Here is a 72,089-nt window from a genome sequence, read left to right as displayed (position 1 = left end):
AAATATATTTTTATAAGTACTTTTATACTGGTAGGGGACCCTGATTGCTCCATTTTTCCCAGCAGTGTAGATTCTCCAGTCAGTGTCTGGGAATAATCACAGTGAGGTGGGTGGCATTAAGGGCTCCCTATGCAGTGGGTCAGCAGATGGCTGGCATGAAAAGGAGAGGTCAGTTGAGGATTCAGTGGACAGTCCAATAAATACTGCAGATCTGAAAGATGTATAGTTTATAGATGTGTATGTTGGGGTGTCTTCTCAATTTGGGTGTTAAACAGGAGGTATCCATGATGCTTCACAGTTTGAGATGTGAATCTTGGCTGACTAAAGTCACCTTGAATTTGAAGGGTTTTTCACATTTAGTCTTCTGTTCAGAAACCTGTGTTTCAAGTTCCAAGGCTTTTCACAGCAGTCATCTTTAAATATAAATAAATATATTTTCTAGAAAAAGCAGAAGACCAGCATTCTACAATTATTCAAATATAACTTCATCCTACAGAAGTCAAAGGGATGCTGTCCAATGACACTGAAGATCACATGATAGCCATTAGTCAATATTTGCTATACAGTAATTTTCAGGTCCTTGTGCTATTAGTGCTGGTGTGAAATGGCTGAAACAGTTCGTTTAGCCTTTATTTTAAAAGTGTTTCTTGTTATTTTTCCAGATCTCATGAATATATTCAGACTAGTTTACAAATTTACGTAAATTCTATTGTTTAAAGAGAAAAAGAATGTCAAAATAGCTTCAAATATCTTCCATTATGTTCTTTGTTGCTCTGCTGTGTTTCTGTCTCTATCTATATTTTATTATTAAGAAGGTCTGATTTTACTTTTATGATGTGAAGTCTGTCAAAACAATGCATTAAATAATTCTGAATCATTATTATCCAATAGTACATCTGTTGCTTTCTTTCTTAGTTTTTTCTCCTTCCCTTAGATGGTCCAGGATTGAAATCTGCTATTTCCTTAGTATTTCAGCTGTGGCTGAAATATTCTTTTGCCCTCCTACTTAGAATCCTTCAAACTATTGTGTTCATCATTCAAAGACCTTGAAGAGTCCTGCCTGTGACTGTTCCAGGTGTCTGAATGACACAGAAATGGTCCTTACACTGGTTCTTTCAGTCACTATTGAGAAGCTGGTCTGCAGCAGTTCTCGAGAGGTATGGAAAGAAAGGCGGAGAAGGCCTAGAGTTACAGAATGATTTTAGAAAGTGTGCTATCCAAGACCTTAGTATTTCATTGCCTGCACAATTTTTTTGGGAGGGTGGAAGTAGTTGAGATGAGGTGCAGCCTGCAGTGGTTGCTTTAAGCCCTAGGAAGCCTGAGGATAGCCTTGCTCTGCAGGCTGTGTCATGCTTTGTGGGATATCTACCAGCCAGGCACCAAGGAGTAGAAAGCACAAACAAAACATGCAAGGCTTCCTAATTCTTCATCTCAGTCCCAAGCAGTTGTAGAGAATCATGAAAAAACATCTAATTTTAAAATGTCTGTTCAATTCACAAAAAGGCTGCAAAATGTTTCCCCAAATGTTTGCAAGCTTATGGACTGGCCTAAAATACAAAAAAATGCCAACCAAGTTGTGCTTCAGGAAGAGGTAGAGGGCAAAGCCCCAGGTTCCTTCAGTAACAGCCTTGATGAAATATTAAGAGATCTTAGCAAGTGGATTTTCCTCATCTTCCAGATGAGGGCAAAAATTTTCATCCAATGCTCTCATCATGCCAAGGGAAAAATGACCATCTCTCCCTGAATTAGTTGTGAGTATATGGACAGGGCACACAAATCCAAGACATCAGTGCCACCAGATAAGATAACCAAGACAGGACTGTGCCAGTGCACCCACTGCAACAACTTGGGAGCAATGGGGTTTCAGAATGAAACTACTACTCTCTCCAAAGTTGCCTGCATCATTAATTGGAGAAACTATGTTGGCTGTGCCTGTTCCTTCTTCAGACTCTTTTCTAGTTTGTCTAAATGTGGTTTTCCTTAGGGTTTTTTTAGGTTTTGTCTTCTTTCTGCTTTCTATATGTGGTCACTTGCTTTCTGTTGAAAAGATTGTGCGTGCAAGATTGCACTTAATGTAGAAAAACAATAGCAAATGTGGATAGTAAGTCAGTAAATCTGTGTTGGAAGACAGCATTATAACTCAGTGTTACTTAATCATGGCTTCACTTTGCTAGTCTTTTCTCCTGGGCAGCCCAGGAGTGGAGCTTAATGAGACCTCAATTTAGAGACAGGCTGAACTTTGGCCTTTGAAATTCCAGTGTAGCTTGTAAACTGGTAGTCACTGCAGAGATGTGTGAAAATGTATGCATGTGTGTATATGTGATCTTATATATTTCAAATTCAATTATTAAAATGTTCTCCTCCATGTTGATTTATAAATGGTGTTCCAAACAAGATCACATTATTCTGGAATGAAATGGAGCAGCAGAGACAGACTGTTTGTTTAATCACCTCTGGTAAGAGCTGTGAGCTGGCTGTGTATCAGCACAAGTTCCAGGGTGAGGCCCTAGCCAGTGAACTCCTCACTGCATTGCAAAGAGTATTGCTGGTGCCTTCTGTTCATTTTGTGCTGCTGTGGGCTTAAAGGAGCAAACACCATGGGACCTGAAGGGGAATAGCCAGCTTGCCTTTAATTAGCACACTTAGGTGGGCAGAAGGAGATACTGAGCCTATTCTGTGAAATGCACAGGCATTTTATGGTAGAGCAGCAGCAGTTTGGGATTTTTTTAAAGTAACTGTAGGGAGTTTTTAAAATAACTGCAGGAGCTCTAGGAGCTTTCTTTCTGCCCACCACAGGTGAGAGTCCAGCTCCATTTGATCTGTTCACCTTCTGACTCGTAGCTCTTACATTCCTGGATCCAGCTTCCATAGGAGTTGGATACAGGTGACTAGTTTGGATGCCTTTCTGAGAGAGCAAAAACAGCATCAAACCTTTGCAGCCTGAGGAAAGGCACCAGGCAGCACTCCTCTTGTCTGAGCTGTGCAGAAGTGTTCTCAGTGGCTCTGGGGGAGCCATCAGTCTGCCTTACAATGCTGCTGCACAGGTCGCCTTGCCTGGAGGAGGGCTGGATTCCAAGCAGATATCCAGTGCTTCTCCCTAGCTCCCTGTGCTGGAGGAGTGAGGCAGACATCTGACATTGATATCTGACAGCCTTGCCTCTGGAGGTCTCATTGGAATTCACTCCACAGAAAAAGAAAATTAGCTACTTATTTCCAACAGGCTGAAATATTTTCTCCTTCTTTTCCCTCAGACTAGGTGGTTACATTTTGATGCACTTGCAGACAAAACGAAATGAGATGGACTGGAGCCAGTATAATACTGCTTGCAGTGCTGTAGTCAGAATCACAAAGGAAAAACTTCTGTGTCATGTTCTACTGAAAGCACATCACTGGCATCAGTTACTGCTGTTTCTAATCAATATAAATGTGCAAAACATTGTGTAAACTCTTTAGATTTTGCAGATAGTTCCAGAATGCCATTAATTCTTTCTGACTACCTGGGCAAGCACCTATTTACCTGGCAACATGATAAAGCATTAACCTTCCCTGTAGAGTGGAAGGATAGGAAAGGGGAAGGAAAAAAATGGAGGGGGAATACAGATCTTTTTCCTTCTGAAAGCTGTTTTTCATGAAAGACATTTGATATTTTTCATTCTAGGCAGAAAACAGGATTTCCATCTTCAGAAAATTTTTTCACTCTATTTCTGAAACTTTGGATATTTTTAGATCAAAAAACATAGAAGAACTCACATTACTAGAAAGCTGCCTTGGCCTATTGAGTACTGAAGGTGAAACATTACTGCTAGAGGTATTTATTCATAAAGTTGGCATCTCTGTTGCCAACCTGGTTTGCATTTGCAAATTGCACCAGATCTTCAGACCTTTATGTTTGCTTCCAGAAAGCTATTTCTTTTCTAAAGGGATATGTAGTTTTGAGTGTTTCCAGTAATGTTGTTGTAGAGTTGTTGTTTCTTTTTGTAAACTTTCCTGTGTAGTTTGAGGAATTTTGCCTTACCTCACAGAAAATTATCCTCTGAAAGGCAGAGTTTGGGAAAAGGACCTGTTGTGAAACTCAAGCCTGTTAATAACCTTGGGCCTAACACATGAAGATTGAAGTGTGTCTTTCTAAAAGCAACTTTAATTACCTCTTTGAATTCAAGGGAGGCTGGAAATTCACTTTTAAACTGCCTGCAATGCTTCTTAGTACTCTCTGTTATACAGCCATAGAAATTGGGCAGGTACCCAGACAGGGAATGGAAATTTCATTCTAATATCTGAAAGTATTGTGTAATTCATTCTTTCTTGACAGTCTTTTGGCCTTTAATTTCCTGAATTGTCCATAAACCACAGAATTGTGCAGAAGTCTTAGAATTAGTTCTGCAAAATATTAACCTATAAAGCTACCTTGAAATTCCTGGTCTTCTAAACATATTCATCTTCCTGGTAAAATAGAGGCGGGTGGCTGTTAGTATTTGATAAATGCTGTGTTTGCAGAGAGCATGGCCTCACACACGTAAAAATTACCATTGGCTTTATGACATTCCTTAGAAGTCATAGCAATGTTCATATGTCTTTTCTTACCAATTGAAAACTGATACCAGGCTAATGATAAATTTAATATTGATGATCTCTGGGGGTGAGAATGTCATGCCCAGACACCTCAAATGGAGAGTTCCATGTGATCCCAATAAGGTAGGGATGGGAAATATGCAGACTACAGACAAACCCAAGAGTGTTCCTACTTTTCTAACAGCTAAGTATCTGTGGCTATTAAAAATTATCTTTCCTGGATACAAATTATAACACCCCAGGAATAACTTATATTTTTCTGAAACTTGGAAGAAGTGTATGAAAAATATGAACAAGATTCTATAGGTATTCCAGGCTAAAAAGCCGTATAGATCCCTCTGAATTAAGCATGCTGTGCATATGATTGCAGAAGCAACAACTCAGTAATACACCTGGTTCCTGCCCTATCTTTGTCCCTGTCAAGTGAGCTGATGCAATGTCAATTTTGGAATTGTTTTCTTCTGATACAGTGAGATTTCACATGATAATATAATCATATATTAGCAACAAGAGAATCATGTTATGTTATGTTAGTCATGGCTAAGCATCTTCACTTGAGATTGACACCTGGCTTCCACATCCTTCAAAATGTCAGTATTGGGTATGTATGCAATAATAAAAGCATTGGCTTGTGCCAGAGTGAAACTAGTGTACTGGAATAAAGCTGGCCAGACTCTACAGAAATCAGGCAGATATATAGTTTTTCAAATTCCTTTCCTTGGGAGGTTTGTCTTAATGAGTACAACTGGCTTTTCAGCTGTACAGAAATGATTTGAGTTGGAAAACTGCTATTCCTGCACTTTCCAACAGCCTGTGTCACAGGCAAAGCCTTATGCCTTTTCTGCAGCATTGTCTGTGGTAGCTGTGTGCCAGAAAGCAGACCCTGACATTTCTGTTTGTGAAAAATGGATTGAATTGTGCTTACTTCATCTCTGGCAAGAGAAAAGTGGACCTGAAGTGTGCTGTATTTTAAAAAGGAAGAAAAGCCCAATGAGTTTATTTAAAAGCAAGTGCATGTGCACACATATTTAGGCATATCTCTTTCCATCCAGTGCAGGTTCGACCTTCCTGCCACACAGTAATACCAGAAAATATCATAAGGGTACAGTATATTGAAGTCACTTGGGTTTTAGGCATTACACCTTAGAACTAGAATTTTGCACCACAAGTAAAAGAAAAATACTTCCTTGGCTTTACTATTGCTCAGAGATAGCTGCTAGTAAATGCTGGTGACCTTTCAGACAAAGGACAACTTTTTACAAGTGAAGGGAGGATGAAAAATAATGCTTTAATATATTAAGCATCCCATTGCTAAGGCAAAGAAGAAGCAAAAGGTGGGGATGTATGTTCAGGTCAGAGTACTGACCTAGAATGAGATGAAGGCATACTTCCCAAAGTGTGGAAGTTTTACTTTTTTCCCCCACCTTTTAAAATGTTGCTCTATTTCCAAGTGTTATACAAGCTTAGCAGAGGCTTTAACCTGAAATAGCTAAGAACAAATTTCACCCTGTGAAAAAATAGTTTTCCTTTGCTGGAGCAGGTGTGTTGAGAACCTGTCAGATGCTCATACATCAGGAACTGTGAGGGGACTGAGACAAAGTGTTTCCAAGACTGCAAGGAGACGGTTAAAAAGAATGAGCCTTGTAAAAATATCTCAGAGGGAACTTTAATAAAAAAGGGAAGGAGAAATGGACTTTTTCCAAAATCTACAAGTCATTGTCATTGATTTTTCTGGACCCAGTGTATGATCATACATTTGCATCTATCTTGCATATAAGGATATTTGCAAAAGCTGTATAGAGAGAACTTATTAACAGGCTTTATACATGTTATGAGCTGCATTCAGGAATACTGTAGCAGATCTGTGGCATTCCCTGCTTGTGCACTACAGGAAACTTCTGTCCTGTAGTACGGAATATATGGGATATATATGGATATATTGGATATATGGGAGAAGGAGTTACAGAGAAGGGAAAAGGTATTAAGAGCATGCTCATTGAAGAAATTATTTTGAGGATGCATGAGTAATGGTAGTAATATTTCAAAGGAAAGCAATAAAACAATAATAAAAGAAAAGAGTTGGGGAGGGATGTGAGCTCTCTAGCTGAAGCGAAATGATCTCAAATGCAGGAATGGCTTTATTCCCTGGACATACCCCCTTTCTGTACAATGTCTTACAAAATTAATGTGAATTTTCTTAGGCAAAGTTTGTTTTTACGATTTGAAAGAAAAAGAGAAATGGAAAGAGAATGAAAAACAGCAAGCCATTGTGAGGGTTAACAAATGTGAGTTGTGACACTGAATCTCCAATTTGAGGTACATGCCATGGAAGAATTTTATTTTTGTCTAGCTCAAATTGATCTCACAGCACAGCCTCTGTGTTGGCAGAGGAAGGAATGTGGTGTTTGTGGCACATCCCTTTAGGGAGCACCAGAAACATCTGAAGACTCCCATAGGACTTTCCAATATCACATGCAGTACTCTGGGGATAAAAGCCTTTCCAGAACATTGTCTTTTACATGGACACGTGACAAGTACCTTCATTAGGACTTGAGGCAAAATCACAACTGATGTGTTAGAAGGCTGGTAGGGAGCAAAATGAAAAACCAGAAGGTCAAGCTGCTGCCTGACATGTAGGGAAACCTCTACATCTCTTGCACAGACTGCTGGCCTTTCTGACTACTGCTGTTACTGAAGCTTGAACCATCAAGCTGCCTCTGAGGACACAAAAAGCTTGCCCAGGCTATACAGTTGATGTGACTGTCAGATGTGTTGGGTGATTGATGACTGTTCAAGGTCTTTTTGTAAATTGGCCTTGTATCCTGGATGGTAGAAGGAATAAGTTTGACAGTTACTGTGATTTTTTAAACAGCATTCCTTGTCAGAAGTCAGACCTCTGCAGATTGCTTTCTGATCCTACTGAACAGCATGTCAAATATATTGCAGTTTTATAAGCATCTTTCCACCTTCCCAATTCCAAAAGTTTCTGGGGAGAGTAAGGCTCATGAGCAGAGTGTTAATATAGCCCATAAATCGTGTTGATGGCAGTACCATGCCTGAACATTCCCAGGGGAGAAGGTTTTACAGCCCTTACCAAAATCATTTGCTCTACATCAGGCATGATATCTGCCATAACGACCATAGCTTCATTCCATGTGGTACTTTATAGTTAGCTGCCATTCACTTTTATTTAATTTGTAGCAAGACTCAGAGGCTAACAGGGCAGGCTTAGGAAAGCAGCATGCATCTCAGCAGGTTGACACTCACCAGCTCATGTAGTCTAGACAAGCTCCCACAGCCACACCTGCAACTCAGGGTGTGCTGGTCCCAAGCTGCACCAAGTATGAGTTTCATCCTTCTGTAGATTCTTTCTACCATCTGAAAAAAACTATCCAAGATGAAAGGGTTGAGCACACTAGTGCTTAGTACTCTGTGCCAAAACAATTGTCTTTTACATGCCCAGCTCAGAGAACAGTCCAAAATCCTCTGAATGCTGAGTAAGAGCATGATGAAACCAAAGTTCCACACGTCTTGTTCTCATTAAGCATGGCAGTCCAGCAAACCTCAGAGAATGAGTTTGAGGGATCATTGAACTGACCTGGAATATCTCTCCTAATGTAATATATGCAATTAGTATAAGTTTCAAATTTTGTCTACCTGCCAAGGCATAGTTAAGTGCCCAAGGATGAGATCCAAAAGAAGCAACATGCATAACCATTTTAAAAAAATCACAGTAACTGTCAAACTTATTCCTTGATATGTTTAATGAGTGCTGATGCCTTAAATTTTTAGCTTGTATATTTTTCAGATCATGTACTGCATTACTTTATAACTCTGAACTCCATATAGAATGTTAGTGAGCTTTCTTCACAGTTTGGTCAGACTAAACAATCCTTCTAGGACATCATCAGCCTCAGGCCCTGAAAAGTACAAACGAAAGTGAATCAGTGGGGGAATATGACTTCATTACCTGAAGCCGTAATTGGACAACTAACCCCTGATATGCAAATAGATCAAAGTTATACCCATCTGAAAAGCTTGTGACCATTGTCCATTTTGGGTGCAGCCTCTAAGAGGCTCCTGCACTGCCCAAGGTGTATCTAATGAAGGCCTTTAATAAATATCTAATTTATTCTCTAACTCTGTCTAGCCTCTGTTCTAGGTAGCCATTCCAAGGCATCAGTGCTATGCATAAATGTAAAGCAGAACTCATGGAAGAGGCCATAACCCAGAGCTACCCCACAGCTGGGTGTATAGTGTCAAACTCACTTTGACTCTTCGTTTAATTTGTTTACCAATGTTTTCTTCCAGTAGAAATGAAAGATATAAAGAGGTCATAAGTGATTCTTTTTTTGAAGTCAAAAGAAACATTCCCAGTCTGTAATGTCTTAAATACTTGAGAAAAAAGTAACTTCATTGGCTCACACAGAAAGGAAATGACATAAGATGCTTGAAGACTGAATTAATGGGAATCTTGAAAAAAAATCCCTTTAGGCAGAGATGGTAGCATTCATCACACCAGGGCTGGTGTGCTGGGTACCATGTAAAGGAGTAGGGAATGACACTTTGTCCCCCAAGCCCCAGTTATTGTCCTCTCTAGTAATGTTAAGTGCAAGCCCAGTAGCCTGTTTGCATACTCTTTGATTGGTATCAATGTTTGTATTAGTATTCAAAAAACAACAAAGGGTGTGTTAAAAATAGCAGAGATGACAGAAAGAGGGCAATTACTTGGTTGTGTGAATAGGAAGGATAATATTAAGTTACTGTGTAATTAAGGTTAGGCCAAGGTGAAATAAAGATAGCAAACAAGGAAAGTAAGGAAAGGTTACTTGTTGCATCTCATTGCAACAGAGTCATGTCCAGGGAGGGTTCAGCCACTGGTGACCCAGGTGGGAATTCAACAAGACCCGACTCTGGTTAAACTCGGGAATCCATTTATTGGGGCATTACCAACACAGGAATGAACCCAGCATAAACCGGAGCTGGGGAATGCTGAACAAAGGCAGGGTGATGGGTTTTATGGGTAGAACCAGGGTGGAGTTTAGGGTCTGAGTCCAACAGGGACACACCAAGGGAGAATCCCAGGGGCACAAACCAATAGGGGTACAATAGGAGGGGTTGATGCAGCAGAACACAACAAATAGCAGCACAAAAAGGGCAGAACACCTCAAGCTGACACCCCAAGAGAGATTTGGGGGTGAAGCAACTCTTGCCGGGCTTAAAGCCACACCTCTCACTGTTGTGAAGGCCAAAAAACCAGCCAACCTCAAAATGCTACCTCTCCCCTGGAGAGCTTCTCCCTAGGCAAGATACTTTTATCTCGTGAAGAGAAAAAAATGTCACTCCCAGAGGCCTTTGAGTTGAACATGTTAATTTGTTACACCCCATTGGTTTCGCTCTCTATCAATCCACCCCGATACATGTATCCAAGTTTCCCCCACCCCTCTCCTTCCCTATAAATATCCCGTTTCTTTTCCCCTGTTCCAGGAGCTGCTGTCACTGGCTCCCTTCACGGAGGGCCCTGCTATAATAAAGGCTATTTCTCAGTGGAATGCCATACAGCTCTCTAGTCTCTCTCTCCACATCGCCTGCACGCTGCCGCTGAGCTGAGATCACTCACCAGGCAGAGGACGTGCCTGTGCCCCTGGGCAGTCCTTTTCAGGATGGCTTCTTCAGGGTAGTCGCGGCACCCCTGCCATCGACACCGCCGCGGCAACTTTAACACTGCCTATCCAAAATCAAATCCCCGCCTCTTTGGGCGGGGGCACTCCACAGTGACTCATTCTGGACCCAAACCTATCCCTGCTGAATTTAATGGATTTTTGACAGATAGGACATAATGAATTTAATGAATTTAATGACAGATTTACACTGACCTCTCTGAAAGTGAGAAGGAGACTTGAGGTTAATTTAGAGACATATTCATAAGGCAGTTTAGTGAAATTTGATAATGTATAATAGAAGAAAAAAAGCAGACAAATGCAAGGGTATTCATTGAACTGAGCTCTCATCTTGGAAGCACTTTGATTGCTGTTCTCACATGTCATGCTGTGTGCTTATTATGAGAGATGAAATGCATGGTTTTGTTTCATATTAGATTGTTTATGGGATTTCTTCAGGACAAACTGTTTTCAAAAAGCCTGAATCTGGATGTGTTCTGCCTCTGGTCACTCTCAGGCTGCATGGCTGCTTACCAGCAGGGTACCAGTGCTGCTTTCATGCTTGACTGGGAAACATTTGTGGCCTCAATCCCATCTTGTTTGCAGCTATCAGAAAATGCTGTGCTCTTTTACTGAACAGGCATGGAAGTTATTGATTTCTCCTCTGTGTGAAATGGGGACATTTCTTGTGCATTGTTGGGACTGCCTGAAACAGTTCAAGAAAATTGTGTGTGAGACTGAGAAGGAAACTAATTAAATCTTCAGAGAGGAAAAGGACTTAAATGATGAAAGATGGTGGTAAATTACTTAGCTAACAAATAGGTGCCTTGGAAATTGAACTACAAATTAGGTTATCTAATTTTTCACCACAAACCTAAGCAGTTCCATTAATATGATTTCCTTCTTGCGATAATATTTCATGGCTCATCAGGAGCTTCCTGAGACATCTTAATGTCAGCTAGAAACAGTGGTAATAACAAAGCTTTTGATTCCAGGTAAGGTGGTGACACTTTTCCAAAGAAAAAGATAATAAAAATTATGATGTTTTTGTATGTTGTTATGTTCATATTACTGAAGAAGATAGTGCTGCTTGTGTCCATCTGAATAGTGCATTAAATCATAATTTGGACAAACAAATTTGATCCCTTTACCATAATGTATGTTGTCAACATTGCCTGGTGGGGCTGCACTCAGGGTATGTGATATACAGTGGCCATGCTCCAGGCAGGCTTCCTCTGAGGCAGGATCCAGAGCTTTTGTTTCTTGGTTGGTGCCTTCTGGCCTTTACCAACATCTTTGTAAGTGTTGGATAAGATTTTCCAGATTTCCCAGCAATTGTCTTTGCCTTTTGTATAAAATCACTCACTTGGAGCATATGCTACAATTATTAGCAATTTGATTTTCTCATACATATATTGTACTATATTTCAGCATTAATTCTGCAGTGAGAAAAATGCATATTGCACAGTATGTTATCTCATTGCACCTGCCTGCACACTGATGTTGAGCAACCTCATTTTCTAATATGCAGTTTATTTTTCCCTTCTTTAAAGCATGATTTTAAATCAAGTTGTAAGTGGGAGAGCTGTTGTGAATTTATGGGAGACTTCTGTTTCTGTCCATTCCCAGAGCACCTTGCTACATCTCGTTTTGTGGTTAGTGCAATGTGTCTAAGTGGCAGAGACATGAGCAAACAAACATGGGTCTGTCTAGCAATAGCAATATAGAGTGCATGTTTGACAAAGGAGGAGGGAAATATAAATTTTCCTTTTGAGAGGTAACTTCAATCTTTGCATGATTTCAATATGATTTTGGATTTCATCCCTCTTCCCCTCCCTGCTTTCTTTCCAAGTGATTAATCACAGAAGTCATCCAGTTGTTATTTTGCACTATCAGATGAGGCAGTGTTTAGCTATGGCAAATGACAGCATGTCTAATGTGTGGCATTTTAAAGAATTACTGCATTTTATATCAAGTTGAGCAGGTTGTATGGCCTCCACTGTAGGTACAGTTAAGGGCAGCAAATCAGATCCAAATCCTGTGACAACTTCTTTACCAATTTCAGACAATGAATGTGCATTTGTTTGTTTCCAAGTTGCTGTCTTGTCAGATGACATTTTGAAGCTCAGGAGTATCAGATCAGCTTCAAGGCCTGAAGAAAAATAGGTCAGCAGAACTGCAGAAGCAGCTCTTCCTTTCTTTTCCTATCAGCCCACCAGTGCTTCCTACCAAGGCGCTCATTTGGGCAGGACCCTGCAGAGGCTTGGCAGGGGAGCTGCAAAGGCAGACAGACTCTTTACCAGTGATGTTCCTTCAAGCTGTGGAAATGGACCTTTTCCCCTTTTGATTCTAACTCTATATGAACTATGTATCATCCATAAGGTGACGTACAGTGTCTAGCTACAGGATCGAGTTTATTCATTGTTAGGACGTGGTTTTCCCTGTGGCTAAAGAAAAGTGAAAATGTTTGGTTTTTTAAAATTCTATAGATATAAAATAACTGAAACCCACACAACCGATTTAGGAGCTTGTATCTCATTTGGTCTATAGGATACAATGTCGGGATACCCAGAGATAATAAGCCTTGAATCCTAGTGACTTGGACAGGAGGACCTGCTGTTAAACTACTTAGAGGTGGATTTTAAGTTGGAATTTAGATGCCTATATATGCATATGATTTCTCATTTCTTTTTGCAGCAAGCACTATGAAAAGTTACCCTGCAGGATTTAATTCTCCTAGATGTGTGCATCTGAAAGTTTACTTTTAAAATCAGCTTTGAGGCCTTTTGAAAATATTACCCCATGACAGTGTCCATGAGCTGCATCTTGAGAATTTTAAATGCAATATGAATTTCAGGCTCCTTCTGTAAAAGATCTGGTTTTTGCCTTTGTCACAGATCTGTAGGGGATCTGATCCAGTCTGTTTTAGTCTTCCTGAGGTGTGCATACTTTTGGGGATGGAGATGGATAATTGGTAACACAGTGAAAGTGCATTTGTTCATACATGTGAATCATTATTCATGGAATATTTTTGCTTTGTTTGCCAGCTTTGTCAAGTATCCACCCACCTCCAATAAATGGACTCAGAATGTCACAACAATAAGGGCTCTAATGGTTAACACACTGAAGGCTGGATTCAGATGAAGATCTGAGTAACAGGTCTTTAGTAACCTTGCCTTCAAAGTCGGCCAGAAAGAACATCACAGGATTGGACCTGATGTCTATATGGACACAGAAATAAAAAAAATCCCACTGTAATGAGTAGGAAACCCACTAGAAATGAGGAAAAATAAAATGTGATATGCAGCACATGTATGATTTAAAAGGTGATTATTTGGTACCTGAAGGCACATGCATTTGGGTAGATAAAACATTTGTAGGAGTGAGAGTCTTCCTTTTAAGAGCAGCTCTGGCCTTACAATTCAATGGCAAAAATCATTATTTGCTTCCTTCTTCCTTTTGAGAAAAGAAAATCTTCAACTCATCTCCTACTTCAAGATCCTCTTACTGTTGTGCCTTCTAACTGTTACTTTTCTTTAAAAAGAATTAGCCTTGTAGAAGGGCACTTTTTAAAAAGTGAAGTGTAATTCCTTAGTACATTGACACTTGTTGAACTCTTGCTGGTTATATCGGGTGGAAAATTATGATGGTCTGTACTTCATCTCAATGACAGTATGATGATCAATTTATTTTTTGTCAAATACATTCTTTACTATCTTGCATTTTGTGTGGTTGACTATTCCAGTAAAATCAATTTAATTAACTATCAAGGTGTGACAGAAGATATTCAGGCAGTGTCATTCATTTAAAAAAAATAATAATTTCATTTAAAGACAAGTTGCCAACCATTCTAATAAGGTATCTCAACATCAGCAGGTTTTCATGCTAATGATCAAAATGAGGTATTTCAGGGCTTCTATAAAACCATGATTATAAGCCAAGATATTACATTAATACCAGAATACGCTGTCACTATTTAGTCACCAAATCATCAGCATTTTAAACATATTCTTATTAGTTCCTGTGTGTGTAAGTTGGAAAAAGGAAACAAATTACTCTGTGCTCAGCTTGTTATTCAGGAAAGTTTCTGTGGGGAGGCAGGTGGTGTCCTTAGAGCACATGTCAGACTTTGTGGGGTACAGGTTTCCTATGGACAAATAAGCAGTGGTGTGTGCAGCTTACTAGAGTTTACATTGATGTACTGTGCTATCGCTCCATATTATTATAGTGTGAGGCTGAATATCAGCAGGGTCTATTACAACACTGGATGATTAAAGTACTTCTTGACTTTCCACAAGATTTTAAATTCAGGATGAAGGAAGGGGAGGCATATTTTGTGAGAGAAACACAGAAGGAAAGTGAGAGGATTATGCTTCAGCAGCCTTTGTGATAAAATAGTAGTAATTAGTTTCAGTAAAATCACATAGTGGTTTTTTTTTTTGTACTTCGCAGGAAACCAAGTGGCAGACAGATAAAACAAATTACTTACTCAGGGCAATTAGCATGCTATTTCAAGGTTCTGACTATGTTTCCCCACGACTGAAAAGATCATGCCCTATTTTTCCAAGAACTTTATGTTCCTGAAAATCTCATCCATTTTAAACCTATCATTGTGTGCATAGAGCTACCACATCTGTGAGCACAGCCCACATTGCAGGGACAGCCCAGGAGATAATGAGTTCTGGGACCACATTGAGGGGAGGGGGAATTTGTAACGCTTGCTGCTCATTCATCTGAAATAAAGCCCCACTGTCACTGTTGTGTGCCTGGCTCTCTGACACGTAGCACAAGGAAAACATTTGGGCTTTATAGTCCTGCACTCTTGTGCTGCACCAGTAGATCTAAGTGAACTGCAGTTTTAAGCGTTCACAATTTTGTGGCTGTTTCTTGATAGCAACCCCACCAGAAATGAAAAATTATGTCTTGGAAAGTTAGTGCAAAGATTTCAAACTAATCAGAAATGGCAGTGAAAAATGTGTTTTCAATTTTTTTTCTTTTGATTTAAAAGACTTTTCAAATTTTTGTTTCAAGAGGCACTTGTCTTGTTAAAGAGTGGCTTAATGTATGAGTAATTCAGGCATTTAAAAAAAGACAATAAAAAAGAAAATCTGAACCTATGTGCTACAGAAAAATTACACATTTGAAATTGCTATTAAGAACACATCTTAGTGCATGGTCATCATTACTTCACGCTAAATTTAAATAAAATTATGCAAAACCTGAAGATCATCACATTTACAAATGGGAAGTTTAATTTCCTTTTCGAAGAGGAAGCCTTTGTTACTGCATTGAGACCAAGGGAACTATACTGGTATAAAATGTAGGAATGGCATAGAAAGAAGTATCATGTTGTCTGGCCAGACTTTGTCCAAGGACACCAGCTTTCCTCATTTAATCTGCCTGGCTATGATAAAAGAGAAGAATGTGAGTTTCATGCCAATTTCTGCAAGAACCTGAACTCCATTCCTGAGCTGTAGAAGTACTGCATTTTAATTAGGCTTGGTGGTGTTCAACGTATCTTTTTACTGAATATTAGTTGTTAAAGTCAAAGCTTATTGTGGTTTTCATTTATAGGCTGCTTCAGACTCCTTCTGTCTCAGTTCTAGACTTTCAATCCAGCTATTTAATTTCAAGTTTGGCCATCCAGCTGTTTTAAATCACAAATTATAGCCTGTGCAGCTGGGATGAAACATAGAGCTGGCATCCCAAAAAGAAATTTCATTGATATGAACATAAAACTTTTCATAAGTCATTTTATTAGTATCATTACTTACATGTTGTATCATTTGGACAGATATTATTGGATATTGAATGAGACCTTGCACATCAATTAATTTATTCCCTTTTGTCGTGGTTTTAAAGCATTAACTAAAATTTACTAGAAAACTTACTAATTTCTTGCTATGAGATACGGATTAGAAGAAGAGCAAAACAGGCTTAAAACTTAAAAGGAACAAAGGAAGTTTATTAACAAAAACTACAAGAATAAGAAACCAGAATAAAACCTCCAGAAACCCTTTTTTCCCCACTACTCAACCATTCCCTTGTTCACATGACAACATAGAGACAAAAAAACTTGGTGGTTAAAACAGTCCCAACTCTTGCTATAGTCTTTTCATCAGTCTTTGTAGTGAAAAAGAACTCCTCTTCTGCCAGTCTATGGAGTTTTTTCAGAAGAAAACCATTTTCTTCATAGCTTTCTATTTCCCTGATGCCAGCCTCCCGGAAATTCTGCCATCAGTTCTCTCCTCCCATTTCACATCACTCTGAGGTGTGTTATGGGTCAATGAGTCAAGATGGGGTGTCATTTTTAAGGATGAGTTATTCAAAGGCAAAAGTTCTCGTCATCTGTGTTTGTGAGCCTCTCTGGAAACAGAAGTTTTCTCTTTGCCTCTTAAAGGCCACAAATCTTCAACTATTACTTCTCTTTTTCTATTCCAGCATCTCACAGGATCACAACTACTTCACCATTTCCTTAAATTTACACTTTGAAATACTCTATTCCCCCCAAAAATACTGTCATGAATTAAAGGAGTTTTTTTCAGAACACTATTGTCCATCTCCATAGCTTTAACAGAAAAATATTTCAGCTTATTAAATCATCACCTTATTTCTCTTCCCCCCTCTGAAACTTAATTCTTTTATTCACTGTCTTTAATAGTTTATGGTGTCTCTTTACATGTTGATCACTCTCTCTTCCCCTCTCTCTGGAGAAAAAGGATTAATCTGCAAGTCTTATCTGGGTAGTAAAAGAGTTAAAGTTTTGCTCAAGCTGCAGGTGTTCATGGTGTGAAGTTTCAGTTCAGTGGCAGAAACTGCAGCCGAGACAGGAACCGGCCTGGCCTGGCTGGCCCCGCTTCGCCCCCACACCCCGCGGCCTTGTCCGGCCTGGTGTGGGGGAGGAGGCCGAGACAGAGCCTGTTACCTCTTCAGAAGCTGGAAACCAAAGAGAGCAAGAAATTCCCAGATTTACATCTTAAGGTGGTGTTCACAGGTTGATCTCACTTTTCAATGCTCAAACCCACTGTCAATTCTCAGAAATGGCCAGTTATTGGCCAGGAGAAAAAACTCCCATCAGCCTCTAGCAGTTTTAACTTTACCTCTCAAAGCTAGTTTTAAAGGTGCAGAACTTAATATATAACATAAACCAGGCAATTGGAAATACCAGTATTATAAAGTCACCCCAGGACACCTCTGCTGGGTGGAGAGAAGGAAACTTACTGGTCTAAGGTAGAGACACCAATAACTGGATAGTTAAATATTCAGATTTATTAGCAGCAATCAGAAGAACAATTGAATTGTTTTAATCATAATCTCTTCCCATTACTAACATTCTCTTCCTAGCAGTGACTAATGGTGGTAAGAAAAGAAAAGAACCTAATGGGGACATCTTGAAACAGGGTAAGTTGGAGGAGGCTAATGGCATGTTTGTGATTCTGACAATACAGTAACCCTCAGCCTGCTTGAATAATGGGGGTGGAGGGAACCTATGGGCTGCAAGTGGTGACTCTAGTGAACAGACTTCAAGAAGAAAGAGATTTTATCTGAAAGTTTTGCTTGAAAACCTTGGAAATCTCACAGTAAAAAAATCAAATTTAGCTATAAAAAGTCCAGTTTTGCCATTATCCACTTGGTGAGTCATTGATTACCTAAGAAAATGTGCTTAAAGGAAATGTGAGTGCTACAATTGTCACTCTAATTTTTTTAACGTTGTCTTCCAGTGAATCAGAATTAATGATGAATTTTTTAGGGAAATTTTTTACAGTGATGCCAGGACTTAATTGTGCACCTATTAAAGAAAGAAGGGGGAAGAACTTCAACAGTAGATCACCCTTTTAATACATCTGTTTCTCATAAAGCTGTTACTTAGTTACCAGAATTATCATGCAACAATATATGCTGCTTCATAAGAATTATTACATGCTTAGCCTTCTGTCACCATTATGTAAAAAATTATTGTTGTTTTATCTGTTTTGTTAAAGAAGTTGGAAATAATTTGTGCTCCTTAAGAGTGTCATGACAGATTGTCATGGTTTTAAACCAGTAACTAAAAAATTACTTATTTCCTGCTGTGAGATATGGATTAGAGCAAGAGCAAAACAGGCTTAGAACTTAAAAAGGAATAAAGAAAGTTTATTAACAAACTACAAGAATAAGAACACCAGAATAAACTTCCAGAAAACCCTTTTTATCCCCTACTACCCACCATTCCCTTGTTCACATAACAACAGAGACAAAAACTTTGGAACTTTGGTGGTTAAAACAGTCCCAATTCCTGCTACAGTCTTTTCACCAGTCTTTGTAGAGAAACAGAGGTCTCTTTTTGTTAATCTATGGAGTGTCTCACAAGAAAACTATTTCTGTTATAGTTTTCTATTTTCCTGATGTCAGCTGCCCAGAAATCCTGTCATCAGAGCTCACTCCTCCCATCTCACATCACTCTGAGGTGTGTATGGGCCAATGAGTCTAGGGATGTCATTTTAAGGATGAGTTATTCAAAGGCAAAAGTCTTCTTCATCTATCTCTGCGAGCTCCACTGGAAAACAGTTTTCTCATTGTCCCCCAAGGCTTCAAATTTTCACTTCACTCTGTTCCAGCAGTTCACTGTATCACAATTACTCTACTTTTTACTCAAAATCTACACTTTGAACACTCTATTCCTCCCTATATACTCTGTCATGAATTAAAGGAGTTTTTTCAAGACCTTATTGTCCATCTCCATAGCTTTAACAGAAAAATATTTCAGCTTATAAAGCATCTTCTTATTCTCTACCTTTTCTGAAGCTTCTTTACTGTCTCTGATAGTTTATAAAGTCTCTTTACATGTTGATTACTCTCTTTTTCTCTCTGTGGATAAAAGGATTAATCTGCAAGTCTCATCTGGGTAATGAAAAGGTTAAAATCTTGTCCAGGCTTGTAGATGGTTCTGTGATCTCTGCCGGAGCAGCGGCTGGAGCTGTCTTCGATAGAAAATTCTTCATGGCTGCTCTGGAGAGTGTGGTTGCTGTCTCAGCCTGTGGCAGGTCCAGAGCTTTTTTTCCTTTCTTTACTGGGCAGTCCCTGGTGAATTCAGTCACAGCAAAAACTGCAGCCGAGCCAGGGACCGGCCTGGCCCGGCCAGAGCCCGGGACAAGCCCCGCAGGCCCCATCTCCCGGCCGGGAGCCGCTGGGCCCAGCCCAGCCCCCGCCCGGGCCGCATGGGCTGGGCAGGGAACGGGAGGCCAGCCAGAGCTCTGTTACCTTTCACAGCCAGGAAACAAAGAGCACAAAAGTGCCCTGACTTTACATCTTAAGGAGGTGTTTACAAGTTGACTTCACTTTTTAATGGTTAAAACTGCTGTCAATTCTTAGAAATGACTGATAATTGGTCAGGAGGAAAGACTCCCCTCAGCCACCAGCAGTTTCAACTTCCCTAGCTCCCAAAGCTATCTTAAAGGTAAAGCCACCCCATGACACAGATCTAATATAACTCTGAGACTTGTCAGTTCTCTTTTCCAATGGCAAAGCAATTCTGTCTCAAAATGACAGAATTTGTGCTTAAGTCCTGGAAATACAGGCTGGAAGAATTCACAAGGGAAGCAGAAAAAAGAGCAGTAGCATTTTCCCTGTGCTAAATCTCAGGCCTCTGGGACTGAAAGCATCTCTATCCTATTGTTTGGGTTTTTTTTGTACTCTACACTGTTCAACTTCAGTGTAGAATACAAACACTGTTAAAAAGTGCTTAAAGGTGGTGCAAGGTTCTCTGCAGACTATGCACATCAAAACTGGGCTTTGGGTTTGTATGTGGGAGTTGCTGGAAGAGGGACATTAGGCTTGCATCTTTTCCATGCCTTTTCTAACAAGCTCAGAAAATCGTGTAGGGTTATGATTGGTAACTCCCTCAAAGTCCTGGAGTTCTCTCCCTCAGGACTATGGCAGGTGTTGGAAAGCTGAAGGCACCACATGCTGACATGCACCTCCAGCCTGGGTCTGAATATGGTGTTTTCATCCTCATTAGCAACTGTTCTATATACAGGCTAATGGCCACAATAAGGGCTTTAAAATGTTTGTAAATGACTTTTAGCAAGGAAAAAACAGAAGAGAAAACAGTTCATTACAGTTTACATCATTATTCTTGTGTGTGGTAGTCAAACTTGGATCCTACCTACACCCCTGATAATATCAAACTTTTGTAATTGGAAGGATGCACCTCGAATGAAGTCAGGCTCCTGAACAGCCCAGCTGATTGACAAGTTTGCCATCAGAAAAAAAAAAAAGGGAAAAAGAAATGTGAATAGAAATGATTTATCTTTGATGCAGGGATGCACTTGGAGTTTGTGTAACATAGCCAGAAATCCTTTTGGGCTTAAATGTATTCAAATGGCCAGGGACAGCTGATAAGTGCTTGAGAATCTCAGCTGTTCTAAGCAAAGTAATTTCCTGAGGTAAAATCACTGTGATCCAATTGATATCTTTAATGTGGATATAATGTGAATATAAATTGAGGCAAAGAAAATGGTTCAAGGCAGAATTCTTCAGTAGCATTGAGACTGCATGTTCTGTGGGACAGCTGATCACACACAGTTTTACATGGATAAATGGTGTGAATGATAAAGGAGCACATTTGAAAATGATAAATTAGACTTTTCTTGGTGATGACATCTTTACTGCCTATTGATCAGCTTGCTCTGTCAGATGGAAGGTGGTGCTACAAATGCACTGCCACATTATAAGTTTATGTTTGCTTAAAAATGCAGGCAGAAGGAATGTTAGTTTTGTCTTTTTAGTCCTGCCCAAGTATGCATGTAATTTTCTGCAGTAATTTTGATATAAATGTTCAGATATGAGTCTGGTGAAAGTAACTAAAATCCATCTATTTAGTTCTGTCAAGTGTCCAACTAACCTGGTGATCAACACTGCTATTTTCACCTATATGTATTTCTATTCATGAGCAGGAGTTATAGCAAGGCTACCCAAAAACTTCAGTGACTTCCTCAATTGAAAAAAAAAAAAAAGAGTTTATGACAGGAAGAAAAAGAAGCACTTTTTGCCAAAGAGTAATAATGGAGACTCACATGCTAAACTAACCTCCTGTGGGCAGACGGAAGCTCCCAGAAACAGCTTCTCAACATTTGAGCCCCTGAGTCTTACTTTTGAATTGAAGAGATCATCTTTATGTAACAGTGAACCATTTACCTTTTAAAGTTCAACTCTAAAAAAATAATTGCAGAAATAATATCATGGGTATTGTGGTAATTTTCCATAATGAGAAACCTCATGTACTCAATTCATAAATAAAACTGTCTCTCTTCTGTCAGCCAGCCTTACACGCATAGCTTGAGAAGATGAAAGTCATCTTCTCAAGAGGATGGTTTCCTTCATGTTCACAGTTTACTAGCAATAATGTACTTATCTGGGCCTTAGCAATTCTGTTTGTGATGTGCAAGATGGATTAAAACCCATATCACTCCCCTGTAACATAATGGACTCTGCAGTGCTAACAAGAAGTAGTAAAGGTAATAAAAGTATATTTCAGGCACTAAAGCAAACAGATACTACTACTGAGTACACACTAGGAGCAGATGGTTGTATTAAGACAAACAGTTTGCACAGACACTTTCAGAGAAAAAAAAATAAATTCCTTTTTGGTCCTGATTTCTCCCATGTATCGAAACACCATTAGTCACACAAAAGTGGCTTTGACTTCCCCACAGAGACTCAAGTTAAGGGTGCTGGACTATTTTCCATTAAAGTTTTTTTTTTTAAAAGAAAACAAAATATTAAATGAAAGTATACATAATATCAAAAGCATCTGCATAACTCAGAAATATATTAAAAAAAAGAGAGTCCCAAAGCTAAAATGTTTTAGATGAAAAGATGAAGTCTTTCTGTTGATGCACTTTGCTGGGATCTGGTGGGATTTAATTTTGCTTCATCTTGTACTCTTTTTTCCCCCATGCATTTAAAATCTCAGTTAAGCCACGTCTCTCTTGCAGACCAGGAGCTCTCCTGGGAGACGTTGTGCATCACAGAAGAGGTAGTCTGGCTGGAAAGGCAGGCATGTAGGGGAAAAATGGAAACTGGAGAAGTCTGAGTGTTGCAGTGAGGCATTGCAACTGCATTTTCAAATTGTATTGTTTCAACCACATTTTTTTCCTAGGTTTTTTTTTGTTACACATGGGCAGTCAGTTTTGTGATGCAAGGAAGACTATAGCAGATGATAATGAAAAATCACTTCTAATGTTTTGGGAGAGTGAGAAGAATAGAAAAGGTAAATAACTTCTACTGAGCTCTAGCCATGATAGCAGATGCCTCCTCTGGAGAGTTAGGACCATTACCTGATTCTGCCCTGATGGTCACATGCCCTGGCATCCCTGGCATTCCTCCTTCATCCAGTTATTCTGAGGAATAGCGTGAACATGTGGCCATGATATTTGTGCTGAAACAGGAGAAATTAATTTCCTCCCCATCTCTTGATATTTCTACCAATTGACTGAAAGTGTCATCACTGGCAATTCAGCCTTTTTGAGCTCTAGGCTCCCAGGCAGCGAAGAAGGAAAGTTCTGTACAAAAGAAAGTTTCAATCTTTTAAATTGATTTTATCTGGTTGTGAAAGAGCACTTAATTTTTGTATCTGTTAAATCTTTTTAATTATTAAGTAGTCCTGAGGGCACCTGTAAAGTAAAGGATGATTGGAAGGAATAATAACGTGATGAGGAAATTTGGGATACAGAGTGTTAAACTATCCTTCAAAGTGTCAGTAATTAAAATTAATTACAGCTCATGACTTGCACTGATTGTAGAAAGAGTGTGATGCTATAGGGAAATAACATTAAATAATAGGGTGGGAAATACAGGAAATAATACCAGAGGTTATTAGATTTTTTTTTTTTTTACCTCACTGGCTATTTGAATATTACCAAAAGAACTTTGAAAAGCTTTTTATAAGCAGTTAAACTTTTGAATCAGTAAGTTTGTTTTGGGTGGTTTTCTTCTTCCAATAAAAAAACAAGCTCAATAAAATGCAGGAATAATTTTTATTTCTAAAAAAAGACAAAGGAATATCTTACATTACTTTATAATGGTCTCAATGTCAAGAAGACCTGTGCCCTGCATGTTTGTGTTTTATGAAAGGAACAATAGATCTATCAGTAGCATCTGATTTTACAAATATTCATAACTGCCTTTTAGAAGAAAATATCATGTGCATTATGTAGTTAATTTAGAAGGTAGTTATGTGTACTGGACTTCTAAGAGAGAAAGAGACAGCTGCTGAAAACAGAGGTGCATATGTGCATAACTAGGAGCAAGAAAAATTAAATTTAAAAAAAAAAGTAGGTTCTTTCAGGCTGTGACAGCAATGTAGCACCTCAGTAATCTGAGTCCCGGGTACAGACAATTAAGATGGCATCTTAATTGCTGCTGGTGTGAGACATCAGTACACTCTGTTTAAACATTCTGCGTGTTTATGACAGCATAGCCACTAAGTCAGATCTTGGGTATGAAAAAGAACATGTCTATCTGGTATGTCACAACAATTGGGATGGATACCTGTTCCACAGATAATTTTGGAGTGAGTGATTTCTGATGGAAGAATTTATCTCTCCTCCTTAGCAAGAACCAGGCTGACAGGACTGGAGTGACTTTTGGCCTCCTTCTCTGGAGGAATCAATATTTAATTACTTTATAAAAGATGGAAGATTCTTTTCACAGAAAGAAATAAGAATTCCCCTGGAAATCCTCTAAGGTAATGGTACCTTCTGGCATGTGGTGTTTGAATCTGGAGGCGTGAGGTAGATCCACATCTCCTATGCAGTGATGTAACCAGTGCCAGGGATTGGAGGATCCAGTTATTTATTATTTTGGCTTGAGATGTGGGAATAAACTGTTCTTGATTTTTGGGGAGACCTTCTACTCCTCAGACCTACATCTGTGTCCTACTTCTCATGTCATTGAAGGCCCTTCAGGATCGAGTGTCATTTCATTGTCATGGCTGAAGTTTTTTCTCTGGAAGGAGAGAGGAAAGAACTGACTGGGCCAGAAAGAGAGAGGCTAAACTGGGCTGTGTCTGCTGATTATTGTTTGGGGTACTACTTGGCACTGTAGCATAAAATATGCAGGCAGGGTTACCTGGTGGCCTGAGAAACCACAAACGGAGGCCTGGGAGGCATACAGTGCCCTGCCTGCCCATGCTGTCTGCCTGTGCTGTGTTACCCAGAGCACAGGCTGGGGCAGCCAGCAGCGCTTTCCTCTGAGCTGCAGCCTCAGGGGCTCCCATAGCTCTGATGACCTGGAGCTACTGACAGGGGAAGGAGGCTGGGAAACATGCTCATGGTGTGCCAGCCCCAAGTAAGAAAGCATTAGATCCCTTCCTCTGAGGCAGCCAAACCAGAGTTATCTCAGGGTTCACTCAGGCTTAGCAATATTTGCTTTAAACCCAGAATGCATGAAATTTGAAATACTTGGATATCCATGGACTGTCAGCCCCAGAGAGGGGCGGAGTGGTGAGGGAGGAAAAAAGAGGGATTAATGTCTTCTGAGCAGCTTCTTTCCCCTGGTAGCAGAGAGGTGTTGTGTAGGTAGAAAGATAAATATTTGTGTTTTGTGAGTCAGCTGCACCTGTGGTGGATAAAGGGCTCAATAAATCCTCTTGGCTGTCCAATAAAGAAAACAGTGTTTCATGCTTGTGTGACATCACAAATATTTGCCAGGTCCACCTGGAGGTCATCAGTACCCACCTGTGCCCTTCAGCCTCTCGTTTCCAGCCAGGATTTAGCTAGTGCCTTTGCTCTGCCTTATCAATGCTGATTTTCATCATGCAAAGAATGAATATTAACTGGTGGCTGGAAACCTGGTGCTTCCCTTCACCTAAACAGCTTCCCTATCTCTTTCATTACACATAGCACTACCGTGCTATGGAGTTGACAAATACCAACAGGAAAAAAGGAGGCAACATGTTTAAACAAGCATTTACTATCTTGGAAAGGATGGGATGAAAGCCTTTTCTTGCAGGACACAGATTTAGGCAAAATATTAAAATGTTTTCTCTGTACATTAGATTATGCCAACGCATATATTGTGAATATAGGTCACCCACTCTTATTTGATATTTACTTGGAGAGATGACGGCTCTCCTCACATATGAGGTACTGACCTCAGGTCAGGAGGCACTATGAATGTAAAGGGAAGTATCTCTGTAGTAAATAATATTTATTCTATTAGGAATTGTTTATTCAGAGTAACAGGAATATTTTTGAATTGTCATCCTGACTTGATGCAGATATGCCTGCATGTCATGAGGACTCTGTAGTTCTTGTCACTTGTAGAGTAGAAATGTCTTACATAAGAAATGCGTATCTTTGTCCATTTTTTTACTCATTGCATCCTGTTTTTCTGCTACAGGAAGCAGTAAATTGAAGCAATGGATTTGTTTTCTGGTACATCTATCCCTCTCTAATCTAGTCATTCAGGTGACCAGTAACTTCAGGTGACTTTTATGTCTTTAAATTATGTCTTTTTATGTCTTATTTTTATTACAATGTGTGGACTTCTTCTGAGTTTAAAACAGAAAGGGGAAAAAAGAGAAAGAGATATTTCTATGTCACACATAAATGAAAACTTTCAAATAGGATTGTGTAAATCTCATTTTCACCTTTCTGTATGAGTTTTCCATTGTTGCCAGCTCCTTCAACAGCCCTCATTATCCTGGAGGTTTCTTGAAGCTCCAGTCAGGGGATTAGTTTGATTTTTCCAGAGAAGTCTAAGTTTTACCAACAGCAATAATAACAATAATTTAAAAGAAAGGAGAAAAGGAAATTTTTGGTCTCTGTGACTAACTAAAAAACCTCAGGCATTAAATGAACAAACGGAATGAAAGGGGAAAAAATTAAAAATTCTTCTGCTTCTTTTTCACTTGCAAGTTTATAAGCAAAAGGAATAATTTATTTTATCTCTTTTTGATCTTGATGCATGTTTCTTGAATATTCCAGATTGCTAGAATTACATCCTGACTTCCCTGAAAGTTTATGTACATAATTATCAATTCTAAAAGCTGAGGGTGCATTTTCTAGGCAACACACAGTTTCAGCTAGCTAAGAAAAAGGAAGAAGCTGATCCTGGATCCAGTGTGGTATGGAGGTATTTTTGGGATATCTTAGCACTGAGCAAGAGAAGTAAAAGCCAGATTTGAAGTCGCCATTGAACTGTTACTTGCAACAGTACATCCAAATGATGCTTACAGGGTATTTTCATTCACTTTACTGGCGAAGAAGTCATTTACAAGTCTTAACAAGCATATGCCGATTATACATGCTGGTTCACACAGTTTAACATATATCAAAATCAGTGGGCATTGGAGCAAATAGCTTGTAAAAACTTGGCATAAACTTAATGACTCAAGTGGTTGAAGAATGGGATAAATTTATTAAAGCTTCAGAACAATTAAGTTCAGCTCCTCACTCATTAAGCATCTGCTCTGATCACAGTAAAGTGGGCCAAGAAGTTATATATGTATGCCTGAATTCTTATAGGTTTCCTCTGAAAAGAGATACTGTGATTGGCAGCTGCTGGCACACAGAGGTTCTGAAGCTCTCACGCCGGGTACGTGCAGTGATCGGGGCACTCCCTCCCTCGGCAGTCCCCAGCTGTCCAGCAGGATATCCTCTGCCCCTGGTGTAGGTACACCTGACAGTCACAGCCTGAGCTGGGCTGCATTTCCTACATTTGGGCATCACTTCAAAGGATACCAAGACCTTTAAAAGCTGAGCAAATCACAGTGCCAGTGGAACAGTAACTAAGCACATACACAGGCACTTCAGCATCAGTGACCTGCTTTAGAGCACCTGCAGTGCTTGCTGAACTCAGCAAGACTAATCTTAAGATGTTGGGCTACGAATTCTTGGGAAAAAGCAAAACTCTATTCTTTTAGGCTTCTAAGACACAGTGCAAGTCTAACAAATACCTTGCAGAGCTCACTTAGAGGTCAGAAGGTTCAAATGTTACTGAGGTGATGCCATTACTACTGCAGGGACACCCAACTATCCTTATTATTTATTCATCACTGCCTTCAACTTCTATTTCCTCCAAGTAGATTAGGGTGTGTTCTTTCCTGCTATACCTTTTTATTCCTTTGTGATTTAATTTTGTTTGTTCATGCAAAACATTAGGTCGGTGTTTTTATCTTTAAATTTCATTTCATTTTATTTCTTCATAGTTTGGTTACAGTTTTCCTCATGATTTCCCCAGTTACATACACATTTCCTTCCTTGCATCTGCTCACAGATTTGCTTTCCCCCTCATATTGACAGCAGTGTTTGCCCTTTTTTGATAAATGCAATACTGGAGCTGTGGCAGCGGCCTCAGGGGAGACAAAGAGTTACATTGTCCCACCCCAAACCCCGTGTGAAGGGCGGCCCAGGTGTTCTGATTGGGTTTGAGTCCCTGGGGGGTTCTCCCTTGGTGTGCTTCTACTGGTCCCTGACCCTGAACTCCACCCTCAAAGGTGGGGACCCTTGAGTGTTCTGTCCCTCAAAAACCCCTGCTGTGCCTCTGTTCAGGGCTCTCTGGTCTGGAGCTGACTTTGTTCCCATGCTGAATAAATGGTTTCATGAACAGGAGCCCGTCTCGTTGGTGTTTTATGCTGGTCCCCAGAATCCTGCTGCTTCCCTGGATGAGATCCTGAGATTGTTGACTGCAACATGGAGCCATGTTCCTTAAAGTCAGTCTTGAACTACTGAGAAAATCCTTTTAACATTCCCACCCAGAAGGCCTGGTTAAGTGATGTGTCTGTGTATTGGCATTTGACCACCACAATACATTAATTAGAAATGTAGTTCTCTTGAATGTCAAGGGAGACTTACTTTTCCCTTTCCTTTTCTCTTTAAATGAATTGCTTGCAGCAAGAATTTGATTACTTTTTAATGGGATATGTTGTTGTTGTCATTGTTTAGATAACTAATGCCAGAGTGGGGTGAAAGAAAGGCCCCAGATTCTGGTTGCTTTCAAAATATTTTTTTTCATTTGACAAACATCAAAATACTGTACATTCACAGAATGAGAAAAAACAAGTAATAAATACAAACACTACAGACGATTAATGCTCTTCACTGAGAGCTAACAGTGACTTCTATACAGGACAAGAACTTGAAAAAACACTTTGTAACATATATAACGTTGAGTTGTTGTATGAAAGGGGGAAAGAATGTCATATGGATCTGAGATTCTGAGCTCCTTAAGCCAGAGCTGCCAAAACTGCACCCCTTGGACCAAATGCTCATCAGGGAAACAAAATTCCAGTTGGCATCAGCATTTTCAACTGTCAAAAGGTTGAAAGTTCATAATAATTTTTTTTTTTTAAAAAGTCCTTTTAGCTCCCAGATGCTTGAGGCTGTCACACTGCCCAGTTATGACGTGCCCATGGAGACAAAAAGAGCCACAGAAGTTCGTCACAGCAGAGTAGTGATAAACAGTGCCTGACTGTACCATTACAAGCGGTGCTGCACAGGATGTTCGGAAAGCCACGGGGTTCAAACTGCTGCTGAATGCTACTGTGACCCTTGCAAAACAGGCCTGAAATTTACAGTTGATCAAAGATGGCAATTTAGGAACAACGAGCACTTTCAGCCTCGAAGAGAATTAGCAGAGATGCAACAGCCATGAATATCATCCTACTGTTTCATGCCTTGGTGGACTGTTCAAATGGTGGCAAAGCCACAGGAGTATGTAGTGTTTTTCCTGTCCCTTATCCTCTCCACCACTTCCCCTTCTCCTGTCTTACTTGGTACTGACACTGCTGTTCCTGGGGTAAAACACTACCCTGCAGCATTTTCTTGAACCGGAGCAGCAAGAGGTAATGACACCTTATAAAGTCCTGGCATAGTGCAACCCTGTGTGTGATATTATGACCCACAGGGTTTTCAGGGGTGGTTACAAGATCAGGACAGGAAATAGCTTCTGAAGAGCTGCTTGGGTTTGTATTTTTAAAATGCATTTCAAAAGAAATACGCTTTACAACGTTTTTCACAGCCCCCTTATTGATCTATGAACAGGGGGACTAGGCAGAGTATTCTATCACCAGCATGAGCAGTTCCCTCCCAAGTGGTTATGGGACTCAGCTTCATGACCTATGAAATCCATGAAGCACCAAGGAAAGACTGTCTACTGAGAATTTCAGCTGATCCAGAAGCTCTTTATCAGCTTTATTCATCCTCTTGGATTTACACAGAAACAGGAATGAAGGATGTCTCAAATAAGAAGGACTGCAAAAGAGTTATAATGTTATTGCACTGAATTGTCACTAAAATGAATAAATATTTAAATGTTACCAACCATATTGCAGCCACACATATTAGATATTTCTTGTCCAGTGCTGACCTTGTTTTCACACCATTTTTCTTCTTTTATTGTCCTTTGTAGGCTGTTCGGTGATGTTATTTTCACTTCACTTTATACAGTTCTTTTTTGCTGTTCACAAATAGCCAGAGACTAATGGCACAATGCTTCAGGAATTACACTGAAATGAGTCCTACAATGCCCTGCTTATGTTTCATATTTCAGTACATGCAAGCACTGCATGTCATATTTTCTTTTGAATTTTCAACATATTAAACTTTAATAAAGATATTATTCAATGTTAGGTAAGACTGCTGACACCAATGAATTATTTTTAAATTTTTTGGTTTATAGTCCAGGTGTGACATCCATGCATTATCCAGTCAGGTCAGATAAGATCGAAAGCACAGAGGGGTTAGGGTGCTGACAACTCACTGCTCAAGCCATTCTTCCTGTATTTTTAATTCCGTGATTGACTAGTGACAAAGCTGTTAAGTAGAAACAGCAACCCAAGATTTGCACTTCTTGCTGAGTGCCCTGAAATGGAGTGAATGCCTGTCCCACTGGTGTTTTTCTACATCTATAGTTTGCAGTGCACAGCACCCATCACTGTTTTTTTGAGGTTACAGAAGCAAATTTTGCAACTGTACTTTGCTTAAAATCAGATTCAGATTCTTTTTTTATTATTATTTTTATTTTTTTTTTATTTCTGTACATAAAGAATAAAACCTTCTGGGCTTATATGTTCTAATTCTTGTAAGACCATAGGCAAATTGTTGGAGTCTAGCAGCCAAGAACACACAAAAATGTGTTTCTTATGGGTATGTAAGTCAGCTGAGATGGAATCATTCCTTTAGAAATGAGAGGGGGTTGTATATCCAAATTTCCTTAACGGTTTAGTAGTCATCCACAAAATGTATGTTTTCTGCTCAGAACTGTCTCACTATATATCCTGTGGAAAGAACTACTTAAAGAAAGCAGTATCTTTTGTTAAGAGACAAAATCTTGAAAACATCAGTCACGTTGAGGGCAGTTCTGATTTCTTTTTCTTAAAATATTTGGTTCCATTCCTTGCCTTCAGCAACTGTCTATCACAGAAGTGGAGGATGGAATCAAATGGGCAGAGGAAATAACTGAATAGGAACAAATTTCTGCCAGTGTTATATAAAATCTGTTGATTTATAGTATCAACTGTTTATGACAAGAACAGAACCCCCCCTTGTACAATCTCTTGTTGAACACTGAATAAACTGTTTGGAGGTATCTATAAATAAAGGCATAATCAGTGCAGCCACACTGGCCTGACCAAAGTATTTCTATTTATGGACAATGATGTGGATTTTCCCAGGTAGCTTACTGTGGATTCTGGAGTGAGGAGTTGTCTCCTCAGGGAGACAAAACATCTCAGTGACCACAGTTAAAGTTTTCTTTCATCTTCTGGTTTCATCCTTCTCAGAATTGGATCTGTTGAGGAATATTTGTGCCTTTGAGTTGAGTACATGTAGATGCTATTACTAGATGCAAAGGTAAAATGCTTAGAAGCTCCCACTTTTGGATGGAGTCTCCTAATTCAATTAGATATTTATTTAATCTTTAGGATAAATTACTTAAAATTTCTTTCTGCACAATGGCATTTTGATCTTAGTTAATGAAATGAGTAAAAAAAAATACTATTATTTCTTCCATATTCTTTTTTTTCCCAATTCCATTGCTAAACATCTTTCATGAGCTGTTTGGTATGTTTCTCTGCCATGCAGAAATGCCCAGGAAGTTGTGCAGATACTGTATATTTAGGTGTCTAGATATCAAATAACAGACTAAGGAAGCAGAGAAGTCCTGCCCTTATGTCATCTGGGCATCTGAGCTGCTTTCTTCAAAAACTCTTGAGTTGACAAGTCTGTAGAGAGCTTTTAAATTTACAGCTTCTACGTATGAAACATTTAAGTGTGGAGCTTTAATTTTTCAAGCTTTCATTTACTATGTAATATTATTTAATTATTGTGTGTAGTGCATGTGAACATATATATTTCATAATTTGAGAGAAGTGATGGACTGGTCTACTGGATAGGGCATTACATGTGGATCAATGAAACCCATGAAAATTGGGTTCTGTAGGTCTCTGTGTCTTAGCCCTTCCTTTTTTGGGGACGCTGGAATGGGGAATGGGTAAAATTCATAGAATCACAGAGTGGTTTGGGTCAGAAAGGATCTTTAAAAGATCATGTTCAACCTCCCTGTAATGAGCAGGGGCATCTTCAAACAGACCAGGTTGCTCAAAATCCCATCTAACCTGGCCTTGAGCACTTCCAGGGATGTGGTAATCATAACTTCTCTGGGAAACCTCTCCAGGACCTCATCATAAAAATTTCTTCCTTATATCTATTCTGAATCTCCCCTATTTCAGTTTAGAATTTATGCCTTTCTCTTGAAATGGAGTGAGATTTATGGACTGTAAATTCCTTTCTAAGTAGACTCAAATTTATTGTATGAGGTAGTGAATGCAAAGAAGCACCCAGATCAGAGGAACCATTTATATCTGATGTAAACAGGGGAAAAAAAGCACAGCATTAAAATAAACCTGTAAATTGTGAAATGCCAGTGCAGATACAGGTAATTCCTAAGTGTTTCTCCCTTGATTTTACATGTTTTTCCCTAGTTAATCATGTTTGCTGTAGAATAAATAATATTGAAATAGGAAAAATATCCATGTTCTAATACCATTTTATCATAGTAAAGCATATCATTTATATGACATATGAGATCTAATATTAAAATACCATGTTGAGTGAGTTGTAAATTCTTCCTCAATTCTTATCATTACCCACAGTTGCTCTCCTGCAGCCAGTTCTTCAGTACTCTTGCACTGCCATTGATTCATATTATTTCAGACCTATTACTCATAAAACAATATGGTTTTCCTGTTAGAATACTATCTTGCTAGATAAGCATTCTGCAGGTTTCTGTTTTTTTGGGTTGGTTTATTTTTTGTGTGTGTGTCTGCATGTCTGTCTGTGTATGTGTTTTATATGAAGAAACAAGCTGTGTTTTATATGAAGAAACATGTCATGGGGTGGGTTTATTTTGCAGGGAAAAGTTTTAAACCTCCTCAATATCTTCTGACCTGTCAAAGGAGAAAACCTCTTCAGCTGGGACAGATTTGCACTGACTAGATTTGTCATGTTATTTTCAGCTGAAGTCTGACTGTGTAGGAGTTAAATAGAAACCAGGGAAAGTCTCAGATGTGAATTCATAGACTATTCCCTTGAATGTAGCTGTTAAAAATCCCCATGTATACTGCTAGCCTTGCTTCTAACACAGTAGTTACACTGTCATTCTCTGTGTGTGCTTAGTTAGAGTGAGTCAAGCTATATAATAACTGTAAAGATGCCTGAAATTCAAAAAGGTCCCTGGATTATTTCATGCTATGAAACATTCATTTTTTAAATCAGATTTGTCAGTACCAGTGGTACAGACAATCAGCATATGCATCAGCTGCACTGCAGACCCATGTTTTCTTTAGACCACAGTACTTTTCTGAGAGATCAAACTCTGATGGATACACTGAGCAGGGTCAAGCCCTTCTCTCTGAGTTAGTGGAAACAGCAGGGAGCACGAAGTAACAAGCCAGTACTAAATGCCCCTGAAAATTAATCACTTCATGAGCTTCACCTTAGCAAGTCAGTACCCATGGAGACTGTGAACAGAGCAACAACAGAGGGACCTTAAAGACCTTGGTGTTTCTGCTAGCAAATGCAGCTGTTGCCAACGCCTGACAGAATTACAGACTTGGAGGTACGATTGGTGTTTCCTTCCAGATAAACTTGGCTTGTTAGATCTGCATCCTAGGTCACAGAAGAAAGGGAAAATGGTCTAAAAAGTTGCAGTCAAAAAGAGGGTTTGTATGTTTTTGACTACAGCAGATTCAGTTCCTAGTCACTTTGTTGCTTGATTAAACTACAGAAACATTATATGAGGCAATAAACTGAGACTTTATTCAGAAGCAAGCCAGATGTCTCCGGTTTTAAAGCTGGAAGGTTCAGAATTCCCAGAAAGGCTTGCTGCCTTTCCTCCTCTCCCTCTCAAAAATGTTAGCTCTCTGAAAGCAGAACTTACAGATAGTATAATGCAATGCCTTAGCAATTCATTTGGGACATTTGGACATTAATCCAATATTGATTAAACTAAGAGTCTCTTCCTGCTTCTGCAGTCCCCTCAGATCTTTCACCTGTCAACATTTTTCTTCAACACAAGGCCTGTCTCTTTGGCCAGCGTGAACAGTGCAGAGTCCAATATTAGTAACTTTGTCTGAGGTGAGCCCCAGTTTGAGACTGATCCAGCTTCCAATTGCTCTGCCATAAATCAGTATCTGTTAGTAGGACTTATCACACTGAATCCAAACTGGTGAAGCACAAGGAAATCAGAGTCCGTGTGTCCTATTTCTAGTGGGCATTTACCCTGCTGTTTCTGGACCCTTCATTGCTCCTGTTTGACAATGTCTTAAGCTTGTGAATATGGTTGTCCAATTTACTGTCATTTAAATTTTTCTCTACTAGACTAGAGAAAGAAGAGTGCTCAGTAGTTTCTGGGCTTTCTTTTCTCTTTGTTTCTGATTTTGGTATAGCTTTCACAGGTTCAGCTCTCTTGAAAGTATGAGTTAGACTGTTGGCTACCCTTTGCTTTATTGGGTTGAGTTAGTGCTTTAGATCTGCAGCTTTTCTTTTTAGAAAATTCATCCTTCTGAAATGCTCTCTGATTTTTTCTGGAAGGTCTTTGCAGCAAAAAAAAAGCTGGACATGGAGAGCTGTTAGGCACAGTGTTTTTTTGTCTTATTTTTGTTGTTCTTTGATTTTTTCCAGAAAAAATGCCCTAGGTGGGTAAAGAAGCTGAAATATCTGCTCCAGAATGAATAATGTCAGGTGCTGTCCTAGCAGTTTCAGCTAAGCTCTGAAGACGTGATCTTGACAGAAGGCACTTATAAACACTGGACAGTTTTGAGAACACAACCCTAGGGTGCCTGCTTTTGCCACTGTCCACCATTAAAATGTAAATGAGAGGAGAAAAGCAAGTAAAAGTCCAGCCTCACATGGATGTTAGCATCTTCCACACCAGAGATGCAGTAAGGACTGCAGAGGATTAGCAGCAATTCTTGTTAAGCAGCTTCATGTACATGTTATATTAAATATAAAGGGCAAATACATACAAAGAGGAGATGCTGACGCAGATAAAGCTGTGAATCTCCTGGAAATTTAAGATAACTTTATTTAGCTAATTTCTAAAATCTGGCCTAACCTAACCTTTTAGACACATAATTAAGTGAAAATATGAGGATGTTTGCTCTACTGAAAAGAGATTAGAATATCCCTTCAGTTCAGTGCAAAAGTTCCCTGATATTAATAGCCCAATATTTTTCACTGTAATTGAGAATTCAGGGCTGTTATAGATCCACGTGCTGGGTCCTGTCAAACACTTCATTCTCTCATCTGTCATCCACAGACTTCAGAGCCACACCATCTATTTATAATACCTAATTTTTTCTTTTCCTTCTGTGTTAGAGGACGTTACTCAGGTGTCCAGTTTCCCATGTGTTGTGGCCTACAGACACAAGTCATCGTCAGTATTGGCTGCCACAGGACAAGGACAAAGAGAGATGGAAGGAATTACTTTCCACAGCTGAAAAAGGAATGCTACCAGAATTCAGTAAAATTAATAAAGAATGCAACAGAGCTGTGAAATTTTAGTTATTCAAACCAGTCAAAAAATCCATGTGTTAAGGTTGCTGGTGAACTCTTAAAAATATGGAAATAGTTAATATATGACAATGTTTTTTCCCATTCTGCCAGCCATTTTATGCTCTTTTCTGAGCTCGGCGGTACCAACACTGATGATAACAGTCTGCAAGGATTTTTTCTGTTTGTCATTCTGATGGAAAGTTTTTTGGGTAATGATAGCCATTAACACATGGGCAAGACATTTACATATTTTTTTACCTTGTGAGGGTTATAAAAATCCCTCATCATAAGAATGAGGGACATTCAACACTTCTGATTCCTGAATAACCCAGGAGCAGTGGAAAAAAAGGATGCTTCAGTGGTATTGCATGCTATGTCTGACCCTGAAAACTGCAGTTCCTTTCCAAAGTTGTTTTATAGCGGCATTATTGAATGCTGTGTTGCCACAAATTGTCAATTGAACTGTCAGTCTGTGGCTGTGAAACACCATGGTTAGCAGACTGTTATCTTAAAACACAAAATGCTTAAATCCTATTTGGAGCATCATCACTTAAGCACCATTCCAGAAACAGTAGTGACATTTCCCTCTAGTGCATGGTAGGATGCTCAGGCAGGAGAGGCTCACAGCCATCTCCCTCTCTGCCCTGAGGCATTTCAAGACTCCGCCTGCATCTCCTAATGGGAAGGTCTTCGTGGATTGCTTCCACTGTCTTTTGTCATTGGTTTCACTGGTGTAGGCTGTCAGCTGAAATACATGCTTACAAAGCAGGTCATGATTTTTTGATGATCTGTATTCCAAAATTAATACCAAGTTTCATTTTTTGTTTTATTTTTAATTTTTTTGTTTTGCCTGATGAACAAACACACATGGTTACATTTCTTGTTTTCAGTGTGAATCACTCTCCTTTTGTGTTTTGCTGCCAACAGATTTTTTTTGACAGCATCAGATGATAAGAAGAAATGTAGATGTAGATGAGAAATGAAGATGTAGAAAGACTCAGGCCATGCTGATTCCCCAATGCACTGCTACTTAGTTTGTTTCTAATGACAGATGTCAGATGTCTGCCCTTTTAAGAAAACAATGTGAAAGATATAATTCTCCATATCAGTAGAGGAAACACTTTACATCTTTTAGGAGTGTGGCTCTTCAGTTTTTTAAAAAGTAAAAGCTTGACTTTTAATAATGGCATCTTTTATTTGAGTCCCCCAGCTTGCCTTGAGTTTATTCTAGTAACAGTGCACTCAGCATTGAGATATTATGTGTTAAATGAACATGGAAAACTCTCATTTTAGCAGAAATATTGTAAAGCAAATATAGTAAAGGACCATTTACTATGGAAAGAAAGATTATTAGTAAGTGCTCCATTGCAGCTTAGCTTGTTTCCCCCCTTTTCATGCTTACATCTGACTCCTTTCCATTGAACTCTGGCTGAAGCTGAAAAACTTTTACGGCACAGACAATCTCACTTAAATTATGCCTTGTAACTACCTCAGCCTAGTGTATCTCAAATCTCTGCTAAAATATCTCCCAGGAATTTCAAAAGTTAGTATGATTGAAAGAATGTTATTATGTCTTGCCCTTTAAGGAAGGCAATGTAAAGTGTATATCAGGTGTGTTACTTCTGAGTTATTCCCCCTAAATACTCCAAGGATGCTGGTCCCTGACTGTTCTCTTGCCTTCTCTTGTACTACTTAGTTATCTCAGAGTTTTTTTCAGTGACAAATTCCTGCACGGAATTTGACCTTTCCATTAATGTCAACTCTGTCTTCATGGAACCACTAGCCCATTGTGTTTAAGAGGGAACAAGTAAGCCAGATACTGCCCGGGTACATTTTTCTCTATTTCCATTTAAATTTCAATTTCTTAAATGAGATGAAGGGTAATTGTGCTCTTTGTATGTTTCTTCATTAATACATGGTGTAATAGTAGTAATTATGGAAAAAAAAAGATAAACAGTATTCCAGCTGAACTTTAGACTAAAGCTGAAATTACTTTTTCCTATTTGGCCTCATAACTTTATACTTGGAATCTTTGTCTTTTGAAAGTGAGATAGTAAGGAGGTGGTGCAGTAAGCTGCAAAAAAGAGTGAATGTCAGTGTGTATAAGAAGTATAGTTTCTGAAACTGCAAGTGACTGCAAATACTGATGTTTCTGTAAAGGGGATTGAGAAACACTCTGAAAAAGCAACTGAAAGAGAACATGTGTTTTTCACTAGTGCAGAGTCACTGACAATGACAGCAGTTCTTGAGAAATAAAAAGCTTTTATGAAAACATCAATTTGGTTATTTAGGAAAATAAACATGTGCTTAGGAGCTGAAGCTTAGCCACCAATTTTTGAAAAGTGTCCCCCATGGTCCATGCAGCTCTGTTCAGAGAACCATGGCCTTCAGCATGCACTTTGAAGTATGGACAGCTCTACTCTGCTAAAGACAGGAGAAGCTCAGTTGCAGTGGTACTCTGCCATTTCCCTCTGTGACATTTCCTTAAGCAACCCAGAATTCACAAGAAGTCTGAGTCTCAATAGGACGAGTCTGACATACATTTTTGTGGATACTGCTAACTTTTGTATTCTCTGGGGATAGAGGGAAAAACCAGTGGGCTTATGATTCAGGTTTCAAACACTGGAGAATTTGCCTCCCTCTCTTGCTTAGAGGTACCTTGCATTTTTGGAAGAAAGTGGTTGCTGATCTGAGCTGAACAACCAGATTTTCTACAAAGCGTAACTGCAGCATCTTCCCCCAAAGGACTGCACAGCATAAAAAGTGCTGGTATGCTCTATGTATTACACAGCTTCACCTCAAATTTTGTATATTTCTCAAGCTGGTAAAGAGGTGGAACAATATTTTTAGTGGGTCACATCTCTTTTACTATACTGGCTCTTTGGATTTTTGTCCTCTTGTTTTATTTGGTATATTTTATACTGGGATATTTTATCCCATTATTTTATTTTTATCCCATTTAATTTATTTGCTTTTTGGATTTTTTTATCCCATTAATAGCTAAGAGCTCAGACATCTCATTGAACAAGGCTTTAAATCTTACAATTCAGTTTTAATATCACATTAAAAACCTTGATAAATGTTCCAAACTAAGTTATTGCTTCCTTCATGACACTCATAGCCAAGTTACCTTGTCCTGCAAAACAACTGCTGAGATCAGTGGTGGCCACAATCCTGCAGCAGAAAATTAGCCTGGATAGGATTATAGGATATTGCTGCATTTTGCAAAGTGACACCTGTGTCCATTTTGTTTCTTATGGTGCTGAGCAAATAACAACCCCCTAGCACTAGCAGGTTTACATGAGTAGCATTTTGAGTCTGGAAGTTGAGGAAAGGTCTTAGGCCTAATGTTCCCCTCCCCTTCTGCAGCAGAACTCATATCAACAGCAATAGGCTTAGAAGTCGCTTAGAATTTTTTTATCCAGCAAGGAATCTGGAAAGTGTTTAGGGGCCCATTTGGAGATAGGCACCTGCCAAATAAAGAGTGGAGCTTTTGCCTTCTGGAAAAGAGTTTGAAAAGGTCACAGAAAAGCTCCATTCTTCCTCCTCACTCCCATTTATTTTTACGTATATTTGATCCTGCTGTGCATGAAGCCTCAAATCTATAAACAAGATTGAATGCTCTTAGGCTCTCACTTTTCCTAGCAGTAAGCTTTGGGTGGATTGAATTGACAGAGAGGTTTATTCAGAATAGCTCAGTATGAGATTCAGTTCTCAGATTAATGATTTAATTTCACTGAGGGACATGGAAGTACTTTTAAAATGTGTATTCAGGCTCACAGGTAGCAGTAGGTCGAAGTATACTCAGGGCAGTTTCTAAACAACCCCTCCATCGTTTAAATAAAGCCATTTTATTGTGAATTGGAGGTACTATTACAAACCTTCATATTAAGGTAAGGAGCCTTCAGACCTGCTCCCCAGTGAAAAAATTAACTTCAGAAAACTCAAAGAATCATGAAAGGACATCAGAGTGGAAGCACTGGGCGGAGGCAGTGTCAAAGAGAAAGAAAAGTGAGCATTGTACTTTGATTAAACTTTTCTTCCCCTGCAGTGTGGAGGGCATATTGTGGAAAGAACATCTCTGTAGGTGTTTTTTTCTGTCCTGTGGGCTCTCACAGCCTGTGTTTAAAAATACCAGCTTTTACTTTAGGCAAAAGAAGAAGTATTAGTGCTATTAAAAAGATGAGTATAAATTGTTGCTAGCAGGACAGATCTGCGCCACATCGCAGCAATGCAGCATCTGGTTTAAGTATAATAGTTAATCTGCTGGCTGTGTTAGTGGAGCTGCCTTCTGTACTGAAATACTTGAGCACTTGCTTTAAATCTCAGAGATCCCAGGATGATTTGAGCAGCAACATCTTCCGTAATTAATTGCATGTGTAATGTAGCCCATTGGAGAGGTCTGCGATTACCTGCCTGTATGTTCTAGAACACATTACAATACCAATAACTAATTTTAATTAAAACTTTGAAATGTCTGTTGGTTGAAATATTCATTCAACAATATTCAATATCCCTTGATTATGTTGTTTTGTAATCTTCTGCACTCCCTCCATTACTGATTATCAAGACTATGCAAAAGTATGACACTTCAAAGCACATCCCTCCCCTATAAGGCAACAGTCTTCAGAGATGTATTTTGATTTTGTTTTTGTTAAGAGACAAAATAATCTCCTCCTCCTAAAGTACTGAGTCTCTAACAAACAGACAAACCCACCATCTGTCATGGCCTCAATCTTACAGTTCAAATGATCTTAAAGATGCTGACTGAAATGTAAGACTCGTGCAGTGCTTTGCTCATTTATCTTTTATCTCTAGATTTTTTATTTAGATCTACCTGATAGAGATGAGACCAAAGTGCTCATTTATTCCAAGCACTACTGTAAATTTGTGTAATTTGAAATTCTACCTTCTCACTTTTAAACAAAGAGTCTTTGACTTCAAGCCAGTATATGGGCATTATCTGACAGATTCTGGGCATCTAGAAAGCCACACAAAAGTAAAACTCCAGCATAAACGGAATGAGAAAAAATGTTTTGAATAACTGCTGCTAATAAATAGCAGCTCCTCTGGAAGGAAGAATGATCTCACAGATAGAAATAAAATGTGCTGATGCTCTCACACCACAGAAGGTAAGAATGAGTTTGTCAGCACTACAGAAAATTCTGTAGCAGCTGATATTTTTATATACCATATAAAAATAACTGCCATGGTTTCTTTGTCTCATCAGTATTTTTATTGCTTTAATTGTGATCACCTTGATAGCAGTTATTTCCTTAGTGACCTGTGCAACAAAATATTAGGAAGATGGTTTTTAAGATTATTAAAGAGATAATTTAATAAGAATTTAATAAGAATTGTCCACTGCCATAGCTTTGATACAGAATATTCATAGACTCAGAAACTATCAGATCTTAAGAGATGATCCAGGTTCATCTGCAGCATATCATGCTGCCCTCAGACTACTCTGAAAACAGGAATTTCCCTTGCAAGTAGTGTGGATATGCTCAGCCTGATGATATGCCTAATTTTTGGGCAATCACCCTCATTTTTGGGCAATTTGGGATGAGTTGTGAGACATATTGACTATCCCAGAAAGCCAAGAACTTTTCTGACTCACCAGACTGCCCAAGGTTTCATGATGTAAGCAGCAGCTCACTGGAAGCCTGTGGCAATCAGGACACTGGTGCCTCTCTGGAGGCAGTGCATGGTCTGTCAGGCCCCTGCTTGAAACAGGGACAAAAGCAGGGCTATGAATATGAAGGCAATAGCCTATAGCAATCCCACTTAAGACTTAAAATTGTCCAAAGTCAACATATTCACTGCAACAATATATTTCTGAGTACATCTCAGAATGAGTACATTCAGTAATGTTAGCTTTAATTTCCAACTATTGCATCTTGTTGTAACATTGCCAGGTAGAAACCAGGCAACTCATTGCCTGGGAAACCAGGCATTCTCAAATTTCTCTTAGCCACTTACATCTTTCAGATTGCCAAGTAATTTCCATTTCAGACTGTCAAGTAATTTCCAAAGAGAGGAATTCCAAGTTGTGAGATTTGGGTACTTAGACAGAGGTACTACCTTGAATGCTCTCATAAATCTTTCCAGGTGTCTAGCTGCTCACTCAGAAAAGCACTGCTCTCCTGAAAGTACTGTGTCACTTCTGCCATCTCCTTGCAGGCACCTGGCGTGGTAACCGGGCCAATAACACTTGTTTAGGACAGGTGTCACTGCATGGCTGAGATACTCCTCTCCACCCCAGCCAGGCCTGTTGGGCCTCCTCCAGATTCGGCAAGTCAAGGTGCTCACAATAATTTCTCAGTTTTGAACACCAGCTGAGGAATGAGAGGAATTATAATCTATATAATAATGTTACTGAAAATGGAAGTAGCCTGTTAGAAGGAGATTAAAAGCTACAGGCAAAAGGTTAAAATACTTGCAGCTGGTATGGTGACTGCTAAAAGACAGAGATACCAACTGTACTCTGTGTATCAAAATGTATTTGAAAAGGCCAAAAAACCCCCAAATACAGTGGAACAGCAGAGGTGGCTAGAAAATAGCAGGAATTAGACCAGATTAAAAGCAAAAGCAAAAAAACCGAAAGTGCAATAAGGAAGAAGATTTTGAATAAGCTGCCCAGGGTAAAAATACGCAGTTCTTTTTTTTTCCCCCTTCAAGTTGATCAAAATGAAGCTTATCAGAGTGCTTGTAGGACAGACAGATTCTTATGGCATAAAATTAGTTATTTGCCTTTATGTTTTCTACAAGAATACACATGGAATTTCTTGCAAAGAAAGAGCATGAGAAACCTCAAAATGAAGTGTCAAGTTGAATTTCTCGAACTGAAAATGTTTTAGACAAATAGGTAAAATGATCAGGAATAAGTAAAAACCCAGGTGATATTCTTTCAAGCATTTGAACAGAAATTTAAAATGAAATAGAGAATCAATCACAATAGTAGACAGTGATAGTATATTTGACTAAATAATTTCCTACCTTAAAGGACTACAAAGTAGCAAATGACAAAGGCTGTGTAGAGGACTACGGACTAGACTTTGATATAAAAGCCATAATAAACAGCTGAGTTAAGTAAATTGAATTTAAAAATGCAGCATTTCTTATATAGATACAAGAATATGACACAGGGCAAAGAATTAGCAAAGTTTCATACAGGGAAGAAATACCTAACAAATAACTCAGAGTTCTTTGAAGGAGTCAGTGATATATGAATAGAATTACCAAGCTGGTCTACTTGGATTTCCAAATAGCTTTTGACATGATCCTTCATCAAAAAGGTTTAAGAAAACTAAGCTGTCTTGAGATTAAAGATAATTTTTTCTTCTGGCTTAATAAAAGCAAAATTGATAGGAAATGCAGAGATGGGAAAATGTGGTTATATGATTATGTCAAGGGAAACAAAAGGTGCAGATAAGGAGAGGAATTACAATGGATGCTGCATTTCAGGAAGTTTAGCTGTTCCATATATTCATAAATGACCTAGAAAAGAAAGTAAATACAGGGTGACAAAATTTGCTGCTGAGATACTACTCAAGGCATTCAACTCTCAAATTGACTGCAAAGAATTACAGGAGGATTTCATGATACTGAATGACTGGACAGTAAAACAGCAGATGAAATTCAAGGTCAATATATGCAAAGAGATGCACATGAGAAACACATCCTTAATTGTACATACAGAATGATGGTTTCTAAATTAGCTATTGCCTCTCAGGAGAGAGATATTGAAATTACTGTAGCTGGTGCTATTAAAACATCAGTTAAATTCTCAACAGTGGTCAAGGAGCATAAAGTTTGATAAGAATGGTTAGGAAATGAAATGAGAACAAAATATAAAATATGATTAAGCCATTTGATAAACGTGTGGTGTACCACATATTAAGCACTGTGCATAGTTTGTATTTATGTTTCCTGAAGAAGGGACAGTGTAACAAAAAAGGTTAAGGGCATGTTATCACAGAGGTGGAATGTTTTTTTTCCCCCAGGAAAAACATAAACATGCTGGGAAGGAGATGACTCACGATAATATTAAATATATATATATATATATATGTTAATGTTAAATAATAAGTGTAATGGTCAAGAATGGAGAAAGTTTATTTCTTTGCCTTCATAGTGCAAGCTGTATAGTTTGCCTTCATATGATGGGCATGAATTAAAAATAGCAGCTAGAGACAGAAAATAAGCAAATAGAAGTACCTTTTTACACTGTGTAATTAAATTGAAGCACTCCTTGGAGGGGAAGTTGTGATGATCACATGTAAAGTTGAGTTCAAAACCTACTGAGAATGTGAGCTATTAAACACCAGGATGCATCTCATGAATTCCATCAGCTGCTCTTTTTTGGGGTGAGACACAGGCAGAGAGACCACACAGTCCTTGCCTGGTCTTTTCATACTTCTTTAACCAGCTGTCCTTGAAGGATAGTGAAGAAGGTGTAGTTTACTTCTTTTGTTCCCTAACTTTTATTATTTATCTTATGACAGTACCAAGAAATCCCTTCTTGCCTCTCCTTGCCCCTAAGTGCTTACTTGAAGACCTTGTTAATAAAAAAGATGAGGAAGTTTGTCTCAGCAAGATTCTATACCTTGTCCAAGGTCACACAGAGAGCCTGTTGCAGTGTGTAGCTGGAAAGGGTACTTGCACTCCAAATGCAGTTAGGAAACATGTCACAGATTTTAGTCATGAGCATTTTTAATTATCTGGGCCTTGCTTGGATTCATTATTCTGAGTCATTTATGACCATGGTCTTATTAATTATATGGCAGCTTTCTGCATTTAAGTGATTTAATTATAGAATATTACCTCATTAAAGACAACAAAACTGACCAAAATAAAGAATTACTTAATAAACATAATTGAATCCTTAAGCTTTTAATCAAATTAAACATTGATTATTAATTAAGTGAAATGGAAAGCATTGTCACCTTAACTGGAAAAAGTGGAGACAAATGAACTAAAGCTTTTCATGGGCTGTCTGAAGGTGGGGGTATTGGAAAACTCCTAGGTGTACATTCCTAGTGGGAATAGAGTTCTGATGCTGTTGAGGCAGGCACATGTCCAAAATGGACATGACAGGCATGGCAACTCTTTCCAGGTTCTCCTCTGCCAACTTAGTCCCAAACTGCAAAGCAGGATAATCATTTCCAGTCGCTTCATCTGTGTAGTGTGTTTGATGGCACTTCAACTCTCAGAGAAATTATTTCATGAATATCAGCATTTTAAATCATTCAGTAGGCAGGCTGTGCTGTTAAAAATGTATCTTCAGTCTCTTTCACATTCCTTTTTTTTCTACTTTTGTTAGCACAGCATGGTTGGGATCCTATAATATCCCACAGTTTCTTCAATAAACAAATAAATTGTGTGAATTTTTGACCTTTTCTGTTCTACATTTTCTAAGGCTTTTCTAGGATAGTGTTATATTCTTGAAATTTCCTGAAGATGTTTCTTTTGATGGAACAACATAAAACTTCATTCCTGCCTTTGTTTCCTTTCTAGTCCCTTTCCTTGAATATGCCATTGTCAAAATCAGTCTAACTTACATTTTTTTTCTTCCTTCTTCTTGCATTTTTTTCCTTTTTCTGTAGCACACACACTGTGAGGTTCTTTCTCATCCCTGCTGTCTCCTATCATTTTTACCTTTGTCCTGATGCTCTGGGAGCAGAGTGTTCAGTCATTCCATGCTGCTGCAGTCTTTTTTTCTCTCCTCTCAACTTTATTGCCTTTGAGTGATGCAGCAACCGCTGCTTGGTACCTATGCCCCATGAACCTCAGGGACGCAAAACAGGTCAGGAGAACTTGACTAAAAGGAGCAGATATCATTGCATACCATTTTATTAAACAACTGATCTGTCTAATATTACTGGACATACAGTTCTCCTGCAATAAATGATGCAGATCAACATTACATCGAAACACTCCCAAGGCAAGTTGTGAACTCAAATGTTTCTCTTCCCAAGAAAATCCTGACAGAAGCCCTGCATGAAATGACAGTAATTCCAATCACAAACCATATTTTACTTCCTTTGGTTCCTGAATATGGAGTGTTGCCCTTGGCTGGGTCGCAGGTTGCTGCCAAAGCTGCTCTATCATTCCTTTCCTCAGCAGGAGAAACGAGAGAAAATATAATGAAAAGCTTGTGAATTGAAATAAGGATGGGGAGAGATCAGTCACTGGTTACTGTCATGGGCAGAACAGACTCAACTTGGGGAAATTAATTTAACTTATTGTCAATTCAATAAAAATAGGATAATGAGAACTAAAACCAAATCCTAAAATCACCTTCTTTCACCTTTTCACTTCTTCCCAGACTTCACTTTCGATTTTGTGTATCTCCTCCTTCCCAGTGGCACTGGGGGATGGGGAATGGGGGCTGTGGTCAGTTTCTGTCAGTTACCTGTTGTTTCTGCTGCTGCTTCCTCCTCAGGAGGAGGACTCCTCACACTCTTCTGCTTCAGTGTGGAGACTCCTTGAGAAAAGGCTTCACAACTGTGGGCTGAACACCAGGTTCAGATCTAAGGAGGGAACTTTTCCTGTGGTGTGTTCATGTTGTAAGGGGTCCCACTGTAAGAGGTGTCTTTGTTGCACTGATTAATGCTCATGAAGAATGGAATCAAGTTTTGGTCCTGGTTCAGGATCCAACAGCAATGCCAAGCTCATCTATTTTCATGCTCAGAAAAGCACTATCTGATTTCAAATCAGTTATAACTTAGGGCTGAGTTTTGATTGGTAACTATGAAGTATTACAGTAATCAACTTGGAAAGTCAGGAGGCAGCTACTAATATGATGATACAGGTGTAAAATAGTAGCTGGAGGATGACACTTTACCCATTTGTGATGGGTTATGGAAAATGAGAGAAGTGTATATTAAAACGCACTAAGAAATATAGGAGAGCAGCCAAAGACTGACTCAAAAAAGATCACAAAAAAGCTGCCTGTAATCCAACCCATATTCACTCAATGGACATTAAGGAGTTGTGACAAATCCCACGCTCCAGAGGTGAATGGTGCTCTCTGAAACAGTTGTCTCACGTAATTTGTCATTCCTCAATTTTTTTGCTAATGTCACTTTTGAGCTTTGACTGCAAAACTCTGCAGGCTCACATTGTTTCTTAGAGGCTCTGTTGTGATTTGAAGCAATTCTGCTGGCAGCCCATCAGCACAGTCAAAAGAGTTTGCTGAGCTCTGAGGGTAACCTTCTTGGTCTGGCTTTGTTGACAAGGTGGCAGGTTTGAGGGAGATAGGGCAAAGAAAACTCTGGCAGCTGCTCTCTAATTAGTCCCAGGTCTGGCTCTTAGACTGATCTCTGTAAATTGCCTCATAAGAGTTAATTTTACTACTCTAAGCACATCTACTAAAGTTTTAGGTGAACAGACTTGTCTTTCAAAAAAATGAAGTTGCAGAAAAAAGTCAGAGATTCTCTTCACTGCAAGTCAATCAAACTAAATAAGGATACTCTTCACCAACCCCAATTCAGCAAAACAACACATTCCTTGTTTGAGAATCCACAGAAGGGCACAACTGCACAGGAAAAGCGGAGTTATCCCCATACTACAGTCTGAAAACATGATTTATTTTAAGCTTTAAACTTGAAGCACAGACCCCTCTTTTCACATGGAATAATTGTTAATAACAATGAAAATGTAAAATTGACACTTTTTACAGGAGTTCTGAATGACATAAATTTGAAATATGCATCTAAGTAAAATACATTGTATTAATTTGATTATATTAATATAACATTATTTAATGAATTATGCTATTATTCTAGTATGATTTTAATAACACTAATTTTTATAAATACATGCAAGCATGATGCTTTCCTGGCATAAATAATATTATTGCATGCAATTTGTTCCATCCTTGTCTCTTATTTGTATGGATCTTAAAATCTTGATGTGATCATTTCTCAAGTTTAAAAAGGCCAGCTAATATGCCTACACAATAAACTAAATTAGAAATAAATTAAATCCTCCACTGCTTGTCCTTCGCACCACTTCCTGCTATATTGTAGTGGTAGCATGAAACTTATTTATCACTGTAAGAAAACATAAGCAGCTATTCAGTATAAAGGAGACACCCTCCTTACCTTTGTGCAAACACAATTGTTATGCAGTGTAGAACTGAGCTTTCTGCTCTCCAGAGAGGTGAGTGAAATGATAATCCTTCCAAGGCTTCTGCAGAAAAGCAATTGAGGCACAAAGAAAAGGAACATAAGCACATTATTTCCTTAGTTAATTTTGAATGTTTTGTGGTAAACTATTTTCTCTTTATGAGTACTTGAGATGTTGTAGTGTGAGCACTGCTGGATCTTTCACTAAAACCATCTAGCACAGTTCCTGGTCATTTAGGTAGAGGAGAAATTAAGGGGCAATTGTACATTTTTGGGAAAAAACAACATCCCAGATTGAAAAAATCAAGCCATGAAAAGATAAAATCTAAACATTTTCTGATGCTGTCTTGTAGTGTCATATCACGGAAGAAAATTACCATGTTTTAGTGGCTGGTGACAATGGAGGAAAAGTAAGCATGTCCTCTTTGAGGTAGCCTCTATGACTGAGATCTATATTCAAAAATGTTAGCATCTCTTCCTCAAGTTGCTCCAAAAATTTAAAATTAGGAAACATTTCTGAAAGTCACATTCACTATCCCTTATTTAATTTCAGTAGATACATTTTACCATTGTTTGTTGTGCAAAAAGCCCTGAAAACATTTGAAATTTTTAGTGGATTGATCTTTATTTCTGTGAATGTTAATTATTTATTTACCAATCTTCACAAAATAACTTTCAGGCTGCAAGTTTTTCACAGATTCCTCTCTGTAATCTGAATCTGGTTGGACTGGTTTTGCTCCTTGCTGCGTGAAGAAATGACAGGTGACAACACAAGTCCCCAATTCCCATAGGACACACAAGCGACCTTTCCTCATATTATATGTCAGTATGAGCTGTTACACATTCTCAGTCCACTAAATAAATTAAGCAAAAATACCAGGGAATAAACCATACGTAAACACAGGGCTAAACCAAAAATTCATCACCTGAAAGAGTAAAAACTAATGTGATGATATTTAACCCATTGTAACACACTGTAATGCAACAAGGATGCAATTTCTTTCATTGCTTTCCTGGTATGTTTGCAGATATTTTGCAATGTCATTGAAACATCTGTTTATAAAATGGTATCTAGACTACCTATAATAAATGCAAAACAAAACAACATGATCTCAACCTATCAAATTTTATGAACTGAAATACAGAAGAACAATTCTGAGGAACAGCTAGGAAATGTATTGTACTTTGCCGAAGGCCATATGCAAAAATAGCAAATGGAATGATAAAAAGAAGAGCAGGATTATCGAAAATATAATCAAGACATGTTTTCCTGCCTGAAGATCCTGAGCTGTGCAAAACTATTTCAAAAGTAAAGTTAACCTGTTGAGTGGAAAACTGAAACTTTGATTTACGCACTTTTGGAACCTTGTTGTCAGAGCCAGCCATGTGAGAGATGGTATCCCTAAGCAGAGTTAGGGTGGGGGCTCTGTGCCTGTTGAAGAGCCCACAGGACCATGGCTGTGAGTGAGAGACAGGCATGAGTTGGGAAGGACAAATGAGGAGGTGGGTGGAGGGGACAGTGCTGGGAACATGGCTGGAGACACCACAGGAAAGAGGAGAGTCCCCTGAGAAACCCTTGCTGGACCTGGGACACTCTGGGGGGCACTGTGGCTGTGAGCTACCCACACAGGGTCAGGGACATCCCTGAGGGACTGCAACCCAATGGGACCCATGCTGCAGCAGAAGAGCAGTGAGAAACCAGAGCAGGGGATTACAGGTTTTTCTGCCTGGAGAAGAGAAAGCTCAGGGGAGACTTTATTGAGGCTTTCCAGTAGCTGAAGGGGATTACAAAAAGACTGGAGAGGGACTTTTTACAAGGGTATGTAGGGATAGGACAAGGAGAAATGTCTTTAAACTGAAAGAGGGCAGGTTTAGATTAGATATTGGGAGGAAATTCTTTACTGTGAGGGTGGTGAGATACTGGAACAGGTTGCTCAGAGCACTTGTGGATGCTCCATTCCTGGGTGTTCAAGGCCAGGCTGGATGGGGCTCTGAGCAACCTGATCCAGAGGAAGCAGCTCCTGCCCATGACAGGGAGGCTGGAACTAGATGATCTTTAAGGCCCCTTCCAACCCAAACCATTCTGTGATTCTACAACGATTCTAGGAGGAGAGAGGAAGGAGGAGTAGCAGGAAACGTCTGTGTAGGGACAGCAGTTTCCTGGGAAACCCACAGTCTCTCCAAAGGCACCAGTGGGGCCCAACACCATGGGATGTGAGAACAAGGGAAGGCAGGAAAAGAGCCATTGGTCTGAAACTGAAAGCAGAGAAGGGAATGAGAGATTTTTTCCCTCAATGTTTGTTTAATTCTTTCTCTTAATACTTGAATCAGTAATTAAAAATTGACGTTAATTGGCAATAAATTACATTAAGTGCAATTCCCCAAGCTGAAACTGCTTTGCCCACAGCAGGTCCTTATCCTGAAACATTTACCTCTGATGGTGCTACTAAGGAGAGGCTTCAGTGATGCACAGAGCAGACATGCAAGGAGGAGGAAGTTTCTTTAGAAATGATATGGTGGAACATGCCCTTGAAACTATTACAGTACATGGGGTAACCTTTGAGGAGGGCTGTGTGCTGCCAGTGTTATTTAGAGTTTTACATCTTTATTTAAACTACATTATCAAAATGAATGTAAAATAAACTGCTATAATGCCTTGTCCTTTTCTGCACTGAGTACATTTGACAGGGGAAAAGGAATCCACTTATTATCTGTCTGATGAATAAATGCAAAAATAAATCCTTATTATGAAGCTTTCATATATAGATCTGTTCCAGATATTAAGCCACTATATCTTGCCTCTAAACTGCATTATTCCCCAATGCAAACTGAAATTTTCACGAGGTGGCATTTCCTACTACACATTTGAATTTATGTATATAGCAAGGCACACAGCGTTCAACATATATCAGTAAAAGCCTTTGATTTATTTTTCCTAGAACTAGGTCACATAAAGCATTCATTTTAAGATGAGGATATATATATATACCTACTTCTACTGGCATCTTTGGCTCTGAATGTGAATATAGAGCTGTGTTAAAGAGATATTTGTCAAGCAAAATAATGGCTTATTGTTTTTCTCTGAGTTAAAGGTGATAATTACTCATGGTTTATATGAAGCCATCAGTAATATAGAGCTTCTCTGATATTGCTATTCACCCTGTAGGCACCCCTGTAAGCTCACCCCCAATGCCTGTTAATATTTTGGAAGTGGTTGATCATCCAGAGAAAAAATGCCTTATGGTGGGAAATGGCCTCCTGTGTCTCAGCGTTCAGAATTTACTGCTGCAGATAGCCACACTAGGTAACATCTTCCCTCCATCTCATCCTTCCCCAGGTGAAAACTCCAGTTTTGCTGGAACCATTATTCTTCAAGAAATTCTCTCACTTTGCTGAAGAATAGAGCCTTATCTGCATGGAGTTGCTGGATAAATGTTAATGCTCAGTTTATACTCATTAATTCATGCACCTACGGAGACCTTTATTTTAAAGAGCTCCACTTAAGTTTTACCTTAAATCATGTATTTAAAAAGCACAAAACAAATATACTTCCAAACCTAATAAAATTGTCTAAACCACATTTTTTTTCAAATTCTCATCTAATAAAGTCAGCTTTTAATTCCCCCAAATAACTTTATAGCCCTTATATTAGTAATTTGCAGCCTGTGTTCATATTTGAACATTAATATTCACAGTATTGCAAAAGAAGCCAAGAACCCTGTTGCTGAAGTATTTCACCTGAACTTTCATCAGAGGATCACTTTTGCCTTTTTTCTTGCCTGTTACAGAAGTAGTAATTTTATGACCAATTAAACCAGAAAATGCTAGTAAATCTGCAACATTGAGGAGGTAATGGATTTTTAAGAGGCTAGATTGAATAAAGAGTTAATTCAGCCGTTCTGATTTTTTTAAGGTTCTTTTGGTGCCAGATACAGATGGAACTAGGTGCAGACAGCACTTGGTAGAAAGCTTACACTGAATATAACTGACTCAATGATCTCTCTAAGATCTGGAGCTTTGCTCTTTGAGGTACTGTGAGGCACAGAGAAAATAATGAGTGGAAGGTAGAGAAGGTGCAAGAGAGGGAATTCATAGGTTTACCTACACTGCATGCTCCAGAAGAGGCACTTTCTCAGAGAAATGCCAATTCAATCACTCTCCTTAATTGACCCTTCAGCCATGAAATAACTTATTTCCAGTTTGTTTCTTACTGTGTTTGGCTTCCTATCTTGCACTGGAGGGTGGAGCCAGGCTAGTTCCTGAGGGCTGTTAACTTTTGCTGGATTAGCTGGTTTTGGGATCTGCAGATGGGAATGTGGCAGTGAGATGTGGTAGGTATAAGCAGATAATGCAGTGAGGCAGGGCTCCCTTTAAATTGGGACTGAACTGAATAAATTAGAGGGAATACTGTTAAAACCATGGCTTGTGACCTATTTTTCTCTTGCATTTCATAAAGCAAGGGAGTCTATGAGTCTTCAAGCTTTAATGAGACCCTGCTTTCCACTAGCTGAACTCTAGGAGGAAAGAAATATCTCAGTGAAGAAATGCCAGGAACAAGCTTGACTAGACTGTGTGAATGTTGAACTCTTTGTGCTAGAAGGATTGATATTAAAGCTCTATTGGGTTGTAAGTCTATTCACACTGGCACAAAGAAGTCCAAGCAATTGCTTTTATCTCAGAAGAGGCTGCAGCACTTTACAGGCATTAATCTCACAGAAATGTGTTTGGGGCCTGCCACATAGACAGGCCTGGGTAGATACAGATAGCCTGAAGGATATCTGTAAAGCAGAGGTGGAGCCTGGGTGTCCCATTGGCAAGGGCAGCTAAGACCTTTCATATTTGAAGACTCTCAGGATGGACCTCTTGCCATCAAATTTTATAGTGCAGGCTGCTTCAGTGGCAGCAAACAATGAACACAGTAAACAGTGCTTTTTAAAAGAACCTTACTGCCATTTAGGCATGTGATTTTTGGAGGGGGATTGGGAGAGAGAGAAGTTTGGAGACGACCAGGTGTCATGGTTCCCTTGTAGATGACATATCAGATTTTTGGAGCAGAGACTTCGGAACCAAAGACAGATTTTTACTAGTGACCACAGGAGGCCTGACCATTTTGGCTTCCTTGCTCTCTTCAGTGAAAGGCAAAAGTGAGACTGAACACACCAACTAGTGAGCAACCTAATCCACAAGCAATGAGCCCCCAGTGCTCACCAGATCACATGCGGCATCATTGCTTGATCTCGGATGTACAGCTACAGAGGAATGATCCACAGGGAGTGGGACTTTCCAGCAACTGGCTCAATGTGGCTTCTCTTAAAAGTTTATGTTTTTCCTTGTGTATTTTTTATGTTATGTGCTCCTGCTGACATCACAGGTGAGCAAACACCCTCCTGTCAGTGGGCACATTCTTTCCTTTTCTTTACAAGGTCTGAGCTGGGAAAAGTAGATCTGTCTGGTTCAGGGACCAAAGGGACAGAAAGCAGCTAACTAAGCCAGCTTGCTAAGCTGCTCTGTCTATGTCTTCGCTGTAACAAGAACCTTTTCTTTGCAAATTAACACAAAAGTTTTTTATGAGGGAACTACTATAGCTGGAGATGCATCAGCTTAGTGAGAAGACTACAAGTTATAAATACAAAATGTAGTGATTGTAGGTGGGCAGCTCAGTATTAGTTGTGTGTTTTGACATGAATGGATTTTCATATTTAGTTTGGCTCAAATAAGAACTATAAAACTTGTTTTTTGTTATTTTTGCATTTTCTTTATGGCTTAATTCCCCTTCATGTCAGAAGTAAGATATGCAAGCTGAGCACAAAAAAGTTTCAGGTTCTAGAATGATTTAGGTGTAGTTTGATTTGAATTCAAAATGATGATTATTCTGAGAAAATGGTGCTGTTCTGGATTGAGATCTTTCTTAGCCACATTCAGTCCTATGGCAGCATCAAAAATTTGCTTTCATATTATTTCTGGGTTGCAATATATGACTTAAACAAGCTCTTGAGACCCATTGGAAGGGTGCTTATTATTAAACTCCATTAATATAATACATCCTTTTAAAAGGTCCTTAAGTTTGGAGCTTTTCCTGCAATCACTCTATTAAATTATCAACCTGGTGATTAATCCAAGTGACATTAAGCAAACAATTGTGTGTCTTTTCTGCTGATGCCCACACATTTGCCTGCTCAAAATTAGAATATTTCTTTATTCCTTCCCTTTGTAAAGGTAATTCCTTTGCTAGAGAATGTGTTTCTCAATTACGGACAAACAAAAATCTGAACTAGCTCTGAATACAGCTAAAAGTTACACACACAAAAAGCCCCCAAATCTCACTTTGGAAAGCCTTTCCATATCAAAAAAGTACAAATCATAAGATTTGGAGAGGTGGAATAGGTCAGAGCAATTGCAGTTGAAATTCAAAGTGTTGCAGAGGACTTTTGAAAGAAGTCAGGAGTTGTAACATAGAAATAATCTTCTACCTATTCCTTTCCTGACACATAATTGTGCTCCTTGAATCACATGCTCTTTGAATTGCTATATATCCTCACATTGTTGTCTTCTTCACTAGAAATTTAATGCTTACATTTCATGGGCACTTTGTGCCCACACTCTCTCCTCTGATATTTTTACTGTAATTGTTATGTTGACAGCAGTGCTGATCACTTCAGAGGGCTGAGGTCTTAAAAGTGTGGGTACACACATTCAATATTTAAATAGCCTTTTATCAGGATACTGGATTTTTTCATTCACTTGCTGTATCAGTCTAGAAATGAAAGGAATATTATTGCAGGAGCCTTGGCTTTCCCCTTGTGCTGAGATTTTTCAAATGGAAAACAGAGTTACCTTTTAAAATACATCCTTGATAAGAAATGAACTCCAGATCTGTGCCACTTGAATTATTTAGCCTGAGACGTAACAAATAGAGCAGCTTAAGTTCTCCATGGAAGCAGTTTACTTAAGGAAGAGGACACAAATCAAACCAGTTGCATATTTAAGTGTGACTACACCAGTGTGTAAACCTCACCACACTATCATGTTAACTTTTGATAGCCATTAAAGGAAGATGATTTATTTTCTTTCAGCTTTGGTAATTTAGAAGGTGTATAGAGGATTTCTTTCCCTCTGCAAGCCCACATTATGCAGTCTTGGGTTTTTTTGAATCCAATCTGTCTGTGTCAGAAGCACAGCAGTAAGTCTGCTTCTCTGTATGAGGGAAATTGTTTTCTACTAACTGATGACCTCAGCAGAGCAGTTTCTTTTCCAGCACATCAAAGCTCACAGTCAGACTTGCTGCAGCAAGTGCACTTTTGAGTGGCTTTATGACATATAAAGACCCTCTTTGGCATTCATACTGTGCTTTTCTATTGTTTACAAGCTAGCAGTGAATTATTTATGGAAGTTGCTGGAGATACGACTCTCCTTTTGCCCAAAAGCTGTATTTTATCTTATGCTGAGATTTTATGTGAAAGCTATTTTGGGGGTTTATGTCCTTTTTACATTTATTTGACAGGTTTTATAGTATCAATCCCTTGATTCCATTTTTTGTTACTGATAAAATAATTCTCTGAAAATGACTAGTAAAAGCAGCATAGCTTTAACTCAGCTGATTATATTTTTCTTTGATTTTCTGTTTTTGAGTGATTTCAGATGGGATCATTCTGAACAAGCACATGAATATTCTTAGCAAAGGAGCAGCCATTTTGTTTCTTCAGATAAACTTTGAATCCCTTTATAGTCTATGGTGAAAAATAATCATTGAAATTAATCTGACTCCAAGACACTCTGTTGTTCTCAGCAGCAGTGGAATGTTCATAGTGAAATAGTGAAAAATGTGGCATGATCACATGATTATGATAATGGCTGATTGCGCCAAACTTTTTTTGGGGTTGGAATGATTTTTCAGCTTATAGATGTAAAATTTTGTGTGGGAGGTGTTTGGAGTATATATAATGTTGGGTTTTTAGAAGTGGGTGGGACCATTGAGAATCTGTTCAATTTCATGATAAAATTGCTGCTTTGGCACCGAATGCTTTAGAATATACTATTTTTAGTGTGAGCTGTTCCTCTTAAGGGTTAAGTATTTATGTTGGCTGCTTCTCGTTTCTCTTCTTTGAGAAAATATGTGATTTTTTGAAATAGATCATGGCTGCCAAATTTTAATCTGAAGGACTCAGCTGAGTTACCTAAACATTGGCATTTAGTTTTATCCGAGATGCCAGAGGGCATCCCTGACATCTGAACAGGGCTGACAGATTACTCGAGAAAGAAGGGAAATAGATGTACTGCTGGTTTAGCAGCTGAAGGCCAGCCAGAACGCCCTAGAACATCTAAAATGGCATTAGCAGTCTGTGCTTAGGATGTGAATCATGCCTTAATTTCCTTTGTGGCTTCCTTCAACTGTCCAGGTATGGTACTGAGGGAAAAGAAATTGGAATCAGCTTTGCTAATTACTTTTGCTGTAACAGAGGCTTAGTGGAGACACAACACTTCCCATTTATTATCGCAATAGTTGCAGTTTCCTGTTTGACTTAGGTCTTGCCTTGTATTTACCTGTACCTTTAAAGATCTCCCTTATGCAATGGACCTGTTTTATGGAGAGACATTGGCACAGGTGTTGGCAACAATACAGATATTCCAAAGCCAAAACATGTTCGACTGTATAGCACTGTGTGTGCATTTATCTCCAGAAGTGGAGACCCCCCACTCCTGTTTATTGAGTCCTTTTCTTCTTACATAGCCTAGTGAATAGAACTTGGTCTTTATCTCAGTAGCTGGGGGCCTGGTATTTTATAAAGACCTAGTGCCTACTTGACTGACATTTTTAAATCCTCTTCTAAATCAAGGCCTCCCTACTCAGTCAACCACTCACAGGACGACATTTCGGAAATAAAAGTGTAACATATCTGCAGATATGTCCTTGGTAACTGAAGCATCTCTCAGTCTCCACGATAATTACAGCCTTACCTGTGAGCTGTGGTTCTATATGTGAAGCAGGGCCTTGTCTCTCAAAATACCAAAGGCTTTGGAACCTCAGAAAAGCAGATAAATTTTAGTCAGTTACTTTAAGACCTATTTCCTGCCTGAGCTAGGAGTCAATGTAGATACATAATGGAGCTAAAAACCAGTAAGGGATAGGGCTTACTGGCCCTCAAGAGAAGTTTTCATGCTTGCTTATACTAAAGTTCTGCATACAGAGCTTCCACCAAATTCAGCTATAGCTTCATGTGATGCAGGTATTGAACAAGAATTGATCCAGTCAAATATTGCAACCAAAATTAAAAAATGACCAGCCAGCCAAAAAAAACTCAAAGTGAAGAGAAAAATGCTGGGTAGCTAATTTTTTCAAAGGAATTTTGAAATTCCAAAAGAGTTAAAAAAATTTCCTAGGAAAGTTATTTATTCTTTCCATAATGGGAAAAATTATCCTTTAATTTCAGACAGTATTTTTCCTATCAGTACTACTACTATTACTACATACTACCCCAATTACTACAACAGCATACTTACTAACTAGAAATACACCTGGTTTAACTCACTTTATTTCGAGTACCTGTATATTTTTTTTAAACACAGAAGGGCACAGTCAGGCCTATTGCCTTATAAAATCCCTTGAAGGTTTATCAGTAAAAAGTAGCCCTGTGTCCTTCACTGGAAAGCTGATTGTTTTGTTCAAACCACAGTCTATTGCTTTCCCCTTCCAGATTTCCACTGAAGAGCAGTGATGTTTTATTCTTAGTTCTTTAAATTCAGCAGACAAGCTTCTCACATCTGGTCAATTACCTGTGTCCTACTTGCCCTTTCTGTCTAATCCCTCTCTTATATACAAGTCCTTTATGATGTGACAGCTGAACATTAAAAACAATGTGAGGTTAGATCAGAGGCAAGCTGAAAGCAACCCCTGTCTGAATGACAGATGCCTGTGCTGTACTTACATTTTGCTTCTCCAGCACAAATGCCCATGAAGATAATCTTTCATATACGACTTTACAGAAATTTAAGTTAGAACAAAATTTGTTAAGAGAACTTTTAAAAATTATAAACATTGAAAGAATGAATTCTGCATAAATCAGTTTGGTATTTATTTGTGATGGTTGTTTAAAGCTATAAGATCTTGTAAAATTCTTGTTAGAAATTACTGAACAAACCCTGGATTTAATGCTTGGGCAGTGAAGTAAAAATAAAGCACTGTAAACGCCTTGCGCTGATGGATGGCACCTTTGTGTTTTGTTTATGAGTGATTTTAGTGCTATAATTTTGTGACATTTCAACGTGGGAAATTTTTTAACCCCATCTGGAGATAAGTTAATTTCTCTTTTTTCCATTGGTCTTTGCTTTCTCCTGTATCTCAGCCTTTCATATTAATAGTAAAGAGAAACAAAGACTGTATTCTAAAATTTTAGTTATGACCAAAATGTGCTTGGACTGGGCACGAAAGAAGTGACCAAGAACACGTGTCCATGGAATAAATATTTCTGAATAACTACAGGTTTTTCTGGAGGCCATGGGATAGACTAAGCCAGTGTCCTGGATCTGGCCAGGACAGTGTTAATTTTTGCAGCAGCAGGAGGGGCATGGCCAAGACACAGAGGTCATTCTGTACCAACTCCTTGCTTGTGTCAGGGGGAAGGGAGTCTCTGTAGGGGAGAGATTGTGTCTCATATGTCCCATAAATACGTCTCATATTTATATATATTTACATTGTATTTACTCAGGAAATGTGCTCCTGTGCTGAAGTCACAGACCTCCAGAGATTTGTCTTACTCGTCATTTTGCTATTTAGTTAATCATATATTATTTAAATAAGATTTTTCCAAATTGTGGTCTGAGGATGACTAGTGGATTGCAAAGCTGTAGAAATTGTTTTCTGGGTTTGTGAAACTGTTTTCAATAACAGAATTTGAAGCATAAAGGGTGCATGACTATCTACAAAAATGAAGAGAGCAAACAATGGCCCACTCCTCACTACCACATTGGAACGTGATATACTGTCATTAGTGCAGACAGGATGAATGAAGACTGCAGGTACTGACTCACAGTCCCAACTAATTTTCATTCTGGATATTTCAGTTTGCTTGGCTTGCTCATTCTTTCAAAAGCAGCAGTTTTTCAGGCACACTGCATAATACTTAAGACTAATCTAGCACAGCACTAACTGAAAATGTTCAAAATATATTTTTACTTTTTTGCCAACACTAAGTATAAACCTTATGATAAATGAAGAAAGGATATTTATATCTGTGTTTTCAGAGCTCTCAGAGAACAGAGGAAATCTATACATTCACTCTACAGTCCCCAACTCACTGCCATTTCCATGCCATTAACATGATATTTATTCATTGCAAATTAAAATCTTATCACTTCTGCCTTCAATTCCTCTGTAATAGCGGAAGCAGTAATCTAAACAGGCTGCTAGATTCCAATGACATATTCATTAGGACTGAATTATTAGTTTAGCACATCCTGAAAATAGGGACTGCTTAGTACATTTGTGCAGATGTCACTTTGCTGTGGGCACAAACCAGGAAAGGAATGACTACAAAACAAACTGCTACAGTTCTATGCATACCAGTTGTTTTGGTAACTGTACCCTTCTTTCCTCCTCCAAACGGTATTCCTTTGACAGGGTTTGTCTGGCACAGCTAAGGCTTAAGTTGATATTTGGAAATCAAACTAAGACAAAGAAGAAGATTCAAAACTATTGGGTGAAATGTTCTCTGAACCTAAGATGCATCAGAGAATAAAACCCACTTTCTGCAATACAACTGCTGTTTTAAAATGGTAAAAAACCACATAAGTTCACATCACACCATATGGTGTTGAGTTCAATCTGCTTCAGTTTTGAATCAAGAACATATGCACCCAATGAAGTGGCAGTTGTTACAGAAAATATGACTGTTTTGTTAGTAAATAACATTTGAAAGCTACAAACAGTCCTTATTTTTTTTTCTCCTGCAGTAGATTATTATGCAGCACAGCTACTACCATGAATGAGCATTTAAAGTCTATCGACTCCTAATCACTTTAGTGGGTGAAGGAGCTGGCTCGGTGCATATGAGAGTCTACACAAACTTGCTTGTCAGAGGAGATCACATAAATACATTTGTTATACTGCAGGTGGCATTTTAGTGCTTCAGTTCCACCTTTCTGAATGAGGAGTGATCAAGCTGTCAATCAGCGTGGAGCAAGAGAAACAGCTCTTTTTTGTCAGATACAATTTTCCATTTCATCCTATATATCTCACATGTGTAAATCAAGACATGAATTGTGCTAAGTGCAGGCTAAGCCAGACTACTCAGCCTTTTATGTTTACTTATTCCATTGGGGCAATACTGTAGCTGTTTTAGCAAGGTGTTGGTGCTCTGTACTGGGTGCTGGTGAACCAGCGTGCCCCAGGCACCTGGCAAACTGGGGACTTTGTACACTGTGTCAATACTTGGTGACAGCTCTGTGAAGGAGTGGGAGAGGGACAGAGAGTTGTAGAAGAAAAGCCATAGGAGGAGATTTCTGAGGATATAGCTATGACTCAGACAAGTCTCTGCCTTCTTGTTAACTGGCTTTTACTGTGTCTAGTCCCATTCTGAGTTTGGGAGCAGTAAGAGGATATTTTGGGTTCCTGCCAGGATTCACATAAGGAACTGTCCACACTCAAACACTCACTGGCTTCAGTGCTAGTGCTATCTAAAATAGCAACTGCAGTTTCTGAAGAACAGCATGTCTGTGTGCTGTCAGGGACGTGATAAAGGTTTAGAGAGAAATTCAGTGGCGGGAGCCCAAATAGCACCCTGCCCAATGTGGAGGCTCTGGAGACAAAGGCAGTAATGGTGTAGAAGGAGGCCTCTAATGTATGAAGTTAAAACATAAAAAGAAGGTTTTTCCCATAAGGAATAGGAGGAAGAAATCTTTTCCCATAATTCTTTGCCACCATGTCACTGTACCCCAGTTATAAGTACCCAGCTGGTCTCTGGGCCATCCCTTCCCTTTTTACCTTCTATGTCCTTCCCCTAGAAAGTTCTCCCTTCCCTGTTTCCCCATTGGCCCTGGTTTGGTGCAATCCTCTGCCCCTGTTATCCCATTAGCTGTCCCTGACACCACCTATGCACCACTTTACCCTGTTTCTATTGGACCCTGACCCTCAGATCCACCCCCTCGAAGCCATATATATGCCTGGATCCTGAATTGTCCCTTGCTTTTGCTCCTGGGACCCATCAGCGTGTGGCTGCAGTAAACCCCACTGGAACTCTATACAGAGACCCTTCCTGGCTTTCTGCCATTGCTCATCTCTCCATGGCCTGCTTGTGAGTGTGTGTGTGTGTTTGTGTGTGTGTGAGTGTGCATGTGTGTGTCTGTGTCTGTGTGATTGCCCTGACACCTTCCTCCCTGGAGGCGCTTTTGGGAAGGTAGCATCACCTTACCATCTTCACCTGGTGCTGCAGCCCAGCTGCTGCCAGGCTCAGTCAGTCCAGGAGCCATCAGCCCACCCTAGGCCCGCTTGCACAAACCCAGAGGAGCACAGGGGCACATTGGCATGTAGGAGTGGGCCTGGAATGAAGATTCCTTAGGAACCACTATCTGTCTGGGCCTCTCGTAGGGCTGCCCTGGCAAGGCTCAGCCCCGGTGTCCAGGTGTGAAGTCTGTTACCGTGGGAGCAGCACTTAGAATCACTTTTTGGACTGAGGGCTTCTGACTAGGGGCAAAACCCTTTGTGTGATGCCGGGGAAAGGCAATCTGGCATCTCACAAGATTTGTGGGGGAGGAACTACAAGGGGAAATTTGAGGGGTATGCAGCACAGAAGGGGTTGTTGTACATAAATTGTGGGTTGGTCAGCCTGTGTGTCTGGCCATGCCCTGTGCCTGGTCAGCAGTCTGTGCTGTCTTGTGATTAAATTCCTTTCTGTCTGTTTCCTGGATCAGTGACTTCTTGTTCTGTGTATATATGTGTGTGCACGGAGGTGTGAGTGCAGCAACTGGAGTCAGGCCCTGGGCTGGAGCAGCTGTGTGTCCGTGGCTGTAGGGAGTGTGGGTGTGTCACCAACAGTGAACACCAAGCTGGTGAGCAGGTGAAGTGGCCTGGGAGCAAGGGGGGCTCTAAGGGCCAACTATCAGTGCAAGAGTACCTGAGTATCTCAAAGCTAAGGCTTAGGGCACAGGAGGATGGATGGTTATTGGGACCTGGGAAGTGCCAGCTCTGTGTGTGTGTTCATATGTGTGCATGACGATTTGCACTAGGAACTGGAGTGGGATCACAGCTTTGGGGTTTCATATGTCTGGGTTCCAGTAGCTGAGGAAGCTGAGATCAAGGGAGAGCTATCTGGCAGACTAAGACCAGCCGCTGACACACAGAAACACACAGGTATATATATATATATATATATATGGGCATGTGTGTGTGTGTGTTTGGTGTGTGCATGTTCCTCCTGGGAATATATCTTTAGCCTCACTTTAAATTTAGCCATGGGATATGGAGCAGCCTTTACCTCTATCAGTGTTCTGGATCCAGCATGATATATTTTTAATCTAACATATTAATTTTGTATTATGTTTATTCAACCGTTTATTTTGTTTCCTCACTCACAGTTCATGTTAAAAGCCCAGTGTCAAGGACAACTTTCAAATGCAGCAAATGTCTTACAATAGTGCTAGACCTGTATTTTAGTAACACATGTCCCTTTCTGAACCCCTGCCATTAGAAGTAATTATTTAAAGCCCATCCTGCTGGAGCACATGGATGCTGGGAGAGACACATGTGATACCAAGAAAATGAAACTTTCTTATCTCACAAGCCACTGACCAGGAACAGGGATGCATGGAAATAAACTCATGACAGCTGTGAGTCTCCACAACTTTTGCTCATCTCTCCATGGGGAGGAATGACTGCCTTTTCTCAATTAATCCTGACAGCAGTAAGACTGGACGTGTGACAGCTGCCTTGACAAATATCTTGATCATAGTGCTTAATCTTTCCTTGACAGTCTTCACAACCAATGAAACATAACTCCTATCTTTAAGCTTGACAAGATCCTGGAGAGCTCAAACTAATTGGTAATGTTGAAATCTGAAACCTTTGAAAAAGTGTTTACAGGTTATAGTGGCATATATCTAAGTATCTAAGTTAAAATTCTGTAACACCTCTAAGACAGTGTGTTATTTTGTTCTCTGCTGAGGGCAGTTGCTTTACCACTGGTTTTGCTGACCTTCCTTTCTCTCATTTTTGCAGTGCTTGCTCAGGTCTTGCTTTTTATAATTCCCCTCCTGTACTGTGGCATGACTATATTTGAATTTACAAGGTGATATTTGGTGAGTAGCTGATCTCTAACTAACTGGGGTGCTCATCCTAGTCAGCGTTTTAGCTTTTAGATGAATAAAGCATGAATTTGCCTTCAAGGTTCTGTGAAATTGTGACTCCAATATTTAAAAAAAACATCTTTGGCTTCTTTCACGTCCTTGCCCCCTTTTGCCCAAAAGAGGGCACTCTATACCTGACTTTCTTTCAATTCTTTTTACTATTTTTTTTCATTATGTTCAATCATTAATTTCACAAACGACGGTGCCACTTTTTACTTACAGATCAAAATATGTGGAACTCCCTTGTTCATCTCTAATGAGAATAATTCACAAAGTAGGGAAAAGAAAAACATTCACTGTAATGCAGTAAGTAATGAAGTGCTTATTCCTTTTCGGTTGTCCCCCACAAGTGAAAAACAGGAATTGGCTCACAATCTGACCTATAGTGCTAGCCAGGAATCAGTTTCATTGGGGAAGCAGAATTTGGGGTTTCCCATGGTAGAAGCATAAAATAATCCAGTCCTACACTTTTGTGCAGTACCATGTTTGGCTTCCCTCTCTTGATCTTAATGCTTCTTGGGACAAATGTATCATAGAATCATGGAATCATAGAGTACCAAGCTGGAAAGTACCTCGAGAATTTTCTGGTCCAACATTTCTCAGCAAAAGAATGGTCTAGAAAGATGGGTAGTCACCCCATCTAGCTGAATTTTAAAAGAATTCAGCATTTGGGAAATCCTCCACTTCCTTGGGGAGATTATTCCGATGACTGACTGTTTTCATTGGGAAAATTTTTCCTCTTATGTCCAGTAAAAATAACCCCAGGAGTGACTGGTGCCTATTACCCTTTGCCTTTTCCCTGGGACTATGTGTAAAAGGGGAAGTTTCCACCTTGGTAGCCACCCTGTGAGTATGAGAGCATGGTGACAAGGTTTCCCCTAAGCCCTCTTTTCTCAGGGCTGAGCAAACCCAGGTCTCAGCCTCTGCTCATACAGCAGGCCTGCCTGTCCTTTGGTTGTCTTTTTGGCCTTTCTCTGGACTCTCACTGCTATGTCCACATCTTTTTGTGTAGCAGGGACCAAAACTGAACATATTTTTAAGGCTGTGATCTGATCATTAGGATGGGATAAGGATTTCTTTGCCTCTGGTGATGATGCCATTTTATATTAGGGTTTTACGTCTAGCTATCCCTAAACCTCTCTCTGTCTTTTTAACACTTCATCTGTATCTGCCACATTATCTGTATCTTTATCCATATTCATGTCAATATATTTTTCCTTTGATTCAGTTTGAAGACTTGCAGACTAAACTCTTAGAAAGTAAATTAAAGGAAAAAAAAAGTACAACTTTTTATGCACAAGAAAGGGAAAGTTCACTTATTGCTTAAAAATATCAGACCAAAAATTTAATTCCACGTATTTTATCTGCTGACTTTGCTGCTTCTGAGCACCAATCCTGTCTTAATAGCTACTATTGCTCAGTTCTCAGGGTCAGTTTAACCCACCTCTACACCTCTTCAAACCTTCTTGATTTACATTTAAATTTATGTATTTTAAATCAGCTCTGAACAGGTCTGCTTGTTTTTCCATTTGATATTCTGGTAGTCAAATCTGTCTTACAACAAGCGCAGGTGAAGCAAGCCCACATCATGTCTTCATGAAAAAAATCTTTTGACTTCAGAAATATTTGTCAGTAAGAGACTTGCACATATTTATATATGAAGTTATATATACTTTAAAAGAATATTTCAAGAGTTGTAAAATATATTTTTAGAACTGCAGACTCCTACCTCTCAGCTACCTTTAAAAATCGACTGCCAATGCTTCAGTTAAAGAATCTTTACTTGGGTCTCAGTTGAAGCACTCAAGGCTTGGCAATCTCTTCAAGGGGTTTTTGTTTATACCAGAAGGATGTTATTTTCTCAGCCCAACATGATTTCAGCTAAATGGAATAATATGCAAGTTCATCACACAGCGTTACCACTCACCATATATGCAGAGCGTCTGCCTTTCCCTGTGGTCATCGGCCTCTCCAGATTACTTCACGGAATGTCAGCGTTGGGACAGGAATTCATTTTTAATCTATACCTTCTGTCCCAAAGTTATACATCCAGAGGATGGTTGGGTACTGGAACAGGTTCCCCAGGAAAGTGGTCGCAGCACCAAGCCTGACAGAGCTCAAGAAGTGTTTGGACAATGCTCATGGAGTGACTCTTGGGGATGGTGTTGTGCATGGCTGGGATTTGGACTTGATGGTTCTGATGGGTCCTTTTCAACTCGGATTATTCTGTGATTCTGTGACCATATTTACCTGAATAGTCCTGAAATACAGTACCTTATACTAGGAAAAGTTTAGAAACTGATTGAGTTCAGGTATTTTGTGTGCATATGCAGACACACACACACAAAAGAGATAAACACAAATACATATATATATGTATATTTGTACATATATATACATCTCCCTAGAAAGAAAAATAATCACAGAACTTGTTTAAGTTTGATTTTTTTTTTTCAAGAAAGAATATGAGAAGTAACAGCTAATTAGCTAAGAAAGTAATTGTTTAAAATAGAAGATGAGAAACACACAAAATCTGCTCCCTGGTGTAACATAGGATGTTGAAATTCTTTATGCTGAACAAAGCTTTATAAAGCATGAAGAAAATGAGTTAGTGATCAAACAAGGTAGTTTACTCTGTTTAAAAATTTTGAGAACGAGTAAATTTGTTACATTCACATATAGGTTTTTTAAAATGTAAATGGAAGTATATTCTTATGATGGTTAAAGATAAGGAAAGATGTATCAGTGAAAGTGGCATCAGTTAAAGTAAACACTCATTTAATTCTAAATATACACTTGTTTATATCCATTTAGAAAAAAATATATATATATATATGGACCGTCACATTGATGTAGAAAAAAGAGGCAGAATCAGACAGAGGAATCCATCTTGGCAGAGCTGTGTGTAACAGGAGTCCTGGAGTTACACAATTTTGTAAAAACATAAAGAGAAATCAGATCTTCTCTACGGAAGTTTTCAGAAGTCACAAAAGGGATTGTATCAGGCTTTGTGCAATAAATAGTGCTAAATTAGTTCACCTTGGAGAATGATTCAAACCATAAGAATGAGGCCTCAGTAGGGCACATTTTGTCATTTTAGTCACATGATAAGTGTGACTGTTTTTGGGAAATGGAACCCTGTAGGAAAATCAGCTAGAATTACAACCTATTAGTAATATTTACTCTGTGGGATATATTATTGGGAAAAGTGGTTTTAATAAATAATATGTTTTTGTTCAAGGGACAAACACTGAAGATAAATGTTCTGAAACAGGGTGTTATGCATGTGAAAATCTTGGAAATACTGGTAGAATAATGTAAAAAATTTCATTAACTTTTGATCCAGCTGTCTTTTCCTGCTCTTAACACTGCTTATGGTTTAATGCCATCTTACTACCACTGCCATTAGAAAAAGTTGCCTTACTCTAGATATGCCACTGCATGCAGTGTTCAAACATAGTCCTCTCAAAAGTTTTCAGTTAAAATATAATAAACAGAAATAGATGTGCCTCTATTTTGTTCAATCTTAATTATATATTGTGAGTAAATGTGTAAGAAACAAGAAATCAGGAAGACTGTATATTATTTTCACGGTGGGTGATCAAAACATTATTTAGTGGTTCTATAATTATGATGTATTAGGAAAATTCACATTCAAACATCCACCTGAATGGTTAGACTAGTTAGAGTATACTGAGCTATAATAGAAACCATAAAAGAGAACAGTTTAAAACATGCTAGCAGACTTTTCATTGATAATGTATTCAACTAAGTTTGTTGTTAAAAAACCCACAGGTGTAAAGCACATTAAAGTGTAATTGCTCTGACAGTTAAGGCAATTGTTACATATTACATATTAGGGCATATTTTTAATATTTAATTTAAGATATTTATGCACCTGAGAAACCACATCTAAGACATCACAGAAGAGGAAATGGTAAAAAGGAGCCATAAATTCAAATGACAAAGAGAACAATAATTGTGAGCACAGTTGGTGAGAATTGTAGCAAGTGTATAAATGGACAATGAACTGCTGAATGTACTCACACATTTTCTACCACAGAAAGAAATCAAAATGCACTTACCCACAGACTGCTGAACACTACTGAGCTTTCACTAATCTCCTGGAACATTAATCACTTGCAAACTTTAAATTGTTAATGTGAATAGAAATGAAACAATTTCTTTCTCACAACACAATTAATTTACTTTTCTCAGAAATTATTCATCAGTCTGCAATTGTTTATCTAGTCCTTAAGAAACCTTCACTCAACCTTAATGACATCTCCATTTCCAATTTGAATCAAATGAATTAGAAATTCCAAAAAATAACTGGACTGTGAAGCTAGCAAGCTACTATTGTACAATTCCAGGGGAAAAAATCCCCATGTTTATACCCTCAAAAAGAGAAGAAGCAGAGACTTCAGAAAGCCTATTAGGGACTAGATTGTGGTTATTGATTTTACATAGGAAGCAGTCAAATTCACTGGTAAATCCCCTTCAGAGATAATTCTGTTTGAAGAGCAGACAAGTCTAATTGTTAAAACACACTTCTCTTGTCTACCTTTAGCATGTATCACAACTACATCAGCTCTGTAATTAATGAAGGCTGGCTTAGAGCTAAATCCAAGGAATTCAGACACTTCAGTTTTGGTGTGAATCAAAACAACAAGCAGACTATGATGATTCACAAACTTTCAGAAAGATTTCAACCTGCTAGATTGGGATTTACAAATTTAAAACACACTGAAGTTCCTAGAGAAGCCTGTCTTTTCTGTCTTCTCTTCAGACAAAGACAGGTTCTCTTAAAAACCTTGTGGTTGGCAATCGTAGATGGACAATGCACATGCAGAAATGTCCATGACATATGGACTTCTTTTGCAGTTGAATCTCAGAAGGTGAAATGGTTTAAATGGACATTTTTCCTTTTGAAGACAAGTGAACTAGAATACAATTCTGCCAAAATACATTCATATGCCTTGAAGATTCAGGTGAAGAGCAGTGGGAGTAAAACCAACTGTCCATCTAGCAGCTGGAATTGGGCCTTCTTTGCATAAGCTAAAAATGAGAGAAGAAAAAGGAGTCTTTCTATTGCTCAAAGGAAAGAAGGACATCTAAGTGTGGTCCCACAGAACAGGCTGTCCTTGCCTATTTCTCACAGCTAGTGTCACATAAAAAGCCTACATGCTCCAGGCAGCAAGACTGAAAATCCCAGTTCTTATCATTTCTTGATATGGGACCCACTCTTACTTCTGGCCAGGACTTGCCCCCAGTCATGACTTACCTCTTTGGGAACACATGTCTTCTATGGATCTATCAGTGTGTTACCTCTCCTCGTTCTTCTGTAGCTGAGAATGTCTAAACCCCATGTCTTAAAGCTGGCTGGCTGAACCAGTTTCTGTAGCTTCTCACTTTCTCACAATTCACAACAGTGTACGCAGTTCTGAAGATTTAAGGGTACACTGGACAAATTGCAAATGTAATTTAAGTCTACACATTTTCTGCTAGCCCTGCTCTCTAATGATGCCAGTTAGTTTTCTGTCCATGCCCTTTAGTATAGCCATACACCAAGTGCTTCATTGTATGAAGCACTGAAATGAAAAAATCTGTCTTGTAATATCAGCAACAGAGACATGACCAATATGGAAGGAAATGAAGTATTGTTTCTGGAGCACAACAGTTTTTGAAAACTGTTCTTGGCCTGCTGATTACCAATTGCTTGCTGACTTCAGAAGTGCGGCAGCAAACTTGCACATCATATTGGGAAGCTTTTTTCTTCTTTAAAAAATATCTTCTTGATTTTACTTTGGCATTTATTATGAATCAGAATCTCATTGATCTGCTCATGACTTGCATCAGTTTATTACACTCATTAGGCTCATTACACAACTGGCTTTGGAGATGCAACTTCATCTTTGTCAGAGGAAAAGGGCACTTGTTTGAATTGATCCAAATGGTAGTAAAATCAAGACAGGAAAATAAGATTTCTTTTGTTTTATTAGAAGAGTGTAATGTTCCCTTACTGATAATAAAAATTTAATGAAAAGCAATTAGCAAAAGAAATAATTTTCAATAAAAGCAGTAATGTTCTATTAAGTCATACTTGATAGCTCAACAGAACTGTGTTTTATATTCAGTATTAAACTCTATGACAAAGAAATTACAGAAGTTCTGCCAGGTATAATATGATTTATTCACCATGAACATGCAACAGTGACTGATAGTATCTTTTCTGTGACAAGACTAAAATTAAACTCGGGACTTTCAGCAGATAAAAATACCAAAGCACTATCAGCCATGAAGATCTTTGTTGGATCTTAATTCTGATAGTGATTAACATCCTGTGATGGAAGTCATGCTTTATTTCAAGGTTTCATTTGTAAGTGCTGTAAAAATTAATAATAAATAGACCTTTCTAGTGGTTTATCAGTTTCTAATGCCTCCTGGGCTGATAGACTGTCTATAATCATGTTTTATAGGCCTCTATTGATGTGTAGTCACTCTCCATGAAATATTACTGTCTGATATAAGGAAATAATACCTATTAATCACATATTACCCATTGAGAATACATCCAATAAAAAGACATTTGGGGTGATGAGATAACTCCTGCTGCACTGTGCTCTCCTTCAGCAAAATGCCTCTTGCCAAAGCTGGCAGCACTGTTTCCCTAAATCTCCTGTTGCAGGCACACTCAATGCAGTGATAATCCCTTCTCATTTCAAAAAGTTCATGAAAGGAAGAAATAACAAATTGGTGCCTGTCGATCGAAGGGGCTTATGTATATAATTATGATATTAACTCTCTTAGAAACCAAAAACCAGCCCCAAACCTCTATATGCTTTATCATTCCTCTTAGCAATAGAGATTGAGAGGAGTACTAGGATAGTAAATGTCTTTAATTTGGCTCACCCACTACCAAGAGTTTTTTTTAATTGAGCTCTGTGATCAGAGGAATGAAGGAATATTGCTTTCTCTGTTGCTGGTTTCCATGGTTTGAGTAGTGCAAGTTTGGAGGGAAGATTGTACATGTAAATAGCTGATGTCATCTAAGCTTGTCCTCTAAAGTTTTTATACATGAACGGATAAAATAAAGTACAACCAACTATCCTTCTGTGTTTCCAGAATGGTTTTAAGTTATGGAGCAGTAAATCACTTAGTGTTTATGTGATTTAAAGTATCTTTATTTTCTCAGAAATTCTGAGCATAGTCTTATCCCACTTCCAAAGTTCTAATTCCTCTCCTGTTTGGGAAATATTTCAAGTGTTATTTGGACTTGCTAATTCTCTGTTTAATGTCTTGGAGAAGGAAAGAAGAATGTTAAATGTTAGCTGGCATAAAAGATAACAGTTATTTATCTTGTGTTACTTTGTAAAGATAGGTTAGGAAAATAGGTACTGGTTGGAAAGGTCATAGAGAGCTGGGAAAGAAGTGCCCAGGCTGGCAGAAGAGCAGTGGCAGTGCTGGGAAGGCAGGAGCACATCACTGAGTGTGGTGACATTTTGGCAGTGGAAGGGATGCTGCTGATGAAGATGCTCCTGAGAGCTGGGGTGAGGATGAAGCTGGGGTGTTAACTGTGTCAGCCTATGTCACAGTCACCGTGTGCTCCTGCTCAGCCAGATGGAGCCAATGACCACTGTATGGGAGACTCACAGTGTGGCTGCAGAGGGCAAATTTTCCATGTCTTTTATGTCTTTTATGACAAATGTCATATAGCAGGTGTCTGCTCCTTGTATCCAAGGAAGTGTTAATTACTATTCTATGTCTTCACTTAAAGCCCGGGCTCTGGAAAAAGGAATAAGGAGTTCCTGGCTGTGGTGTAAGAAGGAGGTAATAGATTCTGATGGGAGCTTGGTGTGTGCCAGGGAGTGCCATGGGCCTTGCAGCCTTGAGAAGGATTCTGCTTTTTACCAATAGCAAGTGCTTCTATCACTTGGCTCTTCTACTGGTTAGAAAAACTGGAGCCAAAATTCTTAGGAGAATCCACATTTTCTTAGGTCTTCTTGGACATATTGCCTCATTTTAAGATGTCCTGGTGGGTGAGGGAATGCCTTATCTAATGGAATGGGACTGTCAGTAAATAAGAATCTAAATTAAATGAGGATCCATGACAGGAAAGGTGAAATGAGAACTTCTCTAATTGCAGAATAATTTCATTTTGCCACACTAATTATTGAAGTATGAGCTTCATGTAATTATACATGACTGGAAACAGCTCCAGTTAGCTCTCACTATGTTGGCCCAATTAAATTTTACAGCATTGTGTTTGAATACAGCCAGTTACACTCATTAATAAAACTGCAGGTGACAGCACACAAAGGACTTCTGAAAGGAAGGTTAGCATTTACTCTTTATTTTTTTCTCTTTCTTTTGGTGCTGTGTCCTGCACATCTGTGCAGAGGGAGGACTGTACAGCACAGTTCTGTACAAGGCTTGCATCGTCATGCACGCACAGCCCTCGTGTGTGCTGTCCACTGGGAAAGCATTGCTGTCACAGTTTTGCATAAGTTTGTAAGAGAAAAGAGTACAGAGACTTTTGGAAAAAGAAAAACTGTAACAATAAACCAACAGCCCGTAAGACAGAACAAAATAGTAAGCAGAATGACCTGAGAAAATCTCCTCAGACTGAATAATTCCTAAATCCTTTTCTCTGCTTTCTCTGTGTCTCCATCACTTGTCCACTGATTTGAAAGGTCTTGAGTAACACTTTCCTACTTCTGAAAGTTTTTCAAATTAATTTGATGCTAACCTGTTTTGATATTATCCTATTTTTCTTCAATATTTATCCATTCTCACACATCATTTATGTGTGGCTTGTATCCCAGTCCTCTCGGATAGTTTTAATACAATTTTTTTGGTGTGTTTTATCTTTCTGCTCTCTTTGTTACTGGACTCATCCCATGCTCTCAAAAGTGTCAGTGGCTTCCTCACAAGTCCTTTGGTGGATATGCATGCACACAGAGACACACACAGAGGTTGCAAAAACAAAAAAAAAAGTCTGTTGCTCTTTTAGCCTTGTCCTTTCCTTCTCTTTTCAGAGTTATGAATTCCTGTTTTTCCCCCCACCTTTCTCTTTTAATATAGGTCTTTTTGCTATTTAGTGAGAAACATACTTTCTTGACCTTCATTCTTTATCATTGAGGCTGACTGCATAGCATACATGGCCCTAAAAAATACAGTGTTAAAGTGATTAAAATGATTTTACAAAGAGAAAGCCTGCATTGCACATAACTTTAGCTCTCAGACCAAAGACCCAGTGATGCCTGACATTCACTTTATTAGCTACAAACTCAGTGAAATTAATTAATAGATTTATTCTGTGAATTCTTTGACTGGATTTTTTTATTTTCCTATGG

The sequence above is a fragment of the Pseudopodoces humilis genome, chromosome 2 (genome assembly GCF_049639895.1).
Source record: "Pseudopodoces humilis isolate 2021_Gansu_Grassland_sample_001 chromosome 2, ASM4963989v1, whole genome shotgun sequence".
Classification (NCBI taxonomy): Eukaryota; Metazoa; Chordata; class Aves; order Passeriformes; family Paridae; genus Pseudopodoces; species Pseudopodoces humilis.
Note: the sequence above shows the minus strand (reverse complement) of the source record.